At 41.8% G+C, this 72,089-nt stretch overlaps 1 pseudogene; it reads right to left on the bottom strand.

The window, feature by feature from the left end:
- Positions 1-22,700: 22,700 nt before the first annotated feature.
- On the bottom strand, positions 22,701-62,098 carry LOC146608122 (general transcription factor II-I repeat domain-containing protein 2-like; annotated as a pseudogene).
- Between the last annotated feature and the right edge of the window lie 9,991 nt (positions 62,099-72,089).

The raw sequence follows: 72,089 nt of genomic DNA, 5'->3' as shown, positions 1-72,089 counted from the left end.
GAATGCATACAATCCCAGGCTAAGTGCTATTGTGCACTACAATTTGGCCATTATACTTTGTCTTTTCCATTTAGAGAACCCCTACCCAATTAAAGTAATACAGCCCTTCCAATACCTGCTCCCAATTAAATCTGGGCGGTATTACCTGCCTTGATAGAGCTGGCCATGGCTCCTCAACACTCACTTGCATTCATTAGGCCTATTCAACGTGACGGAGCTGATGACAACGATTCAAGTTGTTCTCCCTCCATCCCTCCCCCTTGCCACTCTCTTCTCTCTTGTTCTCTCCCTCTTTTGGGTAGGCTCTCACTTTCTTTCTCCCTCTTTTTTTCATCCCTGCCTTTCTCTCTGTCACTCCTCAAGACTAGAAATGCCTGTCGCTCAGTCCGAGGGCTCAGAATTGGCTGGGGAATAGAGAGGAGGGAGGGTCAGCCTGTGACACCCCCCATCCCCCCACCTGTTTTTTTCTCTTTCTTCGACATTTTCTCGCCTGCCCTTGGTTTTGTTTCCCAGGTAGCTAGGGTTTTTTCCCTTTTTTTTCCAGTTCATTGTGCCTTTTTCAAATCCTTCGTCCATGCTGCTTGGTTGGCACCATTTTAAAGCCCACCGTCACAAAGAAAGAGCTTGTCCAGGCCACTGACTCGATTGACAATTTCAGAGTGCTCAAAAAAGAAAAAAAAATCCACAAAAGCCGGAGCTCGGGGTGCTGCTGAAGTAGGGGGAAGCCGTCAGTATGACATGTCTGCTGTCCAAACCCATAACCGCCAGGTGTTTGTAGCCTTTCAGGAAAGATCTGTCATATCCAACTGTTCCAACTGAACTCAGGGCTACTGATAAAAAACTTTTCCTTTTTTTTTATTAGTCACAGTCTCACATTTTATAAAGCTACAGTTATAATGAGCTAAGCCACCAGAGGAAACTTGCTGACAGTAGTTGTACTTAAAGCAGAGACAAAGACCTTCACATCTGTACACATCTACACAACTAACAGGATAAATACGCTTCAGGCTTCTTCTGGACAGTTGAAGCGTTACCCTTAAATATTTTTTTTAACAAAAAATTATATTTTACACAGTCCTGAACACTCATACTCCGATTAATGTACTGAAAGCAACTTGGAGTAAGTATCTTGCCCAAGTATATTTGGCATGCAGATGGGAGCAGCCAGGGATCGAACCACCAACCTTTCGATCAGATGACCTCTTAAGACGCCTAGAGTCCAGTTGGTGACCCTCCCCTGGCAACCTCCATTTGCTGGGAAAACATGTATTCTTAGACTTGTTCATGACACTTCACAGCTAGCGGTTGCAAAAAAGCATCTTTGTGGTTGCACTGGTCTCCAGCAGATTCCTGTAATTAGCATGAAAGACACTGACCTGTCTGCAGCCACTTGTGACTTACTCTCCAAGCTGTAGTAAAACCTGACCCAAGCCAAAAAAATGAGAAGTTCCACCTTCAAAGTAAAAGCTGTTAGCTTCCTGCTGAACTTTAGAAAAGACTCAGCTTTCACTTAAATAGCGAGTTTTCTCTGTTTCCAGTTTGCATTGTTACGTTGTTGTTTAACTACCACTCAGAGAGTAGTTTGCAGACAAGTCTGAATCTTATAGGTCACCGCAGCAACCTGCTAGCAACAAAAGGAAGGATGTTTTTGTTGCAGTATCATATTTATCTTTGCTGACAGTTGCTAGAGTGAAATTAGTCACAAACTCTCACGAGCACTTGTGAAATATGCACTTTGCTGAGTTACAGTAGTTGCCAGATGACTGTGTAGAGGTCTCTAGACTTGTGTGAATGTGCTCTTAGCCAATCATCTTCCCAAAGCTAGGTGAATAGCTATCTAGCATGATAGCCAGCTCTGAAAGACGTATACATACGATTTATAATTGCTCTAAATTTGCAAGGAACCCTGCTGCCATGTGTCAGATACTACAAACTGGATGGGTAAGCATCATCTTACCAAACATGCAGTAGACATTTCGCTACGTTCTTTTTCTACACAAATACTCCCTCACCGACCTGCTTTGTACACACATGCTAACACGGTGCGACTGCAACATCCCTTCACAGCAATCCCAGTGTTTGCTAAGTAGTAATTTCTTCACAAGGATTCAAGATGAAGAAAAAAAATCAAGAGCGTTGGTTGAATGTTAGCATTAAACAGAGCGCAAGTGAAGTACGTGAATATACTGGACAGTGATGACAAATAGGCTGAGAGGAAGAGACATTAAAGGATAAGATTTAAAATGTATGAATTTGATACTTTTCCAGATTTTTAACAAATGTGTTTGCCCATGTCTTGTTGCTTGTCTAAAGTAAGAAAACTATCCTCCTAGGACCTGCCGTCCACATATGTGGACATCGCATTTTGGGTTATTTAGACCAAAATACTCAATTTTGCTCTACAGGGGCCTGATATCCACTTACAAGGACATTATACAGCTACTGTTCTATCGAAATTTTAAACGAATATCCTCACATGTGGCTCTCATTTTTCTTAGAAACAAAAATCAGGTAAAAAAAAAAAATCTGGTAATTCTTTAATTTTACATTCATCGGGTCCCAATATGCCTAAATATCAAAGAGAAATTAAAAATGCATGCTGTGGAAGAGTTCGGGTCTTAGGAGGCTATAGAGTTAGCTTAAGATTATACAGTCCACCCCATATATTTTAACATATTTACGTAGTATATAGTAGTTATAACCTTTTTCAACCTAATAATTTAATATCTGTATGTATAATATATAGTAGAGAAAGTGGACATAGCTAGCGGCATGTTCTGGTGAGTCTGAGCCCAAAAAGTCAAATCCTCAGTTTGCAGCAGCGATAAACGAGTCATGCATGAGGCGAAAATCTCTTCAGCTGGTTTACATGCTTCCATCAAGCACCTTGTACCCTAAAGAGCATAATACCTCCTTGATAAATTCTCCCAGTGCTATTGGTTTTACTCTCAGTGACATTTGGAGATAATGTAGGTGAATATAATGGCAGTAGGAGGTGGAAGTAGAGAAGGAGGAGGAGGAGGAGGGGTTTCCACTATGGCAGTGAGAGTGACATTCTCAGGACCCCCCATGAGGGGAAACCTCTGGTCCCTGCTCAGCAGCTAGCGGGAATGATATCAACTTTCCCTTTTCAGTCAGCCGGAGGATCAGCAGCTCCCTCCGCCTGCACAGCTCTCGCCCAGATGAGACTGAACAGCTCTGATAAACCAGTCAGCTGAAAGTAATGTGGGCTCGGGCGGTGAGGCATGGGATTTATTTCAGCCTGAGATGCTCTTAAAAAACAGCTGGATGTGTGTTATATTTGTCATTTAGTAAATTTGGCTGTGTTTGCGCAGCAGTTCGAGGAATTTAGTTTTAATACGTTGCAAGGAAATATACTTCCATTTAATCAATACTGGGCAACTTTCTTCTGATTCTGTCGAGTGTCCTTGGTGTAAGTTCAGTTGACATTGTGATAAACAAATGAAAAGGATTGCACACCATTTCATCATACTTTACAGTCGCAGACCCCCCCAACCCCTTCTCAACAACATTGATTTAAGAACTTAGATCATTTGTTTAGTGGAAAACACATTTTTCTATCTATACTTGAACTCAGGCACGACTGGAAAAGCCCAGCCAATCAGAATCAGGCGAAGTAGGTCTGCGTGTTCCGACCTTGAGAGACACCGCAACCCGGGGATCGCGCTCCCCTCCTTTGATATGCCAAATCAAGGATCCTGCTCCTGCCGACTGAAGGTTGTTTTGTTGCTCTACTTCTGGTTTTTGCCGTGTCCGTGTTTAAGGGGAAACTGGCCGTGACTCGCTCGCTTTAAAGAAAGAAAAACGATCAACCTCCCTCACCTTGGGAGGGATTTTAAAGGGAACGCTGCAAGGATGTTTGACATGAGAGATAATGAGGTATTGGGAATAATGAGTAAATAAAGTATCCATGATGACACCCCCCCCCCGCCCCATCTTCTTTCTCCCTCTGCTTTGGTTTTGCAGCATTGATGCTTTTTTTTTTTGGAGCTCACTTGATTCTGAAGGCACATGTATGCATGCATGCAACCACTTAGCAAACACGGAGAGTAAGGAAAGGAAGCCGGATGGGAGAGGAAGATAAAGGATGGCTAAATTCAGACCACATGGCCTCATGGCTGAACAAATGGAGTCACCAGGGGCTACTTCTAGTCACGGTAGCTTTATGAAACAGGGGTAAGAGAGGGAAGAGGCCCATGGATGAATCTGCACAATATTCTCCCATACTTGGTTTATCATGCCTGGGAGGATCATCAGGGGAAAACTTTTTGTTACTTTATAAAAGTGTATTATGCCGAGAAGCACTTTTTTCTGTCCCAGCCCCAACTTAGTCAATCTTATTTCAGCAAATGTGAATAATTAACATTCAAAAACTTTTCCACCAGCTAAACCAATGCTTAAAATTCTCTCCTCGTCTCTCTTTCACCTTGCATCCATGCTGATGTTTCTCCTCGGCACACTGCAAAAATGTACCAAATCTACATATAAAGGTAAATGAATGAATGTTAGAGATGTAGAAAAAAGAGAGACAAAATGTTCATGAAACTAGCTCCTAAGTTCTACTTTAACAGTTTGTTTTTATTGTTATTTGAGTAAAAAGCTCTTAAAAACCTGAGCTACTGCACTGCAAATCATATGAAACATCTAAAAAGAAAAGAATGCTGCGGTGGCCCAAAGTCCATACTGTGTTGGCTATGGGATTATGGAGTGTACTTTGTTTTTTAACATGCTGCTTGGTTGCATTTACCTATTTTGAGAACCTTTTAAAGACCAGAAGATTTTTTTTTCTTTATAATTATGAACCGAGATGTAAAACCTTAAAAGTGAAAGAGGCTGTACTTTCTTTTTTAAATGGGGAAGTCTGCCTCAAGCAAAGGAGTTGGGGTGTCATGGAATCTAATTTGGGTGAATGCATGAGTTGGGCCTGCAAATTGGCATGGGTATAGTACTGGACCATTGCGGCGAAGCTTTCAGTTTACCAGTCCATCTACGTCCTCACCTACACTTGTGGTCCTGAAATCTGGGTAATTACTGAAACAATAAATCTGTGAATTTATCGAGACCTTAGAGATAACTTGAGAAGTTTAGACATGTAGAGGAATCTCAGTGGAGAGTCATTCCTCCTCCGAGTCTAAAAAAAACCAGTTTAGGTGGTTTGGGTATCTGGCGTCCTTTTGGCGGTATTCCTGCCACGACCAACTGGGATGAAACCTCAGGATAGACCCAGAACCCAATGGGAAGATTATATTTCTAATGTCTCCTGGGAACATCTTGGAACACCCCATCGGGAACAGGAAAGTGTAGCCGTTGAGAAGGCTGTCTGGAATACTCTGCTTAGCCTGCTGTCACCACGACCTGGCTTTGGATATGTGGAAAATAATGGATGGATGGATTAACATCCCAATAATCTTCTGTTATATTTTATTGCAATTCCTCCTAATTCACTCTGTTTTTTGCAGAACACTTTTGACTGCTTGTTAGTGAAAAGCACTTTATAAATAAACTCTACCTACCTACTGTTAGAGTGAATTGTTAAATGTTTGTCATTTTTATGTTTAACATTTGTACATTGTTTTAACTCTGATGAAAGAAATTCCACTGTCCTTCCCCCCCAGATTCTTGAGGTTCTAGGTGGGGGGCTGTAGTCTTTTATTACAGACACATCCTTGTGCTTCTTTTAATGTAAGCTTCCTGCGTTTACGACCTTTTGGTCAGCAGGAGGCCTGACACACACACACACACACACACACACACACACACATTCTTACTTAGATACAGAAGTTCACAAATATACATACAATGCCTTGTCTGGGTGTGGCTTTGTTCTGACGTGTTTTGTGTGAACTGTCTCTCAATAAAAAAGGCAACAAGGGAGGTCGTCGAGGTCATTTTCGTGGTGGACACGGGCCTCCCTTGCGCGAGTGATTGATCGATCGACTGTCTTGTTTTCTTCATGATGAATAAGTCTCTAGAATTAGCAGGGCTTGAGGAAACACAGACCCAACACCTACGTACCAGGTAGCTGATAATCACATGTATGTGGTGGACTCCTATTTTGAATAGAGATCTTTTAGCATACAATGCTGCCTTAATCAGAATGGCAGAGTTGGTAGATGCCGTAAACCTGATTTGTCATCCATCCTACGTGGATGCTTTGACCAATGACCAGTGTTGAAGTCGATGACTGTAATAGAAATTAATAATTGTGCAGGTGGAGGTTTGGGAAGCATGAGGCAGGATGATGATACCTGTGATCTGTTTCTGTTGATTGTTCAGCACAACTGCTCGGTGACTTTACCAATTCTAAGAGTGATTAATTCAGACTCCTGACAGCTAAAACAGTATTAAAATGCATGGTGCTGCAATGCCTGTGACAGCAATTTGGCTTGATGTGCATGTAATATGAGTAACTTTAAGAAAAGCACAATGGCACGGGTACGTTTTGACCTATAGAGCAATACTGGGTAAACTTCCAGCTTCCAGTATTAGAGCTAGAAATATGTATTAGGCTTTGACAGATCATGAGGGAATACAATTTTCCTGCTGTGCACGTTGGACTTGGACTCGCTGAATTATCTATAAAAAATTAGGTTAAAGAGGCATATAGGTGTTTTCTTTAGAATTTTTAAAGAGGAGAAAATCTTGAATGGCGTATTATTCTCCAAAAAAAAGACCAATTAAGCCAGATATAAGATTGCCAGCCAGGTTAGACGAGGCTTTTTGCTGCAGATGTCAGCGATGAGCTGGAATTAGCATGGACACTAACCCCAGCCAGCTTTTAATTAATTTTACACAGACTGTAGTGCAGCGACCCCGTGAAAAAAGGACAAGGCACACCCGACTAATCAGCCTGAACCCCATGACATCACTCCTGGACCTGCCAAGCCAGCCCAAACAGGGGGGAGCATAGGTAGTATACTGTGGATACAAAGCGCCAATTTATCACTATAAGCAAATGCTAACCTAGGAGCGTTGCCCCCGGCAGAATTAATTGGCCCTCTCCCTGTCTGTGAAGTGTCTGGCCTTGTTTAAAAAGACAGGCTGCCCCAGAGACCCTCGCTCTCAACACGCTGCTCTGAGGAGCCGCGCCGCTATTGGCTGATTGATATCCATGGAAACCCCTTGTTCTACATAACCAGGAAGTGCTTGTTCATGAGAGCGGCTGGATGCTCAGAGCACTGCTGGGACAGAGTCATGCCTTTGAATTTTGAATACTACAGCGACCAAACATGGCACCAGCAAATATTCGGGGCCTCTAAGCAAAACTGTGCACACAGGCACACACACAAAAACCCCCACAGCACGGCGTGGTGGCCGGAGCAATCGGGGCATGTGCAGCGAGTGCCGCGTTTAATGGAGTTCCCGGTCACTGCGTCAGTGGTTTTTCCACCAAAAGCGCCATCCACACGACATGCTCCAGGGTGCAGAACCCCAGCAGCGGAAACAACACAACTTTTTTCCCCCTTTTCTAAAAGGATGAGGCGGCTGTTCTGTACGCTCCCATTGGAGCTGATAGTTGTGGGGAAAAAGCAAAGAAGTAGTGATTAACTACACTACCGGCTCTTTCAACCCACTCTACTGTGACTAAGAAAGTGTGGGTGCAACTTTCTAGTACATTAGCCACTGGAGATTGAAGGCTACTGTAGGCTGAGAGGGGTGGGGGGCTAAAAAAAGAGGAGACAACAGAGCTCTCCCCTTCTTCGTCTTCCTCCCCTTCGCCCCACCACCCACTCTCTTTATCTGGCTTCTCTCGTTCAGTTGAGAGAGTGCAGCCCTATCTTGCCGGCCCATCCGTGGTGTCTCCTTTCCCTGGCTCCTGTACTTGGGGGAATAATTAATCGGCCTAACAGGTAAGAGATACCAAGACGTGGCATAAGAGCAGCTTTCAGAGCTTTGTGTGTGTGGGGTTTCCACGCTGAAATGGATCCGCTCGCCACTCAGGGCCCTTTTCACCAGAGGAGCCGTTGAGAAGGGGTGTGGGGGTGGGGAGTCAGCTGCGAGCGGATCTCACCGGACAGCAACACCCCACCCCATCCACCCCCAACCTCCACCCTCCTTCAACTCTCTCCCGCCCTCTCCAACCTCTCGTCTCCTTCCCTCAATTCCCCATGAAACCCCACATCCTTTATTTTTCTGTTTTTTATCCCCTCCTTCGCCTCTCAGAGAAATGAGACTCATGCACGCACAGAGGCAGCTCGGGGCGCCAGAGCAAACTGGAGGGCCCTTGGACATTTTCCCCCAATCTGTCCTCCACCATCAACGCCAACACCTTTTCACTCAAGCAACCAGGCGTGACTCACCTCCGCACGCATTGTTAAAAACATGACCAGTCTAATCCTGTTTTGAATTTAAGTTCTTTTTTTTTCTCCAGCTTGAAATCTAGCGTAAAAAGTAAACTGCTGTCCTGGCTAACAAAGACTTTCTAAATAAAAAGGACCTGGATGTGACAGTACACTTTGTAAAAGCAGCATGTTTCTGAAGGATCGTTTCCTGCAAGAGACTTCAGTTTTCTTCCTGTGGGTGTCAGGTGATTGACAGCAAGCAAAATGTAAAGTAATACTCACGCTGATGTGAACAATAAAAAAAAAAAACCACACACACACATCCAAAGTCAGTACAGTGGAGATGTGATGAAAACAGAAAGTTTTACAAAGCCAAAATGAAGTGTCACGTTTGTTGTAATGAGTGATGCTGTAAAATGAATAATAGGACACGGCTCGTGTTAACGCAGAGAAAAGCATAAGAGAAAATTGAATTGTCGTTTTGAGTGTTTGCAGGCCATAAATCAAAATAGCACTGACATATCTTCACTTATAACAATAATAGTAATGATAATAATAATATTAAGAAGAATAAGAATAACTATGACTAACTGGTATTTAAAGTAGGCCTATTATGCTTTTCCTTTTTACTGCCATACTGTTACAATGCAACTCAGTAATCCTGAGGCGAACAGCTCAGGCTTCATACAACTCTAAACACTTCATTTCAGACAGTTTTTCCAACTCTTGATTCTGTGTGATGTCATAGAGAGCAGCTATCCCTAATATGGTCCTGTCAGCTCTGGCTGTCAGCAGAAAAGCCAATTCTTTTCTCTGAATTGGGGTCGCTATAAAGTGCCTTGAGGTGTTGTTGTGATTTGGTGCTATGTAAATAAAAATTAATTAAGTTAAATCGAAAAGCCCCACCCACCATCCATTTGAAATATTTGTTTACAAGGGGCAACCAATTGGAAAAAAAAGTTGGCTTTGACGGGGGGGCAAAGCTGCTTGTTTAGCTGAAAGATTATTTTTTTAAAGGTTAATGTAGAGAAAAGCATTTTGAGTGTCTGCAGATTCTAAATCAAAACACTGTTGACATACTTTTTCTTTTAACAACAAAAGTATTAACATGAAGAAGACGGAGAAGAAAAAATTTAAGAATGACTAGCAAAAATCTGAATTTACGTAAATAGGACTGATTATACTTTTCCTTTTTTTTGCCATACTTATTTCTGTGTGATGTCATAGAAGGAGCATGTCCATAATATGGTCATGTAAGCTTTGACTATTAGCAGAAAAGCCCCACCCACCTTCTGTTCAAAATCTTTGTTTAGGAGGGGCAGCCAATTAGAGTATCTGAACACCATAAATGAATAACCAATCAAATAATAAGAATAAATACAAGATGAATATAATATAGGAAGAAGGATAACTAAACTAAATAACAAAATTTAGATTTTAAAAGGGATCTGTTATATTTTTTCACAGTTGTGGATGCTCATGTTAGTCATGGCCAACGTTTTAAATAATGAGTTTGGTAATCCCTCAGAAACCAACAGCTCTAAACACTTCGTTTAACTCTTGCCTTTGTGTGATGTCAGAGAGAGCAAATATCCCTAATATGGTAGTGTCAACTTTAGCTATTAGTAGAAAAGCCTGTTTAAAATCTTTGTTTTACGAGGGGCAGCTAATTAGAAAAAAGTTGGCTCTAAATAAGGGAGAGGAGCTAAAGGAGTTTGTTCAGCTATAAGATTTTTAAAAAGAGATTATTTTGAACAGTTAATCATGCCAAGCCACTCTAACAGATTTCAAGAATAATAAATATGGAGCTGGAAATGCCCGTGTTGTGGAATTAGCTCAGTTACTACACAGCTAAAGCCTCCTTTATGCAACAGAAAATGCTGTGGTAGTGTGATACAGTAAAAGTAGGATTATACTAACAGTGTGTTGACTGCACTCTCTGTTCCCTCTCCTCCTGTTCTTTTAGGGGAAACTGTAGCTGAGCAGCGCGTCAGTTCAGCAGCAGCTGAGCGAGACTCTTGTAAAAGGGAAAACTTCACAGCCCTTGCGGGTGTCACACCCTGGAAATAGACTGTGAACTTAAAACTCTTAGATACTGAAAATGAACTAAGCGATATATTATTTATAACAGCCGAGGCGGCGCTTTGACGCGCTCAGGCTCAGGCGAGCTTTGTCCTTAAACGCTGTCTAGAAAGTATTCAGGTGGCACTCGCCTATAGTGAGCTGCCGTTGGCCGCCTAGTGTGAGAAATTGAACTTAACTTCCACCACTCTTAAAAAAAAAGAAGAAAGGCTGTTACGGATTCTACATGGAGTTGCACACATTCACCAACCAATATTACAAATTCGGAGGGAGAGCAAACACTTCTTGCTCGTTTCTGGCTGACTAATACAAACCGAAACGCACTTTAGGCACCATTTGGAAAAAAATGACTTGAAAGTGTCTCTGGGTGTAATTTTATTGAAGTCAATCGGGCATCCTCAGGCTAAGAAAATGTTGTCACTTTAAGCAGAAGCAATTGCCTGTGTTTTGAAATATTGACTGTATCCTCACCCCAACAAAAAAAACCTCCTGATTATAAAGTGTTTTGTTTTTTTTAAATGAAGCGCTACACAAGCAACCCAAAACAGCACCGATCTCCTCTAAAGGCGAGGCTCTACAGGAAATAGATGTGATTCTAGACACTTCCTACTTCCACCTTCACAAAGGTCACTGGTGTAAAAGTACACTAGATGCTTTTTCCCCTGCTGGTCAGCTACCAGCATACAGTATCGTACTCCCTGCTGAGCGTGCAGCTGGACGCAGGAAGAGGCCAGAGCGCCACTGCCACACCGCCCTCCCCTCGCCTGGGCAGGGGGAGGTCCGGCATGGCTGCCACTCAGCTTGGGGTGCGCTTGATGTATGACAAAAAACTAACGGGATCGATAGGCGCCCCGGCAGAGAGCCTCTCTCCTCCTCCTCTCCCAGCCTGCCTGTGTTTACCCTCCCCTGTCCTCTCCCTCTCTTTGCTCTCACTTACTTTTCCTTTTGTCTTACCTCCCCCTGCTGGCTGCCTCTTTTTTCTTTCTTTTTCCCCCACCTCCCTCTGAAGAATCTCAGGGGTTTGCTTTAGCTTGAGAAGAGCTCAACATAAGGAAAAAGCAGGCGTTGCTTTTAATGCAGATTTGCATTTTTTTTTCCTCCCCAAGTGCTGCGTCATGAGTTTGCAGAAATCCCTCAGCTGCTGCTGCAATTACCATTATTTTTTACATTTCATGTGGCAAAAAAAAGGAGCATCAAATGCTACTTAACAGCTCGCATATGGGAAAATGTGTTCGGGCTACCACCGCCGCCGCCCCGGGGCCCGTCCAGGCCGTAAGCGCGCCACTTGTACCACTGTAATCGCTTCAGATTTAAGCACCCAGACGAACGCTACGTCGTTAGCAATTAATCAAAGATATCGATAACACCTCATCAGAGATTAAATCAATCCCGGTAATGTCAGCGCCGATGCTTAATCGTCTGACTTGGGTTCATCAACGGCAGTGATTGACAAGCTAGAGAAGAAGGAGGAGAATAATTAAGGAACACAGATATTCCTGTGACTGCTGTTGGCGCTCGCCTTCATCATCAGAACACGAGGGTGGCTTTCGTGGTTGAAAAGGATACTGCTGACAAATTCAATTATTGAAAGACGACAGGCTAATGGGCCGTGGTAATGATTTATTTCATAAGTATTTCTGCTGTATGTTTTAATGAAAGCTAACGCCGTCACTAGTGGCAAAAGGGAGCGGATGCCTCAGACCAATTACTGCACTGTCACCGAGGGCGCGTGCTGCAGCAGTAATCCTCCCTCCTCATCCCACAGCCTCCAGACGAGACGTATATACACAGCAGCACACCCACAGTCTGAGCATGTGCACCATAACCACACATGCTCTTTTTTTTTTGTTTTTGTTTTTGCTTTTGTATTTCTTTGCCCGAACCTGCCCAAACACAAAAGCAAGCGTATACCCTTCTGGTATTTTTCATTTCTTTGCTTCAGTCTGGATGGATTCACGGGGTCCACGCACAGCCTCTGCCCCACCATGCTTCACCGTCCCTGGGCGTGAGAGGCACAGGTAACGGGGCCCGAGAGTGTGGAGGGTCCACAGGTCTTCTAGAGGAGGGTGGGGTTGTTGTAGGGAAGGGGGTTGGAGGCTGACACACATCTGCAGGGAGAGAGAGAGAGAGAGAGAGAGATGGGCTCAAAGGCTCGGGGAGAATGAGAAGGGGGTTGCAAGGGTCAGTGGCAAGTGGCACACACAGGGTGGGTGTGCGGGTGAAGTGGGGTGGAACAAGTGCTATAGAGGGGCCAGGGATTGTGTTTTTCCCATGGTCCACTACTCCCTTTTTTTCCCCTTCCCTCCCTCTGAAGTCTCCCACCCAAACCCCCAAAAACCGGCGGCCCCCGCCCCGCTCCCCCTTCCCCCCCGAGCTCTCTCTATCTGCCTCGCTCTCTTTCTCGATGCCCTGTCAAGAAAGGAGCGGGGCAGGCTCAGTTTCACTCCACAGGGCCGGCGTGTTTTCAATGAATTTATACAGATGAAGAAGTTCAACACAATGGATGGATTACCTCAGCCAAAATAGAGTGACCCCCGCCACTCCCCTCCTTGTGCCGCCCCACCCGTGACCCACCACCTCCCTCCCAGCAGTCCCCTTGTAACCCCCCACCTGCCCCACCTCGTCTATTCACACAGCCACTGACACGGACTAACACTGAATGATATAGACTCGCACAGACGCAGACATGTACACACATTTTCTTTTTTTTCTAAGAAAAGGCTTTTCGAGGACGGACAGTAAAAAAAGAAATGAGGGACTACTTATACTTTAGATATCAGAAAGTGACAGTGCCAGGTTACTACCAACTTCTGTAACACCATGAATTTGAGTTTCTTTCTTTTTTTTTTAATATCTGAGCTCAGTGTCCCAGTTTTGCAGCAGATGAATGCTGAACACAGGTCAAAAGATTTTCTTCATCTTGAACCCATTTTTATTGCATTATTTTGGCCTCTTCCAATGGAAAGTCAGTGTCCGAGGGTAGAAAAGAATATAGTTGCAAATCTGCAATGAAAAATGTCAAAAATAACTTTTTTTGTCCTCTGATGATAGTCTTGCATGACCTCTCCTGCATAATGACCACCTAATTTCCTGCATGCCATTTAGGGGCACCACATCTTTCAGTATTCAAAACATCTACGTAAAAATCAATACTCTAAATTCGTTATCGATGGTGTCAGGTCGTCCCAACAATCCTCCACAAGCATAACTTCCATAAAAGAAATCTCGAAGATTTTTGATCTATGTTCACTTTCTCCAATAGTCATTCAATATTGAACCAGCTCATGAACTTGTGTTGAGTCTTTATAGTCAAATGAAGTCTTTCATATGCCTACATAGAAAGCCAGAGATGGTGTGAGGAGCAGCAAGGCCTCAGAAGCACAGAACAGAGCAGGTATCCAGGATAGAAACAACATAAAAGGAAAAGCTGCTGTGAGGGTGGGTTGCAAGAGGCTTGCACCTCTCAAAAACTGTGGAAAGGCTGAAGCAACTCGAATAACAAAGCCTATTTTAAATTTCCCTATAGGACATAATGGGCTCCAGCTGAGCCAGTGTTTTGGGTGATGCTATCAAGACACCTGTTAGATATGAGGTCTGTAAAAGAAAACATAATTGTTTTCCATTCTTAACTGGTCTTTTAAGTAGCAGAGGGGGTTGTAAATTAGTTTCAGTTGCTTTAGTTTTAATGAAATTAACAACAGGTGCACTAGAGGCATGACAATGAGACAACTTGAAATGGGAATGATTTTACAGGTGGAGGTCACTGACATTTTTCCACTCATCATCTTTTCTGACTGATTGTTTTCGCTAGTGTTGCATTTGGCTAGGGTCAATGTCACTACTGGTTGCGTGAGACCATACCTGGATAGACCTTGTTGGATAGACCTCTACAGGTTAGGTAACAGCACCCTGACAGCTGTTAAGGGTGGCTACCACTAATCAGAAGGTCGGTGGTTCGATCCCAGGCTGCCTCCTGGCTGCCAAGATACTAACCCCATGTTTTCTTCCTGGTGGTGGTCAGAGGGCCTGTGGCGCCAGTGTCCGGCAGCCTCGCCTCTGTTAGTGCGCCCCAGGGCAGCTGTGGCCACAATGTAGCTTGCCATCGCCTGTGTGTGAATGGGTGAATGACTGAATGTAGTGTGAAGCGTTTTGGGGTCCTTAGGGACTAGAAAAGCACTATACAAATGCAGGCCATTTACCATTTAAATATCAAGATGAAATCTTTGGAGTCATTGTCAGATCCTATCATGGTGCAGTGAGTCCTGGGTTCCTCCTGGTACACTACAATGCCCGGCCTTGTATGGTGAGAGTATGCAGGCAGTCCCTGGAGATTGAAGGGACTGATACCTGGCCCCTGGCCCCCAGGCTCGCCTCACCTAAATCCAACAAAACACCTCTGACACATTCTATTTCAGCCCATCTGATGCCGCCCAGGAACTCAGTGATGACTGATCCAGACCTGGGAGTTCATCATTAGGATCATTACCCGATGTTGTCAGGCATGCATACAAGCACGTGGGAGCAAAATAAACTTCCATTAGTAGTACCATTTTGAGTTGGTCCAATGAAATTTCGGGAAAAGGGACTAGCCTGCTGCATCATTTTTTCACTTTGATTTTTGGGGTGTCTTTAAATCCATGCTTCTGTAGGTTGATAGTTTTCATTTCTGTCAAACGATGTGGCGTCCTTTGTTGCTAACAGTCCATATCAGTATAGAGATCTAGAATGATTTTTCCCCATCTGATGTGTTTTGAAAATGTTCCTTTAATTGTTTGAGCAGTGTATGTACAGAACTAATGTTGCATATGATGCGTGAGGACAGATTTCTCCTTTTTTTAGGTAGTAAACAGAAGAAACTAGGATCTTCAACTTGTGCCAATTGCCACAATTCAGGAGGGGGAAAAAGGCACAAGCTTTTAGAGGCTTTATGGACTGATGATTCCTGGGAAGTGCATCCCAAAAAAAGGACCCATGCAATGATATGATTTTTGGCTTTTATTACATCCTGAACAAAATGTACCAGCCTGCTGCTGTAAACCATAGGCCCTGCCCACTGCCACTGTGGCTGTAGTAGGAGGTGGAGGCGTCCTTAGCTGTCCAGGCTAATGGCTACGAATGGGCTCTAATGCATGCTTCTACCAATAAATCACATGCACAGCGCCCTGCTTAGACATTCAGCAGCTTGGCCGACCACTCTGCTCCATCACACACTCTGAGATTAATGAGCACACACCCATTTACCTTGTACCAGTGGACAGCCAGATACACAAAGGCAGACACACTCACACACACATGCAAGTGGACAAAACACACTTAGATTTATATGACAATACTTATGAGGACTTTTATATTGACTGTTATTATTCTCCGAAACCTAAAACCCTGACAGCGAGAAGGGGCACAAATAATTTCTTTTTCCACATCTTTCTGGGCACGTAATCACATCCTGACAACACAGGTACACCCAAACACTTTCTCAGGTCTAGCGAGGCTCACGCAAGCCTTTATTCCGTCTGAAGGATAAAAATGTCTCGTCACAAATATCAACCGCACCGGTGTCGAGGCAAAACGGCACAAAGACAGAGAGAAACAAGAGCACGAGTAATGACGGTAGGCAAGCTGAATGATTAATAGGTTATATGCACGAGACACAACATTTCCTTTCTCCTAGTTTGGGTAAACTTTCTCCTTCGGGAGGCTGCCGTGTCCTTTGATCTTTCATTTAGAGTTATTACAATCAGACAACGCTGCGGCGAACACTTCAAGAATCCAATGTGGCGAGCAGAAAGCAGTTTCCAAATGTTTATTTTAGCAAGAAATAATGCACCCAACTAACCATATCTTTGGTGTTATCATCATTGCCCAGGCTATTTACAAACTGTATCTATTAATCATTTTTGAGCATGTACAGCAATTAAATTAGGCCGGGTCACACTCGAGCAATAATACGATTTTAATTGCGTGGGGCAAGACTCTAATTCAACTATCTCTGGATCGCTTGACGGGGGCAAATGAAGCACTCACAGAGAGAAAAGGAAGGAAGGAATGAAAGAAAGGGAGAGAGAGAGACTTTGGGTTTCAATTTATGTGAAAATGAACCAACGGAAGAACAAAAAGTCAGTGATATAGACTAAAATCAAAACAGTAGACAGTCTCTATCTTTTCAATTATGCACCTGGGTGTTGCAATCTGAAAAGACAAGCGCAACCGCAATTACAACCGAGCCAGACATCTGGTTTCGCCTCATCTCCCCTCCCTGAAACCTCTGACAGGGGAAAAAAAAAAACATTTCAATACAACTCATCTGCAATCACCTTCAAATATGACGAGGTAATCCCAGGTCAAACTCCTACTGTCTGTACCTGGCGAGCAAAAACCAAACACCCCGCAGTTTAAGAACAGACAAACAACGGGAACTAGAGGACAAGCACAAAAAATAATGGAACGGGAACAAAACTCCGACCAAAAACCCGAGCTGCTGCTTCTGCAGTAATATGAATGTTTACTTGTTGAATCTTTTATCAGTTTTGTTTTTATCTCTCCCCCAACCACCACCACCACCACCTCTCTGTCTGTGTTATCTATGCAGCAGGTACTGAGCTATGCATTGGGGCTGCGTGGAGCTGATTAGAACAGTGATAGATGGGAGGGTGGATGACCTTAGCTTCCGACTAAACACAAGGTTGGACATTTGTCTCCTTGCTGCATTTGCATGCTTTCCGCCCGTTTATGGCAATTTGTCACCATAGTCGCTTTGCCATTGAGAAGACACGGTTAAACAAAAACAAAAAAAAAGTGCAAGGCTAGAATCCCAGGAATGAAAATTTAAAGCAGGTTATGATGAAGCACTTTCATTCAGATAATTCCACAATGCTGTGAGTTCTCCTCATGCTTAGCCTCTCCCTGTTAGTATCGTGTTAACTTCTGGAAGCGCAATTAAGGAACACTGGTGCAGAAATTCATCTCAGCAGCAAAACTGGGAAAGTTAAAAAAAAAAAAAGGGGGAAAAAATGCACGAGTTGCAAAGAGACACTTGTTTGGAGTCCACCTTCCACCCCAAACCCTCCACTCTAACCTCCCCCGTGCCTGTCTGCCACCCACATTAAGCGCCGTAAACACACACGCGTACACGACACACCGCACATGCTGATGAATGGCCTGTCATGCTGTTTGGTGATCAGTGAATTATTTACACTCATATGCCTTTAATAATTCAGGGGGGCCCTGAGTCTTAACAAATTACAGCACTGCTCCCCAAACCAACAGAGTTCACTCAGCCAGAGTGCCGCTCCGCCCCTCACCGCACGCGGCCCGTTCATCCACCCTCCAACACGCCCTTGGAACATGGTGGTGACATTTTTGCGAGGCACTAAATCTCTGGAGTAATTCGATAATTCTGAAAGCCGAGACATGTCTCAGCAAATCGGTCTCGGAAAACATGTCCACTGTGACCTCTCACCAACGCACGCATTAAGGCTAAACTGCTTATGCTTACGTTTGACTGATCGTAAGGATCTGAGAAGGTTTTGTTTTCAGACAATTTTGCATCTGTAAAACTCCAGCATTCATATGCTGATTTTGTGAGTTTTGTATCACCCAACAATTGTGTAATTAAAACCTTCTTCCTGTTATTATACAGGACTACAAAGTACAGGATATAAGTACAGGATAGGCGTCCTGTATTGTTTGGAACCATGACGTTGGCAGCAGACCCTTCGAGACTGTAAAGTGAAGCCTGTATGCCCTTTTAGCATCCCACAGACGCTAAAAGGGGTCATGAAATGGGGTTCTTGGAGGATAATGCCTTGTTACTCTTCCAAACACAAAAAGGTTTTGCAGTGTAGCGCACTATGTTGTTCTGCTGTGGGAAGTTTGTGCCACTGGAGAGTGCCACTGACATAACAAGTGTTTCATTAGTCATCAACAATCTTTAGATGGTGGTGACCCAAGGTTGAGGAGAAGAACATTGAAGTTGAATTAAAATGATCAATGTTCAGGTTAGTGCAGGTTTCTTTTTGACTGTACTTGGTACCAGGAGGTTGTTTTTTAACTGTTGACAGTTGCAAACACTTTTAACAGAGCTACTTTTAACTGTAGCTCTACACATGGATCTAAGAAAATGGACACTTTCCTGAAAGCTTTCCATGTTCCCGGAACACTTCAACAATTTCTAAACACGGGTAACCTGATAGATACTGCTGCCCAATCTCACATGAAGATCCAGAGTTCTGTGTGGCGTTTGCATGGTCTCTCCTGGTTTCTCCCACAGTTCAAAGACATGCATGTTTGGTTAATTGGCAAATTACTCATAGGTCTGAATGTGACAATGAATGTCTGTCTCTTTAAGTTAGCTCTGCGACAGACTGGCAACCTGTCAGGCGTGTACACTGCTTTTAGCCCTAACAACTTTTGTTGTTTTCATTTGAGGTCACAAGCCCTGACATAGCATTGCAAAAAGCATTGGAAATGTCTAAAGAGAACTCCTCAAGATTTTAACTGTTATTCTGGACAAACCCCCAATTCATCATGCTCCTCCCTGTTTCAAAGGAAGAAACTTACAGTAGCCATATAAGCATGTTTAACATAGTAAGGTTTATTGTGAAATAAAGCAAAAGAAAAAATTAAACGAAGCAAAGCAGAAAGAGGACCTCGGTTGAGTTTTATGAAGTATCATGTAAAAAAGGCCAATGCTGAGAATTTTGGGGGGTTCAAGACTGTAAGACTGATATGATACTTCACTAGTACAGAAACAAACATACACACATATATGTTAAACTATTCAATAATTCTAAAGCAAATATAAAATGATCTTCCGTCACACATGTGTATCAGTTGGCTTACATTCAGTACTTCCTGTCAGTCACACAGAATAAGCTGGTCATGTATACATACAATAAGAGATTAGGTCATTACTACGTGCCTTTCTGTATATCCTTGTCATCAAGTAACACACACATACACACAGACACAGAGACAAAGACGGCACACACAAAGATAGAAAGAGGCCCCACCAGACACTTCCAGGTCCCTAACGAGGTCGCTAATTAACTCTCCCACTTGCGCTCGCTCGTTTTCATCTGAGGTGCACATTGCTTTTTTGACAGGAGAAAATTGCTGGGCAATTAAATCATCTAAAGACGAACACTCCAGCAGCTGGTATTAACAGCTAAATGTTACATCCATTTTCAAAAATGTGATTGTGGAGAAACTGTACAGTAAGTGACTGACTGCTATAGTGCTTTCTAATAACACAGCTGAGGCTTTATAGCACTGTACTGCACCAATCCCACATGGTATGTTGATGTTACAAATACAAATACTCCAGATGCTGCTTTTTATAGCCTTTGTGCTCTGCTTTGTTAAAGTATTTGTGCGATAGTGAATGCAGATGTTTTACTGCTGACTGTGCTGCCATTCAGCCCAATGCAGACTCAATGTAAAGCCAGAAACCTGATTAATAAAGGTGAAAAATAGTTTCTGATTCTGTTTATACAGCAACTATTTATTGTCTGCATTTGTAAAAAACCATGATTGAGTTTTCAATGAATTGGTACAAAACAGTGAAATGTGGCAGGGATTTTCAGGAACCAAGAAGGTTGTTGCACCGCTTTGGATATCAGAGAAAAACACATTCAAGAAGCTGAAATCAGGGCTTATTTGGTCATTTTTTGTGTGTAATTTTAAGGTAAAGTTCTTAAACTTACCCAAATGGAATGGCACACAAGTCAGCAGGAAATGAAAATGAAAATATGAATTGGAGTACCTAAGTACCTATGGAATATCATAAATAGTGCAGTGTGGAAGCAACACAAGTCTAACAAGATAAATCAAAGAAATAAAACCATTAGGATACACAAGAGAAGCAGCTGAACACATCCGACACACTCGATTTAGATAAGACACAGCAGAATACAGACAACGAACTGGGCAGGAAAACAACAAATATAAGAAAATACAGCAAGCCACATGAGATTTTCAAAATAAAACAGGAAGCCAGGCACATGGTGATGAGATAAAGCAAAATGTTGCAGCAGCCTAAGCAAAGAAGCCCTGACCTATCTCTACCCTACCACCGCCTTTAGGTGATCCAAGGCAGCCAAAAAATGTATGCTTGGTCTACCCCAGGACCTCCTCTCAGGACATATGCCCAGGACACCTAATCACAACCACTCTGGCTTCTTGATGTGGAAGATTAGGATGAGATAAATGACTGAACGTTTCTCTCCATCTCTAAGGGCTCCTGTAAACGATAGTTCTACATTACAATTGATCAACTTCTCACATGAGTTACATGACTTTAACGGCTCAAACCCACAAAGAAGAATCACCAAGAGCCTGAGGTCTTTGCATTTTTAGCATTTCAGCATCTATAAACTCATTTTCACATGGCGATCTCCAGGGGGTAAAAAAAAAAAAGGTCAACTACATGTGCTAAAAACTGCTCCTTTGTTATTATCTATGTATATGGTTATTTATACTGAGACACCATCCAAGAAGTCTACACTCCAACTTTGGTGAGGGACATTTTAGGGTTTTATTTGCATGTTATTTAGCACCAAGAAAGCAGGCAGGCTGTATATGGGTTATAATGTAACCCTTTATCCCCCATATATCATATATCAGCTACATTTCTAGATCCAGCTAATATCTGTTTTCACTGAAAATGTACTCACACTAAACTATGAATACAGTTATTGTGGTTGGTGCCTAGTGGAGAATCAAGCAGCTTAACATTGCTGAAAAAGCAGTAACAACTTGAGTTTCTCAACATTTTATTTTCCAACTAACTGACTGATTTGGTAGTAAGTAGATGGTGTGACTGTCGATCACAGTTGACGTGGCTCAAAGCTGATTTTGTGTCAGTTGTTTAGAACTTTGGCCATCCTGTAAACCCTGCCCTTTCTGTTAGCACCACTCATTAAGGGGAAACAACATCTGACCCAGCTCCGTGCACCCATGCAGACATATACACATGTACACACACACACACACACACACACACACACACACACACACACACACACACATACACACACACACACACACACACACATACACACACACACACACACACACACATTGTGTTCCAGGTCCCACTTCATGTCAGTTCAGCCTCCTGGGTCCCCGGCCTCTTCTGAAACTGATTTTTGTCTCCTATTTTGTTAACCTCGCTCGCAATTAACCCCACGCTGTGAGCCAGCCACACATGGGCCAATAGAGGCTAACCTACAGTATGTGAGTGCCCAGCCCGGTGTGAATCACTGCATTGTGTCATCTGTCCTGCAAAAGAAAGGACTGGGGAGAAAGGAGAATGAGACACAGAGAGGGAGAAAGAGTGCTGTTTTTTGGGGGTCCGCTATTCTTGGAAGGATACCCCCGGGGGCGATGACAGCAGTGGAGGGTGGAGGGTTTGTTTCTGCGTCTGTGTGTGCGTGCAGTGAGGGAGGGAGGGTCCCATCCTGACAGGTTCTTTTGTAAGGGGTTGGGGATGGTGTGTGTGTGTGTGTGTGTGTGTGTGTGGGGGGGGGGGGGGGGGGGTGTCTTTGGGTCAGAAAAGAGAGGGAGGAAGGAGGGCGAGGGGGTGCGTAGGTGAGGGCATGTTTTGTGGTGCCGTCAGGAGCGTTGGAGATGGCGTGAGTCGCCACCGACGGGGGGTCATTGTACCCACTCCATTCTGTCTCCACACTCTGCCACTGCTCAATGGGCGGATTAAATAATACGCCTGAGTCTTAATCTTTGAACTGCGCAGACACAGATGCACAAACACTCACACACGCAGCTGAACCGAGTCCGCGAAGGTTGGATCCCACGCAGCGTGTGTGTGCATGTGTGTGTGTGCGGTTTCTCTAAACGTCCACATCGATGGTTACGCCACAATCCATAGGTCTCATTTGCATCGCCGAATACACCGTAATGATGTTACCCACGCCACGGCTCATACTGTAAGGCTTCTTTTTATAGATCCCTTCTTGCTTTTTTTTTCACCTCATAATGAGAGAAAAAGGTCAGTGTCTGGTGAGAGGGAGGAGGGGGAGGGTATTAAGACAGGATCCTTGGTTTCTTTACAGTTCTCCAAGTTCACCAACTCCAGCAAATGAGTGTGTAGAACAAGCCAAGGGGCCTTTTATTGCAAATCTAATTCATTTCTCTAGACAACTGTGAAATTTGCCATTGACATTAGTCATTACCCCAAGGCTAACGAAAAGATGATCTCAGTTAATAAATGATCCCTAACAAGGAGCGCTCTCTTTCTCTCTCCCATTGTGTTAATGGCAGGGGCAGCTGTTAACGCCATGCAGTTACAGAACAACACTGCTAACACCGACTCTGGCTCCACTTCCTTCTCAGGCCGTCTGCTTTCATTTGGCTGCTGGGTACCCTCACTCCCCCATCCTGTATTATCATCATCATCATCGTCACCATCACCCCTGCAGATCCTGCATTATGCAGTGCCATCATTAGAGCCTCGATTTCAGACGCTTCCGGCACCATTGCTGGATTGTGACCTGGCTCCTTCTTCTTCTTCTTCTTCTTCTTCATGGGTTCTGGTCGGCTCGGATTCCAAGACGAGCTGTTGGGAACGGATGTGAGTGATAGAAATTGGAAATGCGGAGAAAGGGTGAAGAGATTGCAGCAAATCAGGCAGGATTTGGGGGGAAACTAATCATCTCTGACCCTCCAGCTGGCCTTGGCCATCACTGATACTTAACAATAGTTGTTCAAAGCACCATGAGCAGGAGCACAACGCGTTCAGTATGGGCCCTTCTACAAGACAAAGAAAAAGGTCACCAACTGTAATCAAACCCTTTTGTTCCTGTCAATTTACATAATTTGAAAATAAAACATATCACCACTGTGCTGTTTTACTTCTAGACCCCTCATAATTGTTTCTTGAGAAGTGAAATCCATTATTAGGGTGCTGGGGCATCAGCGTTTGTCTGCCTCTGAAATGAAAAAGTCACATTTCCTCATCGGAGGAAAATGGAATTGTTCAAATTGTGTTTGCAAGAGAGGGCTGCGCACGTGTAGCGGGGAATGGGGAGCACATAATACGATATTCCCGTTTTTTTTCCCTACTCGGAGTTCCAATTTATTGAAGTAACCGAGCAGAAAATGCACTGACAGCTGTAGCACTTTATTGCGAATTAGTATATACATTCTACACCCCGCGAGAAAAGCCAAGCCTCATTGTATTTCTGTAATTGCTGGAGCCCGGGAGAACGAAGGGCCAACGGCAAGTCGAGCAATTACAAGCTAAAGATGACAGGGTATACTTTTAGCTTCAGATCCCATTTGAAACTGGGAGTGAAAGTTGGGAGGAGATGGCGTCAGAAAGGTCTGTTAGGTGGCACGAGTGGGAGAGAGCAGGTGTTTAACAAATGAAATGCAAATACGTGCTGGTCAACGTAGCTGGTCATCACTGTTGTCATGGTTATTGTGATTGCTGGGTACTTTTAGAAGTTGTGTTTAACAGAAGGAGAAAAAAAACACCTCTTTTCCTAAAATCTGCTGGCTAATTAATGTTTTTGGTTTTACTTTTTACTGACAACCCATCAGATGATGAGTATTTATTTTCAGGAATTTGTTCCCAGGTAAGCAGCTTTTTGCTGGTATTGTTGTGGCAGAATTACCAGCAAATCTACATGGAGAGGTGTGTTCCTGGATCTCACTGTGTGTGTGCAGTCATGTTTGTAAACCTGTCTATAGGAATGTGCTAACGTATATTTAGAATCCATGCGTACACACTTACAAAATATAATTGTGCATATGTAAAAAAAATATAAATGTGCATACAGGTATTAATTAGTGTCAGAAATTTTACACAGTTTACATTTTTCTCCACACATTTATGAATCACAGCACACCCAAATTTGAACATCTTCTTTTATAGATTTACGATCCCAATTCAAAAAAAAAAAATGGGAACCAGTATGAAAAGTAACTAACAAAGTTTCTGCAGTGATTTCCAAATCACTGCAGAAACTTTGTCTAGTAAGTTGTGGAGACATTCTCATCATCTACAGTACAAAATAGCATCAAAAGAGTCTGAATATCTGGAGAAATCTCTGTGTGCAAGAGACAATGCCAAAAATCTACACCTGATGCCTCCGATCTTTTGGGAATGCTTCAAAGTGGAAAACTCTTCTGTGGTTAGACAAATAAAATATGAAATTGTTTTTGGAAAACATGGCTACCGTGTCCTCAGGTCTCAAGTGGAGAGGGACCATCCAGCTTCTTATTATCTCTGAGGTCAAAAGCCTGCCTTTCTAATGGTATGACAACCTATGGAACTGGCACCTTGCACATGTGGAAAGACACCAGCAATATGGAAAGGTATTTACAGGTTTTAGGGCTCCCATGCAGATGCTGTCTTTTTTTAGGGAAGACCAGGGCTGTAAAATAACTTTGTTAGCTTGTACCACTAATGGTACAAAAGTTGCTAGCTTTGTAGCACAGACCAAAAAGTCTTATGCTTTATGCTTGTGCTACCAAAACGTAACACAAGCATAATATTCTCTCTTTTAAATATCTTGCTTCCCACAACGTAAGGATCGTCTAATTTACTCTTTTTTGCTGCTTCTGAGCAGTATTGAAAAAAATTAAAGTTGCTTCTTAATCAGCCAACTTTTACTTTCTTGTCACACATACCCTCAACTGGAAGGTTGTGTTTTACTTTCATCCTGATGAGCCTGTTTTCCTTTAAAGGTTTAAAACATCACTTGAAACAGTCAAAGTACAGCTTTTAAATTCCATTAGATTCTCTGAGCGGCTACCCTACCCTAACCTATCTACCAGTGGATTGGAGATAAACATAAAAGGAATTGTGGGAATTTTTTTAGAAGTCAAGGCTAATAACACTGACATGATAACAATTTACTACCACAACACACTACATTGCTACTACTCTGTAGCATTGTGACGTACCATGGCTTCACAATAAAACTAAGTGGGTAGCAAAGCTGTTGCGCGAGCGTATGCAAGACCATTTATGGCACAGACAGTTTTTTTCATCACATATGCAATGTATATATTGCACTGTACAGCCCTGAGGAAGATGATGTTAAACTGAATACTAAGTTGTTTACAATAGCGTGGCTTCATAGTAGGAAACTCTAGTTGGTGAACTGGCTTGCCTGGTGTCCAGACCTTTCACCAGTTGAGGACATTTGGAGCATCATGAAACCAAAAATACGACCTAGAAGATCCAGGAATGTCGAGCTAGGATCCTCTACCAGAAAAGAATGGGACAAAATTCCTCTCCCAAAAGTCCATCAGCTGCTCGCCTCAGTTCCCAGATGTTCACAGACTGTTGTTAAAAGTAGAGCGGATGGTCTAGAAGACCTTTCTTTAAAACTTTCTCAGTTTACATGTTTGATATGTTTTTTTCTACTCTGAATAAAATCTGGTTTTATGAGATTAGCAAATTGTTTTCTTTTTTTATTTACATTTTACACAGTGTCCCAACTTTTTGGCGGTCTGGGTTGTAATCGCGCACATTCTGAATACATATTTACACACTTTTTGTACACATCCACAAATCTCAGAGCATATTTAGAGAATCCTTTACACGTTTAAAAATCTAATTACACAGAGAGAGAGACAGAGATTGCAAAAAACCCACATAGCTCATCATACACATCCACAAATACAATATTTCTTTACATTAGCAGCACCGGCATCTTCATAACCAGTAATATGTATTTATTACAAATGGATAGTGAGACTCTTACACTTGTTTTAATTGTTTATTTATGTTTGCCTTCATAAAAGTCTGTATGTAAGCCTGTGTAACCAGAATGATCCTTTTCAGGAGATTCAGGAAGTCACTGCTTGCCAGTGCATTTCTAAAAATCTATAAATGACCTTAAATGACTTTTACAAGTGAAAAGGATAGACATACCCTCCAGTCATGACTTTTATTCTTTTTATTCATTTAGATATAGAAATACACAGGATTTTACACATCTTTGATTAAGGTTCAAATAAGTTTAGACCAAGCAGAAACTTATAAACCAGGTTAAAAATGAAAAAAAGGGCTTCAAAAGTGAGTTAACCCCCATAGGCACCCATGTTAATGCCTGATTTAATAGCACAAATAAATGTGTTTACCACCTGATACCAAGCCTGGTTTGGTCAATAGAACTCTCTGGGTGTTAAAAATCATATTAACCTGAATGCCACTGGTCACCACATCTAATTGCTGGACTGATCGCCCCTTTATGTTTGTGGTGTTTTTGGAGCATTTTGAATGCAGTTGTTTGGAAAGGGTTAGGGTTAGTATTTCTAGTATTTTATTCGTATGATAGCAAATATTAGCTGGTATCTGTGTCCATGCAAAGGACCGTCGATCCCCTACTTCCTTTAACTGTTTGCTTACACAGCCATCGAGCTAGACCTTCACTCTAAGAAATAAAATGTTGTATTTACTCCACCCAGTTATGTCAACCGGTTCCACACAACTGGGTTAGTGAAATATAAAATGTATGATATATTTAATTTGAACAACAAATTTTAAGTAAATCTGATAAATCTACTCACCCAAAACACGCTCTACTGAAACTATAGGATTAAATCACTTTAACAGAATTGCAACTTAGTCTATTTAAGTTTGTAAATTAAATAAATCGAACACAAGTTTATTCAGTTAACCTAACTTTAATAACACTTTGTGTAAAACTTGTTGAAGCACACTTTGAGCAATTCAAATGCTTCTAGATCTTTTTCCCCAAACAATCTTTACATATATTCAAGTGCATTTTAGGTGCAGGAAGACAAGATACAGAATGTCATGTTAAACTGAAATGATTAAAACTGGAAAGTGTTGTGATTCCAACATTTTTAACATTAACATGACTTAATTTAAACTTGATTGGGCTACAATGAAAAGCCCACAATACAGCCCTGCAAACAGCAGGTAGAAATTACTTTTGTGTCATTTTTGTCCATATTTAGAAAAATAACCTTTGCTTCAAAACTTAAACTGAAGTCCAAAGTTAGGAGCAGTCTTTTTCAGTGTAGTTGGATGTTGGTAAAGGTTCAAGAACAAAGAACGCAGAAAAGTGAAAGGCCTTGCAGAAGTTCTTGTGGCAATTCAAACTGAACAGTTTATGAAGTGCAAGGAGAAGGGTTCGAGAACCTTAAAGTTCAGTGTCCTCTATAGTTCACTGCAGGCTGTTTCACTCAAGCAGTTTGTTTTTCAGAACCTGCACCTTCATGGATAGGTTGTTCCCATCCAACTCCATCAGCACCTTCTGAAGAAATTCAAATGTGTATTTCAGGTGCTTTGGGTAGCTCAGATTTAGACTATAGATTAGTCCAAGCAGGAGGGCACAACCCTTTGCCACATCACTAAGAGCTTGCAGCACAGTGCATCCTTCTATGATGACACCAATGTCCTCAGGTGTATCTGCAGAGTTTGCTCTCATGTCTGACAACATAGACTCCCAACGTCAGCTGCTCTGTTTCTCTGCTTGCACCAAGATCCACATCCTTTAAATAAAAATTAAAAAAAGATAAGTTAATTGCGTACATATACATATGGACAAGTAAGTCCACCTTCCATTTCCAATCCCAAATTTAAAAAAGGAAAATAACTGATCGTTTTCCTTTTTTAACTTACCAAGAATTCCTTGAACAGGCTTTTCATTTAAGTAGACACAGACAGCTTTCAGAATGCATTCCTGTCAAACATCAACGCTGGGATTCTGGTGGAGATAAGAACTCAATATGAGAGAAGTTTCCTATTTTGGTTCCTTTCAACCTCTTTACAAAACAAAGTCAAAAATATTAACACATAGCAGATATGTGATTAAGCAATGTTTCATAACTCACATCAGTGATGTGCAGTGAGGTTCATGATTGGTAAGGCACTGACTCCTCTGTGTCAGATTAACAAATATATGAACCCAAAAATCGAAGCTTTTCAATTTTGACATTACGTGAAAGCTTTCATTTTTGCTTTAATCAATTCTAGATTGTTCAACAATATATTTAATAATTGTGCCCCTAAAAATATAAAAATTAAATAGAAGATTAGAACTGGGCAATATGGACTTAAAATCCTATCATGACATTTTGTGGATAACAATAAGTCTGTGAAGGTTCACAGTCATCCAGGTCATCGTAGTCTAAGGAGCTTGGAAAGAAAAGTGAAGCTTCTTCAGTGAAGATTTCTGACACTAAACCAGAAATCAACATGGAGTCGAATTCTTTCAAACAATGTAGCAACTTAATTGATGCACATTTCTAAAATACACTACACATTCATTTCATTCTTCAAACTACAGGATCGCTGGCGCTCCCAGTGGTCATTACTGATGTCAGGGAGCAGGTGCGGTAGATGTTGGGAGTAATTTTAAAACTGTCGGTCTTAGTAGGCAAGTCTCATCTTAACAAGAATCGCAAAAGATTTTGGAAAATTACACCGAAGCAGGTTCAACAATATTTGTTAAATGTTTTCATACTTCTAACATGTGAGAGAGGTATACAAGCTAGAGTGTTAAAAAATTTGCCAGGCATCATTTGTTTAAAAAAAATGCAAAAGTATTCCCGAAAGTGTCAGATGTGTATCAGTTAGTATACATTAATCAAATTTGTCATCCTTAAATTGTTGAACTTACCAAATAATCCTCAGATGGCGATGGATTCTATCCAGGATGCTAAGCATATGCAAGTCTCAGTTGAAAATGGCGGATGATCAAACTTCCACACTGCACATGTGCAAACTCAGAAGTACGGAGAGCCTATTAGGACAATCCTCTTTAAATTAAAGTGCTCTTCATTTTAAATGAACTTTTTACATTGGATTTAATTTACTGCATTTTGTTGTATTGAAATATTATGTTGTTAATTAAATTCAAAACAACATACTTGTGTTTAAAGTTAAAAATCAATTGGTGGCATTAGTTTTAACATGAAGCATTTACATAATGCTACCAACATCAGTGTGTCATTTCTTAGAGTGTTGGATGTGAGTGTTTGTGGGTAAAGGGTTAGCTGTTCATCTGTTTGGTTAAAGTGTAGGAAAACTATTAGAGGGAATTAAAATGAGACAATGTGTATTTTCATAACTGGAAAAGTTAGTTCATTGTAAAAATGCTGGGTGTTTTAAAAGACTATTTTCATGCTTTGACAAAGAATCCATTTTGTTTCTTTCAGTGCTGATAGTCTTCACGATTAAAGGCGTTGCATCAATCCATATTAATCACTTTTTTTCACTGTCAAGTAGCTTTTGTCATTTTGTGAATCAGCTCCATTAACACAAATGTCTGTGGCAGCAGCTGCCACAAAAAAGCCATAGATAAGCGTTCATGGCTTCACTGAACATGTCCACAGCCACATGTATACAGTTATAAGAAAATGACTATAACACATTCTCCTTTGATTTCTTCCATCAGTCTGCTCCACTTCTCTTTTCTTCAACAAAGAAACGCAGAGAGATCTCTGGCCTGAGCTGATCCCAGACCTGCAGGGGATTTCAGCTACCTCCGAGCTCCCCAGACGCCTCCTTTCATGATTCCAGGTAACTCCTCCATGCGGTCTTGCAGCTCTGTTGCTCACTTGCAGCGTGCTAGGAGACACAGAGGAGAACATGCTGTTTTATCACTCTTCTGTATTTGTCAGGCTGATGTGCTGTTTGGTGTGCAGAGCTGCTGAACTGTGAAGTGCCGGGGGCGTTGAGAATAAAGAAGGACCTGGCAGTATATGAACCAGCCAGCCTGTCCTGTGTGCAGGTGAACTGCCCAGGGCCTTTGAGGGCTGCCTGGAGAATTGATGTCAAATGAGAGTGACTTGAGAGGTTGGTCAGGTGCATGAAATATGTATCGAGGTGTATTCCAGCTTCAGCGAGAATGTCTTCCTTTCCTCGGGTGATTGATGGATTGATTTAGACTCTCAAACTGGAACCAACTGTACTGCCCCGGGAGGAAAGCCACACCCAGCAGGCCATCCCTGTGCAAAATCAACCAGACACAGTCAAAACGAGAACAGTGAGGCTTATAAAGTTGCAGTTTTTTCTCCATCAGATCAGGCTGTTTTATTTGCCATGCTGGAACTGCGACTGTGCCTCCACTCTGCTGCTCTGCCACCAGTGAGAGCAGCCCTGGGGATGCTAACAAAGAGACGGAGAGTACTTAGGATGTAAAACGCACAAAGCCGCAATGTAAACACTTGTCTTCCTTCATATTAGATTTTCCATCATCTTCATTGCTCCGTCTTTTGCCGAGAAGCACATCTCACACTCCGGCATTTCAATTTGCAACGCCGCCTCTCCAAAGTACATGTTCATTTATTGCTGTTATTACTTTGTCATGTTGGATAAATTGATAACATGACATAACTTGTTTGCTGCCTTGTTGCGCTGGCAGTCTGATTATGAGGTCAAGTGCGTTAACAAATGACAAATGCGAGAGATGGGAGAGTTGCCATCCGTTCGCTTCGAGTCACTTCTTTTTCCTCTCCTAAAATTAAGACTGCTGCTCTGCCAGGGGTGAGGCAGATTGCAGGTTTCTCTTTGCAGAAATAATTCACTCTAACATATCGTTAGCTTCATAGCATAAGTGCCTAAGTCATTGACTTAGTCAAATGACTTAGGCAATTATGCTATGAAGCTAACGATATCAAGCTGTGGAAACTAAAGTCTAATCAGTAGCATAAGAAACAAGAAAGCCTGATAGTCGATGCCTTTGGGTTGTTTTTGTGGTATAAAGCATATTGAACAGTTTGACTCTTTAAACTGCAGCATATGTAGCATTTTTCATGTTTTAAAAGATGCTTTATTGCCAACGCCTGGTTAGACCGTAACCTAACTGTAAAAATGAGAACCCCGCGATCCAGAGGATCTAGTCTCAGTATCCTTCTTACATTCTCGCACAATGCTAACAGCAAGCAACAGCTAACTTTAGCCTGGATATGTAGCTCGCTGATCGCAACAGACGACCTCCTCCTGAAATTCTGGACCACAACACCGACTCCACATTAGGACAAAAATCCAAACCTCGGCTACTTCTCTAAAGCACCTTTTTCATTAGTACCTACTCAGATCGATCGACTACAACCGAGTACTAGCTTGTGTGTGTGCTTGCATCTTAGGTGTTAATGCATTAAGATGTTTTAGGTGAGAATGTAATGGCGTAAACTTCAAATCTGTGGCCGATTTGTCAGGTTGTTTTCCAAGGTGTCCACTCCTGCTAGTGTAACAGCCAGAACGCCTCGTCAGCTATCATCTGTTTGAACCCGTGATGTCCTGCTTCTCGGCCCGTTGCTCTTTAAAAACCCCTGCTGGCCTTCGCACAGTGATGGAAGTTCAACACAATTTGCTTACGTTGCTTTGAACTGGTTAAATTTGGGTCCATAGCTAACCGGTTTTGGCTGAGATTAAAGTTAAGCTTCAAAACTGAATAATTTTATTCAACCTTACTGGAATGCTGTCGGTGTGTTTTGAACTGAGTCATTCACGCATCTCTATCTCCTGATGTCCAGATCTGTCATCCTTGTTTTACCATCTTATTTTGAATTAAAACTGACATTAAAGTATTTTAATCCAGGAAGGAAAGTGAGTGTTTCCACCAGGAGCAGAAACATCTGGACCAGCATGTTGATGCTGTTCATGGACAGAACCTCCAGAAATCTTTTACTGCAGTTTTTACTAATTATTTCACAGCGATGGTCCTTTTAAAGTCGAGCATTTTTCCAATGTGCTTAAAATTAATGCTGTGCAGATAAACAGAGAATGTTCACTTTCAGAGTAAAAGTTGCACCTTTGAAACACACTGGTTAAATTGGTAAGACACAGCGTTTACTTTGAAGGCAAACATTTCACTTTTTCAGCATTTACTACAGCTAAAGAGTAAAAGGAGAGTATGTGCGCACTACATTTAACCAAATTAGTCGCACTGAAAAACAAATGTTTCCTCAGAATTCTGACTTTAATTCGTTTACATGTAAATTCTTTTGTTATTTTCATTATAATGTAAAACTTAACTGATCAAATGAAATTAATGCATCTGGCATGAAGTTATTTAATCCAAGCATATTTTACTTTACACAACAACAGTCTCCCCCTTTATATTGTAAGGTAAAGACCCTAATATAATATTATTATATTATATTATTATAATAATAACAATATTTTATTTTCTTTGCATGGAGATTTTTGATGACATCCATCAACCTCCAACTGGTGTTTGGGGGATACACACTTTAACCAAGCAACTGAAGGTTTCCAGGGGGTCACCACCCAGTCTCTACACAGCAAATCCAGCATGTCCAAATTAACACTGTCGGATTTGATTTCAACACTATTAAAGTGTCTATATGGGTCCACACCAGAGAGTGTTAATTTAACTCTTTTTGGAGAGTTGGTACGTTAACTCTGATTTAGTGTTAAACACCAAATCTGTCTGGAGTTGATAATTTAACACTTGGTGTTAAGAGTTTATATATTAACTCTCAAAGAGTATTTTAGTTTAACTACGTAAGAGTTATCTTCTAATTCATTCTAAAAAGCGGGAATTTTACTGTTCTGAACTTCTAGAAATTTCTTTTGGAAATAAACATTTACTAAAAAGATGCAATGGTTTTTGAAAAACATTTATTCTGAACTGTGCACCACAATTTCAAAACATTTTCTGAAAGATGTAACAGTATACATGTTCTCACTTTCATTAGAGTTTTGTTTATCAAAAGGTCTGACATGGTAAATGCAAATAACAGCATTCTCATCACTTATTTCTTCAATACAATATGCATGTCCTTCATTCATCACTTTGTGGAACTTCAACACACTTCTGCTCTCCCCCATATTCCATCTTCACAAGCATATCCTGTGCGGAGATTGAATAAAAATTAGTTGACACTAATTAATGGCACAAATAATCCAGTAAACAATTGCAGCACAGTAAAAAAAAAAAAGGAATCCTCTTTGAGCCATTACTTGTGTAAAGTATTTTCCCAAAAGACAAGGACACAGGCAACAGGTAATACTGAACTAAATGTAAAACCTCAACCTTTTTCATTTTTACCTAAACCGTGTGCACAAAACTCTGGAGGGATCTAAATGCTAACGTAGAACCCAGTCAGGATGTCAGCTACTGCTGTTTGCTCGTTTTTTTTTTTTTTATGGGCGATCGTTTTCAGGCTTCAAGTAGCACCATTATACCAACATTTCACATTCTAGACATTGTTTTAGGTGTATTTGACCAAAGGTTTGACTGAAAATTCACATGCAAGCTTTTTTTCAGTGCTGTGGTATTTGCCCGCAAACAATACCTTTCAGCTAGCTAAAACAGAATATTATGCTATCACCGAGCAACATGGCTAATGCCTTTCACACAGCTTTGTCTCAACTCCAAAGAGCCACAGAAGTAAAAGCTCATAATAATAATTGAAACAATCTTTGAAAAAATGACTTACCAAGCATGGCAAACAACTCGAATATGTAGAGCAAAATGTTCTGAAACGGCTTCACTTCAGCTTCAATTGGAGCCGTGCTGGGGGCGGAGTCTGTGAATTTACTCTGTTGGTGTCATAGCCCCTCTAGGAGTTCAGAGTTAAGAGGTCAAGAGTTAATGTTTCCATTGTAACACCTCCAGATTTGACAGAGAAACACTCATTTTTAACACTCGATTTTAACTACTATCATTTTACACCTCAGAGTTACATTAAAAGAATGTGACTCTGCTTAGAGTAAAATTAACTCTACTTTTGCAAGAAGACTATTAACACCAAAACATTTAACACTTTTGAATTTGCTGTGTAGGCCTCCATGACTGAGCCCTATACTGTCACTCAGGTATACCTACAGTATAAAAGCGATATACAGTGCACTGGTTTCCCAGTCGCTGTACTTGCATATGTTCAACGTTACAGTACAGGACGTTTTGGACCCCGCTAGCTCATGCACAGAATGGAAAAACAAGCACCAAACGCAAACATAAAACACTTCTGGTGATTATTCGTCTAAATGTGTGATAATGTTCACATTTTCTTGTAGCTCAGGCAGAAAAGATGTCAGAAATGTTAAGTTCAACAAGGCCAGAGAGGTCATGAGTTTAATGGCATGATTGGGTAAATACAGAGTTCAAATTTGGCTCCAAGATTCCTAACGATGGTCCAATTCCTGAGGAATTGGCAGTGATTAAGAGGAGGCCGAAGCAGGAGGAAAAGCCCTGTCAAGGTCAAAGAGGGCTCGTGATAAAGGTTGCTAAGCTACAATCTGTGACAGGCAGAGAAACCTGAATGTGTGTGTGACTCAAGAAACTACAACACACTTTACCTCCAGGTCTTAATTTACAGTGAGCTGTCTTTAAAAAAGAAAAAAAGGGAGAGCTGTACGTGGCCTTTCTCTCCCACACTGGTTTTTCAGGCTACTCAGAAGGTTACATTTAACTCCAAATTAGCTCTCAGGCAGCATCTAAAGGTTTCACGAGGATCGGAGCTGAGCTACAGTAGGACCAAAGATAACACAGAACCGAGAAACAGTTGAAATGTGAGCCTGTGACCCCAAATATTTCTTCGGCAACATTGGTATAATTGATTTAAATTCCATTTACTGCTAAGAGGTGTGCAGATTGAAGTGACCTCTGCCTAGGAATAGAAGTGGAAACAATAAAAAAAAGTACTGAAAAAAGCGCTCGATGAAGCGCTCAAACAGCTGCGAATGACGCCCTGGCAACACCATACCTTCAGGGGCCCAAGTGTACCGCCTGTCCTCAGGGGGACGACTGTACTGTCAAAGAATTCCCATTATGCATTATCACAAAGTCAGACAGCAAAATCTTCAAAACCAGTGTCTGTGATGGGCTAAGAAAGAGCTGACAAGAGAGCGCTAGCCGCCCCCCTCCTCCCCGCCACCCCCTCCATCTGAGTCACTTTGAAAACTTAGCAGATCCACCTTTTAACAATCCTATGGGGATGAATCAACCTTGCGCTCCTATCTAAGACGGTACAACCAGCACACCTAGAATTACAATGGAAGCACATCAAGGGACGGCCAAGCCTGACTGACAAGCGCTTCCCCCCCTCCATAAAAGAGCCGGGCTGCCTTCATTTGCATGACGGGGTTTTGGACTGGTGGTGAGAGTTAATCAGGGCTTTCCACTGTGCCATAGCAGGGGCTCTCTACCCCCACCACCACTGCTGCCATCACCCACCACCACCACTCTTTCCCTTCTAACCGAAGCACCCTTCCCCACGAGGGCCCGCCGGTGAAATCCTCTTAGTGGCAGTAGGCTAAAAGAGGAGTTTGCACCCACCTTGCCTCCTGGGATGGCTTTTTTTTTGTGGGGGTGGGTGTAGCGCGAGGCTGGCCGTTCTGGGGGCTTCATCTCCATCGGGACTGACCTCCCTTCCACTGCCTGGTACCTCCTATTAAAGCAGCTTTAATTACAGAGATGATTCCTCCACTTCCTCTGCTCCTCCAACTAACACCCCTCCACCCTCCCCACCACACCCCACGCCTATCTCTCCCTCTCCACAGGGGAGCACTCCTTGTCTCCTCTCCATTAAGATTGAGAGAGTGAAGGGGAGAGGAGAGGAGCCCGCAGAGCCTACCACTTCCACACATTCAGCGGGGAGCAAATACCATTTTCAGCTTCAAATGTCTTTTCACAGATTGGGTTTATTCATTTATTTTATTATTTTTCTCCATAGATTTTTTTTTTTGATCTATGAAGCAAATTAAAAATGATTCATGTGTTTGAGCGTACTTGGGGTGCGTGTGATAGTGTATGAAAAAGAAATGCATGTGGGAAAGTGGGTGTGCTTTCAACAAAGTTGGACAGATTGAATCGGGAGCTCAGATGTCAAAAACGTAGCACCAACTGTGGTTCTCGCCGTCCCAGGGATGATTAGAAAGTAAAGATTGCAATGTTATCTCCGTCCTTTGGCCCCAAGAAGAAGCAAAAGACTTCTTAATCTACATCGTACAAGAGGAAGGTGATAAAATCACCTTTGTTGTCCACTTTTTACCCGTCCACGTCCAGCCTCTATTACACCGGGATGGTACCTGAGCGCGGGAGAACTCGGGAACCATTTTTTTCCCTCCATTTCACAAACAGCCAACTGTTATCAGTTAATTCCAGCGAGGGATGCTTGATTTATGCTTCCTTGGATAATAAAGTACAGTATCGCTAACATGTGTAAAGTGTTCCCCAAGCGCCACCTCTGTCTCCTTGATTAATGCCGATTTAATTAAGCGGCGTGCTAATTAAGCAATAAATAATGACAAGGTGCGCATTTATGCAAAGATAATAGCAAACCCTGGGTGAAGTGATACCCCGGAGAAGTTGCCCAATCAGATCATTTCTTTGGACAACAATGGGGTGAGATTAAATGCATCAAGCAGACATGTTTGACCATTGTTATGCAGTGCATTATACACGTCCGATAATCATCGCAATGTCTATTTGCCCTGAATGTATTTAGAATTATAATTAATAGAGCAATAATCACCAGGCTATTATTGAACATGCTACCGGGGGGTGGGGGGGGGGGGGGGGGGGTGGGGGCTGTGCTGGAAGTGCATTTTCAGTGCTGACTGAACTTTCTGCAACTACTTTGGCTACACTCCTGTACCAAAAGTTAAATATTAAACCCATCCATATTTTTGAAAGTAAGATGCCGTCCTTAACGTGGGCGAAATCCGATAGAGCCATTAATCAAAATCACGCCCCACTGTCCCGAACTCCACAATCTGAGCGGCAAAATAAAATACCAATTTCCTCTTGTTTAGCATCAGCAGCAAAAGTCCTCGAGCTCCTCGCCACCGTACGTACCCGCGTCACTTTTCTGATCATCCGCTCACACGCCTATTTGCGGTAAATATCCTCCCACCCCCTTCCATGTCAAATGTCTCCACGTACAGACTCCTGATATGTGTATAAGAAGAGCGTTATTTACACTGATTAATGGTCCCAGCTTCAGCGGGGTGTAAGCCGCTCGCGTCCAGACAGCAGTGACAAATAAATCTATCAATCATAAGAGGGATTTTCTAATCCCCGAGCCATCAGACAGAGTTGCAGCCTAAACACTTTGTCACCGAGCGAGCTGCCCTCCGCTCACTGTAAACATGCGCTTATACAGCGAACACAGCGCTTTGAGCGACACAGCAGCCTCCAGGTCGCTATGTATGGAAGCATTTTCATATTTAGCATGATTCAGCAAGAAACCCCTCAATGAGGGATTTCTGAAATTCAAGAATGGTGGAAAAAACTGCAAATATTTCACTTATATTGCAAGTTTTGGCCATAAAAAGGCAACCTCACCCTTAAAAGATGTATGTTATGGAACATTTCCACAATGTCCTTCATGGTGAGAATGTTTAAGAAAGCGTAGGCTAGAAAAACATCTCCAGCTGACATTTTGGCACTTTATAAGTCTATTTGAGCCAAAAGAGAGGAGTTTAGGTACACTGCACAATGCTAAGTAGAGACATCAATCGGCATCCGAAGTCCTCATGGGTCTATCAGCTCCAGTGTAACAGCATGGCTGTCTATTGCAGAACAAGCCCCTGGTTGCTCTCAACCATCTGTGACTGAAAACAAAGACTGTGATCACATTAAAACACCATGGAGGGAAGAGGAAAAATGTATCAAACTGCAGCACTTTCCATAATCTGCTCACAGGTCTCAGCCATTATACAAACACAGGGCAAATTCAATAAACCTACAACTGCCATTTAATTAAACATTTGGCAGCCAAAATTCAATTAGGCAATAATAGCTAATTTCCAGAGATGGCTAATATGTTAGACACAGATAGGAAACTCCGGGTTGATATCCTGTGTCAATTCCAATTATTTGGAGCTCTCCTTTTAAAGCTGCTTTGGCAGATTACGCAATGCCTATTTTCAAAACAGTGTGACTGCGAGGCAGCGTGTGTCCCTCAGGTGGCACAAGGCAATGTTATTATTTTTTCCTCCATCCAAGAATGCAAATTAATAGTTGCCATCTAGTTGTGGTTGTTGCGGCGACGTCCGTGCCGCCATTCGGTCCCACGTGGAAGTCAAAGTAAGTAATGCTAAGGGAAACCTAATAAGATCTTGCAGGGGGGGGGAAATGATGATTATCTTTAATCACTAACCTGCCTCTAGTGGCACCACCGCATTATCCAGCACCTTCACTCCTTATAAAAATATCTATCACACACAATACAGGGGCGATGAAAAGAAGCAGCGGTGACGATGGGAGTGGAATGCCAATGGCCTCATTACTTGTCATAGCACATTGTAACTGGAAATTGCTTCTTTCAGGTTTTGTTTGCTCAGGCAATTACAATAAACTCTCGGCTTGACACGTTGTTTGCACAGATGTAGGACATTAATAAACATGAGCTCTAATCTGAATTATTGAACTGCTTGCCATAATTCTGACAATGGATTTGGAGCCCCTAACGGATAGAGGGACAGGAGGAAAGGGGACGGCAGGGATCCCCAGGATACTGCCCCGCTGGTTGTCTCTTATCACCTGAGAAATCCCCTAATTGAATGTTGGAGTGTGCCGCACAGCCCTGCAGGTATTCCTAAACTTGGTTCAGCCTCCTTGCTTGTCAGACACTGGCGACTGCCAAAACACACATGAGCTGCATGGATCTGACATTTCCTGTGAAAACTGATCATAGGCAAAAAGGAAACAAGAAGGAGAAAGACACCGGAAAACAATCCAAGAAACTGACAGGGGGAATATAGAGAAATTCCAGACCTCTTATTTTTCTGCTTCTAAATCAGAGTTACAAGTGGCCCAGGGGGTAAATCTGCAGCAGCCAGTAGATACATGGACAAATTACCTCAACTAATTTGACTTTGACCAAAAGGTTAATAGTTAACTAAACAGTAAATGTTAACAGATGTCACGTACAGAATAATTATTTAATTATTTGTGTCACGTGCACAAATAATTAAAGCAGAGGCATTAACAGAAATCATTAAATCTGCTTGGTAAATGTTTGGCTAACAATTAAAACTGTTGGATCATACTGGACATTATTGGGTAATCAAAAATCAACTGAAATTTACTAGCTAAAATTATTGCTTGCAGATGAAATAGCTAAAGAAAATGCATAAACAGCTAAATGGACAGCTAAAACTAAAAAGACATGGCTAGCTAACAGGATGGCTAAAGCAATTAAACCATTATTTAAAAATAGATAAATACCTAAAGGCATGCTTAGATAAACAGAATGGATAAACTAGATAGCTAACACAAAAAAGGCCAAGGATGAACAAAATAATTTAATTATTTACACTCAATTGGAAACTAATTTCAACAAAAAGCAAATATTTAAGCTAAAAAGTTAGAAAGGTGCTAACTTGCTAGCTAGATGCTAGCGACAGTTTTAGCTAATAATTTCAATGTTTATTTTTAGCTTGCTTTTTCAGCAGTTTATCTTTTATCTTTAACTAATACAGTAGTTAAACAAAAATGCTAAATAAACAGCTGAAAGTAATCAGTAAATATAAGAAATAGTTATTAATTAGGGTAACATCTAAAACTGATACATGTTATCATTTCTTAATTTGAAAAGCAAACTTTCTTCTTTCTTGTTTTCTAGTTTTCACAGTTTCGCTACAGCTTGGTAAGTAGTTTGCGAATGGCTGTAGACAAGTCAGCGTCTTTCACACAAACACTTGGGAGTAGTCCAAAATGCTAACAACTAAAGCAAATCAAAAAGTTGTAAAGTTGTACCCCTTTGCGACCAGTTTTAAATCAGCGACTGCCAGCAACCACTCTCAACCGGTCGGGGATATACATTTCGCCATCAGGTCTCTATAGCCCAAAGTCCAGTTCCAAGTTAGTACAACAAAACATGACATTGCGTTACACCCAACTGGTCTCGCTGCCAGAGGTTTCTTCCTGCTAAAAGGCACTTTATTCATCCCACTGTCGCCAAGTTTGCTCAGAGGGGGATAGTTTGATTGTCTGGGTCTTTACCTTACAATATAAGGTAAAGCCTTGAGGCAACTGCTGTTGTGATTTGATGCTATATAAATAAAACTGTGGTGTGAAGAAAGGGTTATTGAGTTCACTAGAGCATCCCATATGAAACTTTTTAAAGCAATGCAAATATATTTAGTATATTATTGTTAGTATTAAAATAGCATTCAGAGTTTAACTGTAGGCAATCAGAGATGATTTTATACTCAGACTAGATTCTGTTCCTCTCACCACTGCTGTACATATTGCACTTGAACAAATATATAGGCAAAGCACAGGTTTCATTCCTCCAGAAGCTGCTTGTCCTTTACTTTCCTTCAAAGTTTCACCAAAAAATGCTGGACAACCAGCTTCCCAGGCAAGCGTGTAGTGGGAATATCTACAAGAAGAATGCAGGAATAGCATTTTTTGTCCTCCTTTTTTGTCTGAGGAATCTTAAGATGTTCAAAAGGCATAGCAGAGGGAGGGCCTGGCTATTCTAGATAATCAAAAAGACTATGCGGACTTTGATCACCTGCATCTCATTCAGTGCAAAATTACTGCGGTGGGGTCCTTGGCTTCTCGACATGTGAGCAAGATGGAAGCTTATTATACTGTACACAGAGGCAGACAGTGAAATGAAAGAGGTCTTTTGTCAGTTCTTTGATTACAGTAAGGCATTGTGACTGTTAAGCAGACTACCAGCAATTATGAGAGCCTGAGCAAGTGCCGATGGAGAGTTTAGGATGGAGATGTAGCCAGACAAAGGGATGAGGGGATAAATAGAAATGTGGTAAAAGAGACAGAGGAGGGAAAAAAGTGACAGACTGGACTGACAGAGCTGAACGTCCCAGCCCTTTTTTGCAGATACAACTGCAATCAGCTGTAAATGATGATACAAGCACATATGGGTCATGAGAACGTCAATGAAAATACCTTCGGGAACACTGTTGTGCCTGATTGTTTTGCCTGTTTGGTTGATATAAGCATCTGAAAGCACATCTCGGTTGTTTGCTGTGGGTAAACTCGGCTGTTTTATACCCTTTGATTCCCTACAACAGGCAGTATTAGGTGAGAAGTATGAGGCCCTGCATTTCCATGTTGAGCCCTCCCATCCTCCCTCTTTGCAATAAATATTGACAAAGAACGTGAGCCATCGCCCCGTCACAGGTTGTTAAAAGCAAAGTTTATTGTGTGTTTGCTGTCTGCGAGCATACACTATGTGTGTGCGGGTATTTGTGTGTATTTGCACACACATTAGCATATCAGTGTTTACTCCAGAAGTTACTGTGAAGCGCCCGTTTCTCCTTGGGGAGAGCTGCTTGGCAAACACCTCGGAGTAAACAAGACAACCAGTGACAATATGCTAATGGGTCGATTCATTATTCCCCTCCAACAAGCTCCGCCTCGCAGAAGACACCTCAGATCTCCAACATCTCCATCACATTTCGCATTTAGGATCCACGCGCAACAGCGCTGCTCCACCCCTCCCGCCGCCGCCGCCTGATTAATATCTCATCAAGCGCTCCACTTTTCCTCCAAACGGCCCATCAGTCATGTGGCTCAACAATGTTTCACTTCTGACATTGTCAATCTTCCGAGATTGCACAGAGGTGATGCTCTAAATAAAGTTGTTCACTTTTTAATGCTGCGTAGATTGATGCCCGGCTCGTCAGGGGTGCCCTCAAAAAAAAGATGAATCATTGACAAAAACCTGCACCAATCTCCCGCATTCACGTACACAATCTTCTTGATGAAGACGTTTCAAGCAACCACCTTGAGCTGCACTATACAAGTCAATAAGCAGCCGGACGAACCAGCTGGAGGGCTAAGCCTGCAATAAGGTTTCCCTTTAATTGAATTGGACAATGGATTGGATTTATTAACTCCACAAATATTTACTTTGTTGCCAGCGGCCTAAACTTATTACTCTCCTATGGATTTCTCCTCCTACACATTTACTGTTGTAACTTGCATCACTCCGAATCATATCCACAAGCCAAAGGAAGACCTCTTAACGATGCATGAGGAAAAGGCCTCATATATGGCACAAGCACCGCATGCTTCTATTGATTTGCCAACAGAAACATATAGACTGGGTACAGATGTGTAAACATGGATGTGTGACTAAGCTACTGCCAAACGGTATTTGTGCTGCACGCCCAAATTACCCCCAAAATGTCAATATAATTCCTGTCGCTATAAATAGGGTCAAAGTCACATTTCAAGCTTCTTTGAGATGTAAATATCTAAATATCTATCTGTGGCGCTAGCTATGACTGAGCATTCATCTCGGGTTTAATCAACAGCCTTGGTGAGAAGAAACTCTCATTTTGTGTTAATTTAAACCTGCTACTTCGATAGTTAGTTCCTCTGTTTACTCTTCTGGGAGCAGTGCGAGCTCAGGAGTGGTTCTAGCTCCTCGAAACTCTTTGTAGTGCCAGGTTTTATAGTAATGTGGCACTCCATTTATGAAACAAAAAGCTCTTGCGCACTAGCACCTGTAACTATCGAGGTTTTTCCATGAACTTTTCAGCTCCAGCTGTGTGTGCGTTTGGAGCTCTCTCTGTTTGATTTGAATGCAGATATATATTATTTTTTGGGGTTTTTTGGGGGGATTTAGACCCAAAGATTAGTAGAAAATGCAATTATTACCCACAAATCTGAGGAGTCCGTAGGGAGGAAGAAAAATCAGGTGATGCTCACCATATTCCAAAGAAGATTTCCAAGTTATGAAGCATTGCGAGCTCCTGAGACACAACTCATAATTCATCAGCGCACTGGGGTAATTTATTTCCCTTGGTTTTAATATGTTACAGACGAGTGCTCGTGTGTCTTTCTGCCATCAGAGCTTTACTACATAGAGGCCAGGCATGTAGCGGGGACTGCCGCCGTTGCTGCTGCGCACCATACACCCCAATACCTGTGGTGCCTTTCATGGTTCAGGGCCCCCTAATTTCAGTGGGAAGTTGCACATATTTCATGGACACATCCCTGCTACAGAAGAAGACGAGGAGGGAGGGATGGATAAGAGTAGCGGGTTGGTCTCGCACAGGAGGAGGCTGATGATGGACTGTGCCTCTTCCTCCTGTGCATTGCAGGCCATCCACTTTACAACAGAAGGTTCTGGATCATTTGGTCCAGCCGCTGGCTGCTCTACAGCTCACACAGTTTGAGATCACCTGACTGTTTGATTGGATGAAGGGTAAGAAAGCTCAGTGTGGGATTCAGGCTGTTCAGAATGTGGATGACACATAGTCACTATTTCTCCCTGTAAAATTCACAACTTATATCCTTCAAAGTGAGCAGCTGTGGTAAGGTGCTGGGTTCACAACTCTGTTCAAATAAATATGCAGCTACTTTGGTTTTCTTTTAAAAGCACAAGTATGTTCATAATAACTTTCACATCTGTTATTCCAGGACTCAAATGTACACATGACGTCTTTGGCGATGTATTTTCGAGCAACACCCACCTTATTAGCATGCCAGTGCACCTTCGTTTAGTAGTTAAGTTTACCTAGCTGTAAACTGGATGTTAACCGCTTCTCCATTGTAAGGTTACATGACAGGCTTGCCTTGCACACACCCTGCTCCCTAAAGATCCTTTTCAATGTGATTTAAATGGCTTGAGTCTGTGCTGATGCTTGAAAAGCCAAACTTTTCTCACCTCTCCGCCAGAAGTAGAACATACAATTTTACTCAGTTGTTAGTTCTCAAAAAGGGGGTGTGGGGATGCTAGAAGTCTGAAATAGTCCTTCAAACAATTGGCTGTATCATTAGAAAGTGTATATTTACAGATGGTGGCTATTTGAATAACACATTAGTTTGTCCCTGCAATCGTATTTTTGGCAGATAATTGTGACAAATCACAGCAGTCTGCCATCAGCTGCCACCATTCACTCCTCAGTGCAACAACTCCATCCAGCTTTTGCATAGCTTGGCTTATTAGCCACTTAGATAACTGGTAAGCATTTCAAAATATCAGGGGAAAACCTTTCCTCCTATGTAAAGTGTCCTTGGCCTCAAAATGTGTCAGAATCTCTGAGTTAGGCAATGCAACGTGTGACCCTGTGCAATATGACTGAGGAGGGAGGCAGCTGAAGCCTGAAACTTTAATATGTGAGTCCAGCCAAACAGTGAAATAATGAGTTCGAGAGGCACTACAAATGTACTGAATGTCATAGAGTACAACACTGACCAACAACATCTCTAATCAGTGAGCAGATAGATATTTTAAAAAAGAACAGAAACACAAACCGAAAGCTTCCCAAAAGGGATGTTTTTGCAGCAATCACTTCAACATGCACTTTCTGAAATGCAAATCAAATAATTCTGATCAAAAGGTTTAAAATAAAAGAACTGAACGGATATTTAACACGGATTTAGTGTGTTGTGGTACTAACTAAATGTCTAAATCCAGGGCACCAAGGAGACTGCAGTGTACAAAGCAAAAATGGCGAAATCAGCTACAAAGATCCAGAGAAAAACAACAAAAAGTCAGCAAAGATTCATGCTACAGTCACAGTAGGGAAATAATGGTTGGAGACTGTAGCATGACCAAACTTATTGCAACTGTGTGGAATAAATAAATAAACTTTCAAAGACAGGGCGACTACACTTCACTTCATTGAAACAATAAAGCAGGACTGCAGAGATAATTTGATCTTTTAATGTAATCTGTTTGTGATAAATGGTCAAAAATTTCAAATCTGCTGCTGAATATACTTGAAAACTGAAACTCAGATATACTTCTACTATATTTGCATATAGCCAGAAAACAGCCAGTTGGCAGCCGGTTGTATTGCAATACGTCACAGACAAGTTTATGCTCATTGGACAGATTGAATCACAACGTGTTGGCAATCTGTTTGTGTTTATAAATGAGACACTGTTTGCTAACCTTCTTGGACCATGATAGGTTGGCAACAGGTTGCTTCCTATTAGGCAATCTGTGCGATCACATTGTGACCAAAAACGGTTGTGCAGAAGTTGAGGTTGTTGTGTTGCCACAACTACTGGCAATCGCTAAATACGTATGTTCCAGGGAGAGAATGGTAACAAGGCACAGTTTAACTCAATCGGACAATAAAAAGTGTGGGAAAAGAACAAAGGCAGGAAGTGAAAACAGCAGTCACATTAGAAAATACCCTTCAAAATAAAAGCGGACATGAAATATGGATACATAAGAAAAGAAAGATGTAAAAGATCAGATGACACGTGACAAAAGACACTTAACATGAGAGAAAACTAAACATCAGTGGCACGAGTCCAGCTCATTTATGATTAACAACAACAATTAAATGATCTTATGGAGATTACACAAAAACTTTTTTTCCCCCCAATATCCAAGTAAGAGTAAATCTATTCCCAACACCACTGTTTTTGTTTCAGCAGCTAATACTCACCAGGTGTGCCAGCTGGTTGCTTAGTAACATGAATTAGGATAATGGTGCCATAGACTCAGACACAGGTGATTGGTGAGGAAGAAATATCAACATATTAATCAAATTGTAACATTTGCAAATGTAGTTAAACTTGTGAACATTTTAGAATCAAGATTATGGTTAAAAAAAAGGCAAATGTTTGTTTTAACACTGGGTCACTGGGATGTTTTGGTTGCTACTCTGTATATTGTTCCTAAATCATCCTGTTTTTTTAGCTTTATTAATGTAATTGATGTTACTGAGTGATGAACTGGCAAGCCTGGCTTGTATTAGCTTTTATTTTGAGCATTTATGAGGCAATGATGTTTTTCCAAGCTTAAATCATGAAACATTCCCATGTCGTTTTCAGGGTTTATCCTTTTTTTAAGAAAAAAAGAAAAACACGTGTCCAATCCTCGTAGCTAAACCTGACTCGGAGAAGATTTTCTGAAGCACAAAATCGGGACACCTGATGGAAATGGATGCACTCTGCACTCCCGCGCAGCCATTAAACAGCCCATTTTATGCATGTGAGATTATCAGTTCCACTGTATCATTCCCCAGGTGTGCTGGAGTAGGGACCTCGAGTGTTGTCCCAGCTGTTTGGATTGCCTCTCCTCAGAGCTGCAATAATGTGGTAGATTCTAATCAATACTCAGCGCCTGAAGAAGAATAGATCACGGAGCTACAGCTGGACTCCACCTCACTGTCCATCCCCCTGCTGGTTATGAATCAGCATCCTCTCCCTCCAGAGGACAAGAAAGCAGTGTCTACACACATGCATATAAACACAGTCTCCAAGAGAAGCTGAACCTTAACCCCTGACATTTGACCCTTGACCCGTCTGTCTGATGGCCTATTGATTACGTCTGGCCTCGCCTGGGTAATTGTTGCCTCACAATTACTTCACATGTTGTGTTGGGGTCTGCGTAACGGCGATTTGGCCGTGTGAATATTGCACGAGAGCACTCGAGACCGCGGGACACAAGTCTCGCCTCATTTCAGGAGATTACACCGCACACTGGACAGACAATTGCTGACAGAGTTCTTGTGGCTTCAATGAAAAATAATTGCTTTCCATACAAAAAACTGTAATGTTTCAGATTGAAGGGTGAGGCTGAAATAAAGAAAAGTAATCAGGGACATTTCTGGCTTCTCTAAAGGAGAAGGGTCTGAGGCATGTCATGTGGTACACTGAGGGGCTGCCTCCTACTGTCCAATTTCCTGGCCTCATTGCGTGCGTAACCATGAGGAAATGAGAAGCCAGCCCCTCTCTGGGTTTGCAGAGTCACGGGTGGCATTTCAGAGGAGGGGCGCCTGTTTTGGTATGAAATGGATTTGAGTGTCTTTCAGATAAATTCACAATAAAGATCTTGCACCCCATTTCATACATGATATGACATGAGCAGCTTCTTTAAAAAAGAAACAAAAAAACATTTAGAATATTTGAATTGCGACGAGGCAGGCGACCCTGAAACAATGATGTAAATGAAAGCGCGGTCCTCTCCCCTCGGCGCCTCAGAAGGACGACTCGATGTGACTTGACCGTTGCCGTGGCATTACAAATGAAAGAAAAGGATCTTTTTGTTGTCTGTCGTCGACACATCCCGCGAAAGATCTCAAAATCGCCTCGGCAAATTGAGTTTGTTGTGTATACAAGTACCTGCCAGATTTAATATCGAATGGATGATCCAAAATGGATTTTTGATCCGGGGAAAATGAGGGGAGATGTCTGTAACAACAAAAAGCGGGAAGGAGTAAAAAAAATCCATAACCCTCTCAAGCTAAAACCCCGCTCCTGGGCGCGGAATATATTATCCTCTTCCTTGCTCTGTCTCTGTCCCTTTTACGAGTTGTTTTCATGTAAAGAAAAACCTATAGGCTTGACCTCCGCGTCAGTTTGCCTTTGGCAATCCACGGATTGCAAGTTTTCAATGCTTGATCCTCAGGGAGGGATCCAAGTCAAACCCTATAAATATTTCAAGACTATTTCTTGCTCCCTAGACCTCTTACTAACACACTTGCCTCTGTTGGCAAGCAAATTCTGCCTGTTTACATTCGCCACTAACTTGTCATCACTTTAAATTCAGCCTTGTGCAGTGGCTTAATGAGAGAGGCAGATACTACCATATTGCATGTTTAAATGTTTTGCCAACAATCAGACCCTCTCGCTCAAAAGGATTCATGGATACCGATCAATATTTTTCGAGTCTAAAGGGTCCTTCGCTGAAGAGACGAAGGCGGAGGAAAAAAAAGAAAAACAACATAAGATGGAGCTTAAAACTGATTCCATGCTTTTCTCCCCCTCGTGTTTGAATGACAGATTCACATGTTGAGAGAAGAATCCCCTAAAAATTAAGTGTTGGGAGTCTTTAGAGATACATCTCGACATCTGGTCGCCATCTGAGGGAACCTGGAGCAAGGCCAAGGATACTCCAAAAAATGAAAATGACTTCATTATGAGGGAATTATCACTGGATAGTGACTGAATAGCTGGAACTATCTCACAAGCTGAGTGGGGTGATTATAAACCGCTGCAGGAAACTTTATATTTATGCTGTAAATGAATGAATTAGGCTCTTTTGGTGTAGACGGAGTGAGACGTTGAGGTGCGCGGTCTGCGTGAGGCTAAAATAAAGGCAGAACCACACAGCTCAGTTGCACCTTGCTACTTACAGCACTCCCCTTCCCCTGCTCATAATATAAAGTGACATTATTTGCTCACATAAAAATGAGTGCTGTTGAAATATGGTATTTTTATCAAGGCTCTTAAACTCTTTGAAGTGATAAAAAATGCTCTTAGAGGGAAAAAATACAACAGTGGCTGGCTTAACAGTTTTAATTGTTGCTTTAAACAAAGGGATTGAGGCAGTATAAGAGGATCAGTGTGACAAACAGTCCCAGCGGTCCCTCTATCATACACAATACTCGAAAGGTAACAAAAGCGAGAACAAAACAGTGCTGGAAAACTTCCAGGAATCCATTTTAACATCAGCTCTGGGTGAATCAAACACTTTAGAGTAGGACACATCAGGTGCTCGTGAAACTAGCACGCAACCTTTCCAGTCGCTGAAAGGAAAAGCAAAAAAAACCCCAACAACAACAACAAAAAGCCCATAGAGTCGATATGGATTCAAATAAGATCTCATATCGAGGTTTGTTTAGTTATTTATTTATTTTTAATAATATTGTTCCCAAGCAGCCGCAAATCCAAGTTTAAGAGACGATGAATAACAAGCTCCCCCTTGGAGCAGATGACTAATTGTCAGCCTCATTATTTTGTTGTTGCTGGGTAAAATCCTCACAACTCCAGCTCTGTTGATTTGTTGACGCTTCTGCGAATCTGGCATCAAATATTCATTCATTATTGCATCAGAAGCACCTCTATGGAGGAGAACGAAGAAATCTTTTAAAGGGGACCTCGTGTGCTTATTTCTAGTCTCTTATCTTCACTGTCAGACTTTGCATGATGCACACTTCAGAATAATAGAATTATCTTATACCGGGCCTCGATGCAATCCTTCAGGTGAATTTCTGTCCAAAGCAAGTTTTTTTAGTTCCCTTTGCACTACTATAGGTTGGAGATGATTGGCTGGCTGCCCCTCGTAAACAAGTTTGAACCACATGTGGACAGGGCTTTTGTGTCCTTAAATGAATGAACACCATTATACACTTGGTGTGCCATCATGTAGAGTACGAACAGTATGAAGGACAAGCTTCTTGATGTGAAAAGTGAAAGCAATGCAGAAAAGCTTAAGCCTGCATTACTTTTTCAGAGCCAGCATCTGTTCATTGATACAATGAACAGATGTCAGACCGTCTCTTCAGCCTGGACTCACGGACGTTTGTGAAATAGTCACAGGAAAAGTAATCTATGTTTTCGTGTTCATTACGGGGTTTTTTTCATATTATTAAGCATTAACTTGCAAGTAATGGATCTGAATGGGACATAGATTTCGTGCCAGCTAGCTGTTATTTCAAACAAACAATGATGTTTTTGTAAAGCTAATCAAGTAGTGTTTGAGTTCTTACCCTAAATCAGTACTTTTTAATTCCTTAACCCTAACACAGTAGGGTTTGGATTGGTGTATAACGCTAACCAAACAGCATATTGGTAATTAACAACGTATTTAAAAACCGTGTGTGAAAAATTGTAAGAGGTAGGACTCAACTTGCATTTCTCATAGTTTTTTTTTTTTTTAATGAATAAAATCATATTCAGAAATACTAAATAATGCCAAGAAAGACATGTTGAGGAACACGAATCAATGGATTATAGGTCATGACATTATCACAAACTGCTTTGTGAACTCAAGTAGAAAAACAGCCAGAAACAGAGTTTTCAGCAGGGTGAAGCATGACTTTTTGGTCCTTTTTGCTCGCATTGAAGCTTTGGCCAAGTGCTTCATAACAACAGTAAAAATATTGTCTTGACCTGCTCTTAAAAAGTTAATGTAGAGTCCACAGATCTCAGTTGTAACGGCACTGTATTACAGTTAAGGAGCGGCAACCTCAAATTCACTGTCTTCTTTAGTTTTCGGTCTGGAACGAGGAACCATCACAAGGTGAACAGCCTTCCGGTTGTACACAAATGCAAGAGTCTGTTTATGCAGATGTGTGACCATGCAGAGCTCTGAGAGTGATCTCCAAAAGTTCTTAAAGTCTGAACCATATGGGGGGCCAATACGAAGATGACAAAATAGGTGTAGCCTCGCAGCCACATTTTGGACTACTTGTAAGCAATCCAAAGAGAAACATTTTGATGCTGTTTAGATATTTTCTGAAAAGGCATTCGAACTTTTAAATCGGCAACCATGATTTGTTGGTTAACAGCCAGCAAACGCAGAGACAAGTGGTACAAATGGCTTACATAATCCTGTGTGACAACTCTGACATAAATTTGGTCGACGTGCTAAGCCTATTGACAGGCACAAAGGTTTGGGATGGATGGCCCACTAAGTTGTGTTTTAGTGCTACTGTAAACAGGATTAGCATTGGCAGGTATCGGGCTACGAGGGATACAAACAGCTTGGCACTCCGTAGGGAATGGACTGATGCAAATACCAGCTAATGAACTCGGCTGCTGTTTGTAACAAGGCAAAGAGATGAGCGGTGGTGGGGGGGGGGGCAAAAAAAAAAGTTGAGGACGAGTGAATGGGCACAAGATTGATTAGTTTGGAAAATGGCCAGCGGGTCAGTTTTTAATAGCTTATGGTGGATTTCCAAGCGTGCTCAAGCGCCGCATATCATCCTCTACCTCAGACTCTACCTTTGTTTTAGCTCGTCCCAAGTTAACGTCGAGGAGGCTGATCTACTGTATCCCCCATTCGGATCAGAAGGTGCTGCATCAAGCTGTCTCTTCTAAAGACGGGACTTTATTGGGCCGTCTAAATCTGTCCTGTACGCAGAGCCGAACAATGAGGCCTGGAGAAAAATGGACGCCACCTGGCAGTTTGAAAGAAGGACAGCCGTTTCCCGCTGTAATCCATTCAGTGTAATCACCTGGGGGGCTTGCTGGAGAAGCCTCACCCACCCCTCCCTCCGCTCCCTAAACACCATTCAGCAGCGACACGGTGATGAAGTGCAGGGTGAGGAGAAAGCCAAGTGTCCCTTTTAGAGATGATCAACTATCATGTTTTTACAACCGCTGCCCCCCCCCCCTCCCCCCCCCCATTGATGTCGATGGCTCTTCTGGCTTTTTTTTTTTTTATTTCTTCAGCTGCTTGAGCATGACAACAAACTCTAATACATTTTTCCTTCCTTGTCCCTCCTCTTCCACATACACACATGCTATGCACACAAAATATTTGGTGTCACCTATTCAGGGGAAGAGGCGCTGTAAATCGCATGTCTGCGGGGAGAGATCGAAAGCAATTACCATTAGATGGCGGCTATCGTGAGCCAAGTGTGCATCGGCCTAGCAGCTGACTCTCAATGCTCCCTCTCCACTAACTCTGTGTGCATGCAATTTAACCGGCGGATCAATAGCTAAAGGCAGTTAGTGGCCTTGCAGCACTCCCTTCAACTGGGAGCGCTACGGCATCAGGCAGCGGGCAAATGTCAAAATGTTACGCCGTGCCAGACAAAAAAGGAGAAACAGCCACAGAAATTGTTCTTCTGAAACATTATTGACACCCTTTAACTCACATTTCCACCCTGCACACAGCAGCAAAGTCAATTCTCATTTAGGAAGGTGGTGCAGCAGCTGTGGGGACCAGTAGGTGAGGGGGTGGTGGCGACCAGAGGGTCAGCAGGAGCGAGGCTGGAGGGATCAAAAGGATCAGAGGTTAGAGATTGGCCCAAGGTCAAGGTGACAACAGCAGGATATGAGTGCAGGGAGGTCTTCATCTCCACCGTGGCCTTGGACAGGATCAATACCATTAAAGATTCTGTCTGATCCACCACTCCCCTCCCTCCTGCTGTTTTCAGTCTCACTCCTCCTCCTTTACTTCTCCCCGTACAGTTCTCACTTTCTAAAATATCTCCTGTTTTCACTTCCTTTTTCTTGCCCTCTTTGCTTTTTTCTCTTTTCTTTCTTTCTTTCTTTCTTTCTTTCTTTCTTTCTTTCTTTTACAGCGGATTCATTTAATCAGCTGCCGCCTCGCTCCCCTTCGTTTGCGCCGTCACTTATGGAGGAGCAGGTCCAATCTTGATACTGACCCCCCGTCTCCCCTCGCACAACCCCTAGACGCACGGGCCCCGCTGAAAAACGGACAGGAGATAACTCGGGCCCCCATATTGTTTGAACAGCATTTTATTAAGCCGAGCGCTCTCTTTAATATTTACATTGGCGCATCGGAGGCTTCAGAAACGCTTTAGGCAATTACACACATGACCAAGTCGATAGCCACAGAAACAGCAAAAAAGCCTTTATCACGCCGCCAGGAGAGTATTGCCAATTCCGCCGCCTAGCCGTTGATGTAGTTTGCATTTCAATTAAAAAAAGGCTGCAATACTGGTCTTTTATTCAAAGTCATTGTCGTAAGAGGGATCCACAAAATGCGGCCAGAATAGAGTATTTTGTGTATGTATGTGTAATAATGCAGGAACATCACACAAGCTGGTGTTTGGAATCACAAAGAAGCAGAGGTGCAGTATTCAAGTGCAAAAGGGATGTATGCAACTGAACGTAGGAATTGTGGAAGAGGCTGATGATGCCGAGTTTGAGATTTTGACGAGGAGTTCATGGCCCCGTGTTACATTGGGATTGTTCTGTAAAAGCATGGGGGTGTTGGTAAATTTTGCTAATTTTCTGGAGAAATTACAGCTGAATTTGGCTCTATTGTTTGTCTCAAATAGTGAAGCCTTACAGGCAAAAACTAATTTTTTTGTGCAACGGTTAATTTTGAGATTTACGAAATACATTTTTCTCTCCTGTCGCGTTTTATTTTAGACGAACAATTAAAAGACACAAAAGAAAATATACATTTAGACATTTATATTATGTATTTATATAAATGCATACTCAAACACAAGATTTCAAGTTTCACAGCTACAACTATAACTACACTAACTACAACTAATTATTAACTACAACAGCAGTTAATAATTTTACCTATTAATGGTTATTTATATTAAACTGGGATTTTTACAGAAATCTCTACTTCACTGCTTTCCAGTCTTACTCATGTTGATATTCAGAGGGGTTTGCTCCTCCCTGTGAGGAAGTTTCAATAATATCTATTGGTCTGATTTTATTATGCACAGTAAACGCTTTAGTTTAATTAAATGAAAAGGCCAAAACCTGAATCAGAAATCCAAACCAGGCTGGCAAAAGATGGGCAAAAGTCCTAGGCTCCATTTAGATTACACCTACATCACCTGCTGAGCCATGGAAACCCATGCTACGAAGCTCCCAGCTCACTAACCACTTAAACCTTGATTGTCGATGATCTAAGATAAAAGAAGTCCTATTACAACATCAGTGATTTCAAAGGCAGTTTGTATGGCTAGCTGCTTGATTTTATACACCTGTGGGAACCGGGCTGAAAACACCTACATTCAAACATTTATAGTGCTATGGACGTGTATAGTTCATGTGGAAAGCATGAAAAGGTAACACACAAGGACTGAGTGAAGACACAAAGGCTGAATATGAACCAAGGAAAAGGATAATAAGGCACTAGTGAGCTCAATCAGGAAATGACAATGGTGGGGAAAAGAATAAAGACAGGAAGTAAATAAACTTTAAACTTCTGAAATTCATGAAGAAAGAACTCAAACCAGCATGAAACATGCTTAGAAATACAACAACACTCATTTGTATGACATTGCTGAAGAAAACACAGAAATCACAAGAAAAGCTTGGAAAGAGTCTTTTTCATTCATAACCCCTGAATTGCACTGACTACAACTTAAAGTTATATCTAAAGCTGCATACAGGCCATTCCCTCCTTTGATTGCGGTGGAAAAGCCACTGAAAAGCAAAACACTTCAACCTAAACACACATTTTCACATCAGCCTCCTCAATTGCAAATCAAAAGCCCGAGTCTGCAGTGTAGGTGTGTGCCATTTCCACCGTTCAGTTTCTCGTTGTGTTTTGCATTGTTAGTGGCAGCTGTGCTGAAAATGACCCCCTGCATTTGAAAAGCCTCTGCTCGCTGGCGGCCCAAGAAACAAACAGATAAACAATAGCAACAGAGGGGTTTGGCAATCAGGGGATTCTAATAAGGTATATGAGGTTGAGCAAGGAAGCGAGCTTTGCTTTGAAGTGCTCCCAGCCCTATCTCTGTACCCCCCGGTGGTCTTGCCTGCACAAGCGTCCATCAACAGAGAAGCAAGGCAGCGAGTGTGTATGCTTGGAGGATCATAGGTGGCTTTGATAATCACTCACATACTCCTAAAACAAATGCAATTACTAAGTTAATTGTGTTCAAAGTGGAGGCTGGCAGTGGAAGGAGAAGTCAGCAATCATGACTGTGCTGACGGTGCAGCCAGCATGGAGAATAATGGATGCATGCGGGGCAAATGCCGGGGGGGTTGTGGCGGTGGTGGTGTTAGTGGTGGTGGGAGGGGGGTCTGTGATTGCAGAATGGGCTTAAGGGGTGGAGGGGGCTGAGAGGGGTTTGAGTAAAGGGAGCGAGGGGGTTTGATGAGCGGTCGGGAGTACGGGTGACATGGTGCTGAGAGATGTGGTGCTGAGCGCCACCCGACTTGACCTGCCATTTATCAGAGGATAAACAGCGGGTCACCTGACCAGGAATGCAATGGCGTGATTGGTTGGCGAGGCTATTTAGTATGCAGGTGCCATTGTGCGGTGGGCGCTCGCCACGCACAGACCACGTCTGCTCCATCACAATGAATTATTGGTCAGAGGAATGATCAATTTGAATCGGCTGCATCCTAAGCCACGGTCAGAGGGAGAGGAAAGGTGAGGAGAAAAGAGGGTCAGAAAGTTGTGCGTTTTTTCTGTTACTCCAGGGTTCACTTCCTCAGCTACTCTCTCTTCTTACTTGGAATTTTTTTCTCAATCCAGAGATGGCAAAAATAAGGGAGAGGGAGGGAGGGGATTGGAGGGGTGACAACAGATGTGCTCCCTCCTTCAGAGAGCTGCTTGTTTGATGGTGACAGTGGAGCGTATCATGTAGCCTGAGGTGCTAACAGTAAATATTACAATACCACAAGATGCTCACTGCAAACACCATTTCTTGCTCTCTGCCAGTCAATTTCTCCTTTTTACCCCTGTGGTGCTGCTCTGCTGATGGAACCAAGTCTGAGAGAAATTCAGTCTGTGTGAGCGTCAGTATATACAAATACACACACTCATATATATATATATATATATATATATATATATATATATATATATATATATACATATATATCTTTGTCTGTGGCATAAGAGTGTACAAGGCCAGATATTCAAACATGAAATTCAACTGTGAGTGTCTTTCTGACACATTACGAACAACTTAAATCATGATGGAAAAGAAAGTAAATCAACAAGGCACCATCAGCGAGAAAAAATGGCACTTTAAAAGGGCTTTCTGCAGAATAATAGGCGAGCCCGGGATTCATGGGATTGCATTTGGCTTCCTGTGGTGCTGGGGTGTCTTTGGCTCGCTCAGTCATTTCAGACAGAGCAGTGGTGCCGTCCCACCCTGGGCGCTGTACAGATGGGCTCATGTGTGGAGAAATGAGCCGCGAGCAATCATTCTCTCCTTTTCTTTCTTCCCCCCCCTGTCTCTCTGTGTTTGTCGACTTCTCCTTGCTTTCTGTTTACCTCTTTCTGCTTCCCCTCCCCTCGCTCCCCTCTGTCTCATGTCTGTCCCTTCATCTTCTCTACCTCTCATTATCACCCCCCAACCCTTCATGCATCTTTTTCCTCTCTTCTTTTCTCCATCGCTCTTCCTTCCCCTCCCTCTATTCCTACCCCCTTCTTTCCCCCCGTAGTGACTGTGTCCTGGGGCTGCAAAGTCTCGTCTCCCTGCAGTGGCAGTAGGAAGACTCGGCAGGAGGCCCGGCGAAACGAGCTCACCGAGACGCAGGAGCACATCTCAGGCTTGTGCTACCGGAAAATCTACCCGTTCACGCTCTGCCGCGCAGCCAGACGTGCTGATGGAGGCCGTGTGATGGGGAGATGTTGCAGAAGGAGCACATAGCCTCTGCTATTGTTTAGGTTGACACTTTCTTTACAGTAGCTCCAGCACAGTTAAGGTGTATGAACACAGTTAGCATTTCCACCCAAACTGACCTGTAGTTTCTGTCTTGTCAAAGAGCATTTTTTTACCCAGTGTTGAGCCTAAACAGTCGTTCTGGATTTATTACAGAGTGTGCTAACCATGTAAAGGTTTTCAACCCAAAGAGGCAAAATAAGATAGTAATTTACAAGGAAATAAGTGTATACTCCACTTGTCAGGCTTATGCTAGCATTTTTGCTGTTTAGCTAACTAAGACTTGATTCAGGCTATCTGACAGCAACATGTCAATTACTAACCTCTAACACTGTAATCTCAAACTCACTGTGGCTGCAGTTTCTTCCATTTCCCCTTGTCTTCTTTGTGACATAATATTGTGCAGATACTGCAACTGATTGTCAATATGTAAGCTAACCAGGGCTAGCATTAGCAGATGACTTCCCTACATGGCCCCATCATCCAAATATGTTGACAATCGCCAAAACATACACTTTACAAAAATTTGACTCTCATCCTAAAACCTAAACACATTAACTGGACCACTGTCTTTAGAGTATATTAGCATAACAATACATCTGTAGCTAGCCATACCGTTACAGGTACACAGTTTCATAGGCACATTTTTATGGTGTATCTATCATTGTATGACTGAAGTGCAGCCTTTGAGCTTTATTTCACGAGGTTGTACAATTTTTTTTTTGCATATTTAGAATTTATAAATTTTTTATTTTATGCAATTCATAAACAGTTGACACAATACTTTGGCAACTTAAAATGAAAGTCTGATTTTAAGTCCCATATTGATTGTTTGATTTAAAATACACTGTGGTAGTGTAGAGAGGGAAAACTAAAAACAACAAATATGTTTTTGTCCAAACATTATGGACCTGTTTATAATTCACTATAGATATTCACTAACCTTCAAAACCTTGCTGCTTTTTTTATTTTTACATTTGTAATTTAAGAAGCCCTGTATATTTTTTTTTATTTTTGAAATGCTTAACCAGAACACGGATTATCATCTGTAAAGGTCAACTGATGAGCTTACCACTAACCTCTAATGCCAATCAATGTTACAAGTCTGATGTGTGGTCTACACTTAATTATGACACCTGGGAAAACGGCTACACTCAACTATTTTTTTAACAGTTGAAAGAATTTGGAATTTTTCACGTTCCCAATAGTGATTATATGCTTGTTACATTGTTTGGGGAACAGAAGGAGCATCTGGACCTAGAAATGGTCATTATGTCACACTAAAAAGTAGATAATATTTATCTGACTATATCCATATTAAAGTATATTCATGTATTGGGTGTTTGCTCAAAGCACTGACAGTTAATTTTTAGCTCCTCTGTGTTTTCTAGCTCTTAGTCAGCACTCAAGTCATCTATGTTTTCTTAATCTTTTCTCAGTATTTGAATATTTGGTCCCTGTTGGTGCCCCCCGTCTAATGCTGAGGCAGAATTCTTCATTTCTTCTGCCACATCTCCCTCGATGATAAGTTCGGCATCTGAATCAATCGCAGGCAGCAGGAGTTCAGCGAGACGCCAGAGGCCTCCGAGGGTCAGCCAGTTAGAGTTTCACTTGAGGAAATAGGAGCGCTGTCAGCATTCTCCACTCTCATCCTCCAGCAGGCTGCAGCGGTGCTCCTATCAGGTTCACATGCTTCCTGGTTTAAATTACAAATAGGCTTTGGAGGAAGCGAACAATAAACAGCAAGCCATAAAAGAACAGCGAGGGACAAAAAGGGCTCGTTTGGTTTGATTAAATAATGTATTGATTAGGCAATGTGTAATTAGTATGGTCAGCAAATGTGTGTGGAGGGTGGATTGTTTTAACATAATGATGTGATTCTTGGTTTCCTGAGGTCATTATGGACAGATCAAAGGCTCCACCTTTTGTCTTGGTCATGCGCGGTATGGCTGCCTCTCATCATGTTTGTGCATATTTGTGCTGACTTTGCCAAAGGGGACACACATGCAATTCAACACATGGAATTTCTACACTTGTGAGGACAGTGGGAAACAAATGCAAAGGTTTCTTGCAAACCCTAAGCAGAAGCATCCAAACCAAGGGTTTAAATGCTCAAAACTGTTTGGCTCATTTTCACCATAAAAATCATGGAACCATTGATTGGTAGGTGCAGCCTGTAGATTCTGTCCACAGTTTTCTTTCCAATGAAATTTTCCCAGCCTACTGTATGTGAAACCAGGTTTTCTAACCTTTGAAATTGTGGGCTGATCCTCAAAAGGCATCAAGTCAGAACTGACTCAAGTACCAGCACCGCATCAGTGGAAGGAAAAGAAGCATGCAGACTGAAGCCAATCACAGTGGTGACAGAGTTAAAGGCAGGGTACACACTGGACACGTCAATAATCTATCACAGGGTATTATTTAAAAGATAATACAGTGGAGTTTGTTTTCTTATTTGAGTGTAGATAGGTGCTTCTATCTGGCTAGATGTTGTTAAAAAATACTGCTAAAGGTGAGATACAATAGTTGTTCAGTCTGTTTTCAAAGGCATTTATGTTGTTCTATATGCTAAAAAGTAGAATAGTTATTAGATAACTGGTTAGCTATTTTTGGAAAAACTTTCCATATTTGTTGCACTTACATGATTCAGATCTTTAAAAAAATATTAATAGTACAAAATAGAAAATCCAAGTTAATACAAAATGCAGTTTTTCATAGATGAAGATTTCATTTATTATGGGAAGAACGTTATCCAAACCTATCTGGCCCTGTGGTGAAAGTAATTGAACCCCTGTGTTACATCACAAATTAATTGTAATTAAGGACATTTTTTGAAAGCTGAGTTCAGTTTCATGAACCACATCCAGACCTGACAACTGCCAGACCTGCTGAATCAACAAATCACATAAATAGAACCTGTGAAGCAGGCTTAAAGATCTCAAAAAGCAACACGTCATGCCACAATCTAAGGAAACAGCTGAGAAACAGTGTGGAAAGGGGTCTGGAAAGGGTTACAAAACCATTTCAGAGTCTTTGGAGACTACAGTGGACCACAGTGAGAGACATTAGCCACACATGGAGAAAACTTGGATCAGTGGTGAAGCGAGAGGACATCGACGACTCATCCAGGAAGTCACGAAAGAACCACAACATCTAAAGAACTGCAGGCCTCACTTGCCTCAGTTAAGGTCACAGTTCATGATTCAACAATAAGACAGAGACTGGGCAAAAATGTCATCCTTTGGAGAGCTCAAGGAGAAAACCACTGCTGACCAAAAGGATCATAAAGGCTCATCTGACATTTACCAAAAACATCTAGATCAGGGGTGTCAAACTCATTTTCACTGAGGGCCACATGAGCATAATGGTTGACCTCAAAAGGCCAGATGTAACTGTAAAATAGTATAAATGTAATTCAATGTAACCAAATATAACATAAAATAAATGTAACTACTTCATAACATATTGACAAATGTATTTATTACTCATTCAAGTTACAAATATTACTGTGCATTTAAAAAGAGTTTGCTTGTTGTTCTGTTACTGTAACATACATCTAATCTAATTTGTCAAGTTAAGAAACCCACATTACTCCACTACTCAACAATCAAACTATTTAAGCAAATAAAGAAAAATATTTAAACAAGTTATGATAATAACTTTGGTCTCGTTTGAGAGGGTCAGAATAACATACGACCATAAATAGCGAGCTACCAAGAAAATGTGACAGATGTAGAATTTTACAAAAGCAAAGACTGCCCATAGCCTTCAGGAGTAAACATTTGTCTGCATAAACCTGTAAACAACAAAAACATTATTGCACATAAAGTAGTATAATATGTCTCAAAATAACAAATAAACATTGTCTCAGCTCACAACTAAGAGTTCAAAATGACATGCTGCCTGTCCTTGAAAACATCAAGTGGATCCGCTCTCCACCAACCTTATCCATTGATCATGTTCTGAAAACAACAAACACAAAACAACATGTAAGTGCTGTCATTAAATTGCACTTGGTTGCAATACATTTTATTATATTTTAAATAGGTTTTTAAAGTTACTTACCTATGTGTTTTCTGGCCTGATGTCTGACACTGTTTTCCTTTGGTCAGCGTGTCAATGTCTGGTTTTAGTTCTTGTGCTGTTGCAATCCGCAAAACAGCGTGGAGGTTGTCACCAGTGATGCGTGACCTGTGCTTGGTTTTGTTCAGATTCATTGTTGAAATCATCTGTTCGCACAAATAGGTGCTCCCAAACATGGACAAAACACGGGCAGCATGAAGTCGAAGCTGTGGCATTACAGCAGGGGACAGTAGACGGTAAAAGTCCACGACTGCAGCATCCTGGAACTTTGCTTTCAGGCCGCTGTCGCCTTGAAGCTCGATTAACTCGAGCTGAAGGTGATGGGGGGGCTTTGCTGACATCAGTGGTGAAAGGACTGGTAAAGATGGCAAAGCCCGAGTGTTGTGCTCTGAAGTCCGAGAAGCACCGATCAAACTCATTCATTAATCGGCTGAGTTTTGTAGCCAAACGAGCACATGAAAAAACACCCGGAAATGAGGCTGAGATCCTCTGACAAACAGAAAAGTGGACAAGATTGCCCTGTTCCACTTGGCTCTTCCATAGATCCACTTTATGCTGGAAACATGTGATCATATCGGACATCTGTGTGATGACTTGTTTGCGTCCCTGCAGCTTCTGATTCAGTTGCGTGAGATGCTCAGTTATGTCACATAAGATGGCAAAATCACACAGCCAGTTTGGATCTGACAGTTCAGACAGGAGTTTTCCTTTATTCTGCTTGAAAAGAGCAATGTCCTCCTTAAGCTCAAAAAAGTTGTTCGAGGACTTTGCTCCTACTCAGCCACCTCACTTCTGAATGAAATTTACAGTTTTCATGACCGTGTTCATTACATGATTCATCTCCAGCACCTTTCCGCACAAAGCTTCTTGATGGGTAATGCAGTGATACATTATCAGTGGTGTGTGACAGTTACTTTTTAGCAACCAGTCCTGCTTTTCCCCCACACATAGCAGGAGCGCCATCTGTAGTTAACGACACCAACTTTTCCCAGGGCAATCCAGTTTTACTTATGGATTTCTCCACCGCATTATAAATGTCCCGTCCCGTTGTGGTCCCATGCATGGCAGCTACATCCGAGAGCTCCTCGGTGACAGAGAGGTCCGGCTTAACGCCTCTAATAAAAATGGATAGCTGCGCCGTATCCGTGTTGTCTGTGCTTTCATCAACAGCTAATGAGAAAGCTGTGTAACTGCGAGACTCTTCAGTTAGCTGTGTTGAAAGGTTCCCTGCTAGCTCTGTGACTCGGTCGGCGATGGTGTTTCTTGACAAACTGACAGTTTGAAAAGTCTGTATCTGGTCGGGGCACACCTGCACACACACCTTCAGCATGCACTGCTTCAAAAACGTTCCCTCCGAAAAACATTTTGAAGCGCGGGCGATTTCTTCAGCCACAATAAAGCTAGCTCTCACTGCCATATCATTTTTGGCTTTGGCTTTTGTGAAAACATTCTGCTGCCATCACAGTTTGTCTTTTAATTCTTTGATTTTTTGGCTTATTTTACCATACTTGGCTCCGTGTTTGGTGTCAAAATGCCAACGTATATTGTACTCTTTGACTACCGACAATGCCTCATGACACAAAAGACATACTGGTTTTTCTCCTTGAAGCATAAACATGTATTCACCTTCCCATCTTTCTTGAAACATCCTTCCGTCTGCATCAATCTTTCTCTTCCTGGACATTTTGGGATCATTTGTGGATAGCTCTTATCACTTGTCGCATTAATTAAACACAGATATGGATAAACTGCGACCTAGTGGCGGAATACTGTCACTGCACTGGTAACACAATCGACATATTGACATATAGACCTATTATAGACCTATTATAAGACACATTAACCACTCACCTTGAGTTTGACACATGTGATTTAGATGATCCCCAAGAAAATATTCTGTGGACTGACGAGACAAAAGCTGAACTTTCTGGAAGGTTTAAGTCCCGTTACATCTGACATAAAACTAACAGCATTTCATAAAAAGAACATCACAGCAACAGTCAAACATGGTGGTGGTAGTGTGATGGGGCTGCTTTGCTATTTCAGGACGACTTGCTGTAACTGATGGAACCACGAATTCTGCTCTCTAGCAGAAAAACCTGAAGGAGGATGTCCGAACATCAGTTCATGGCCTGAAGCTCAAGAGCACTTGGGTTATACAGCAAGCTTATCTTTAAAACATGTAACCTCTTGGTACCAAAAATCTCATCACTTGCCTTCAGATTCAGTACACAGATGAGTTACATAAACTGGTGTCTGAGATGTAGACTTACTTACTTACTGATGGCTTAAGCTGAAGTTAATTTTAACCTTAAGCTGTTACGTGTATTAAAAGTGGTGTAAATGCATTTGACGGACAGTTTTGGTGCATTTTATAAAGGACACTGAGGCGATACAGCTGACTGCTTTAACCCAGCGAGTTTTCTGCTAATAAGTAGGACAAAACTGGGACTCAGTCCAGTTAGTAACTGAATTATAATTGCATGTAAAGCATGCCAAAAATTTTCTGTATGCCACACATGAAATTACAAAAGTAAATAGCCAACAGAAAAGAAAGCAATGAGTGACATTGTTCCTACATGTCCAATGAATTCAGGTTTCTCCAAGTTTCTAGCTAACTTTTTCAGAGTGTAAAGATCAGAAGATGAGAAAGTAGAACAGCCTAAACTTGCCTTGCTTTCCGAAAAAAAAAATGTCCTCACTTTTCAGGTTCTAACTCTAACTGGCTCTCACAAAGACACAAACACACCCACACAGTCACACACGTACGGCGCTGAGCGACTTCTTGGTCTCATTTCTCCACTTCGCTTTATAATTCACACCCTCTTACCCTTCAGCGTACAAGACCATCACCTTGTTCACTTTTATTTCAAACTGCAGCCCTCGTACACGTTACAATTCGCCTCTCCCATTCTGCTGCTCTCAGCTGTCTCGCTGTATTACGCTGTGTTGTAGGACTGTCCTAACCTGGGGTGTCTTATCGTCTCTGCTTATAGTCTTTTCGTCAGTTTTCTACTAATTCTAGCCAATTTTCAGTTAGGTGCTATGAAAGCCTGATATAGTGTATGAGAGAAGAGAAGCTGGTGAAGGTTTGGGCTACAGTTTGTCCTTCTCCCTCACACTCCCCCACCCCCATCTTCCCCTATCTGGAAAATTCAATAGACTAACCTTAAGAATTTAATTGATGCTGCCAACGGGATTACAAAAGGGCCGGCCGGCACAGGCCGGGGACAGCTGATTAGCAGCAGGGGTAATTGTTAATTGATTGATGTATCTCCTTACCTCTCTCGCTCTATGGGTCTTTTAAAGAGTGTTTTGTTTGCCACAGTGGCAGCGCCAGTGCAGCCGAACATGGCATTACCATACATCTTGGCTTTTTTCCCCCTCCTCTTCCGTCTTTTAAAAACTACAGCCTCCTGGATATCTTTGTGTGCTGAGACAAAAGGCGGCTAAATATGCTGGGTTTAAGGTCACTGATAAGTGCGTAAAGGGCAGTGATTCCCATTTGGAGCTGACAAAGGCAACTGACAACCTGCAGCTATGTATGGTAGGTATTGGAGCGCCGCTCCAAAATCTCTTTCCTGCTGTGTTTTATTTAGTGATCTGATTTTTTGCTAACCTATGCTTTCTATTTTCAGAAATTAGCTCAGCCAAGATAAAAGCCTGGTGATTCTAATGATTCTGAGGAGAAAAAAACAGGAGGTATGTAATAGCAAATAAGACAGAAAGAAACCAAGAGGAACACAGCGAGAGATTTGGATGTGTGTGAGCGTGAAGTGATGCTTTTGGGGTAACACAATCCTTCGCGGGTTCAGCAAACAGAAACAATCTGTCCATTATGCTGTCTTTTCTCTGACAACAAGGCTCTTTTTCATTCTGATCCCTCTCAGTGTGAAAACCCCGGGCTGTGACTGTCCGATCGGCGACTCCGAAAGCTTCCGCTGCAGCTATTTCTGCTCGCCCTTGTCCAAGCCAACACCAAAGCGACTGCCAAGCGTCGTCCCCCCCCCCCCAGCTTTGGCACAGCAACGGGCTGACCATCAAGCAATTACACGGGAACTTGGCAATCGGGAGGAAATCCAGTCATTAAAAGGGCTTAACACTGGCAGAGGGTCTCGTTGGTGGCGAGCCGAAGCGCCCGCTGCTCCCCGTGCTGAATGGGACCACTGGGTGTGGGGGGGACTTGTAAGGGGGAGGTGGGGGTTTCATATACCAAAGATTTGGCAGGGACTGACTGGGTTTGTGTCATTGTGTACATGAACACGCATCTGTTCACAAACACACAGTCTCTGCATCTTAGGCCAGATGTTCTCATTCATAGAGCAGGCTTCCACAGCAGGATACTATGTCATTGCTTTAGGGTAAAAGCCTTGTACTTCTAAAATGTCAACTTTTCAGCAACTCTGAGAAGCAGCCTCAGTTTTAGCGTGATGACAGTGTGTTTTCCACGTTCCCTGATTGGCTTTGAAGCCGTTTCATAAGCCAGAGACTGTTAGAGACGTTTCTCAACCCACAGCAAAGCTTTTCAGCCGAGGTGAGAACATAAAAACTTGACAGAATTGCAGCTGTGAGGTTGTTGCACTACGACAGTGGTGATGTGAAGGCAAGCACAGCATCCATGACCAAGGTTACAGGCTATCGACTGCAGCAGACATAAACAGCATTGGATTAGAGGCACTGGTTGAAGTTTCAACACATTGATTTGGCTTTTCATCAAGGCTTCTGGACCAAAGGCAAGGCCAGCATACTGTGGTTTGGCACCAGACAAGCATGTTTGGTATGCATAGTATGGCGAATGTACAGTATTCAGTGAAATATTAATTAGTTAAACCAATAAAGCACTGCATATATATTTTTCACAAAGCTGATTTGCATATTATTTAGAGCCCTGACAGCTGTTCCTGCATATTGAAAATATATCCATCCATATTCTCTATCTTTTGTCCAGTTGACAATATTGCAGCATTTCATCTCAAGCCAAATCTGGCAGCCATGGCTGCTTGCAGCCCAATTTATTTCCCACATTGCTAACAAGGAACATTAAACTTTCAGAAACTTTAGGCCTTCAGATAAAAGAGGGAAATCAGTTGAGTTTACACAGCTGAATCTCATCCACCTTAATAATGAACTTGTTCTTTTTTAACACTGACAGCCACAAAAGTATGCATCCCCTGAATTTACAGCCAACGATTAAAATTTGTCAAATTATATGTTGATTAATATATGTTGGTTTATAATGACACATCTGGTTGACCTTAAAAGATAAGACGAGAAGTTTGTATTCTGTATGGTGCTTAATAAGATTCAAAGTTCAAAGAGGAAACAAGAAGCAATGCGAGAGTACAAACCTTCACCAGGCAGCTCAATGTCTTTTTATTTACTTTTAAGGGAATAATATTGTATTATGTTTACATTCATTTATTTTTCTTTAAATGCAGTAAGAGTCAGATAAGGTTAGCATGACAGATGTTTACTTTGATTACAAAAACTTTACGTAGGAGTAGGTATTAAGTAATTGTAACTAACTGGACATGAATAACTTGAGTTTATTATATAATATTATACTACAGTATATTTTTAAGTAGATAGGCAACTCATTCTTTTTCTCTTTACAGCACTTTCTTTGAAATAAAAAACAGATGCAGAATGCAGATGTGAAATTTAAAAGTGAGGTCAGAGGTCAAGCATGACACAATATATGGATGCAAACTATGACGTGACATTTAGAATCCACATAAACCAATGTGTCATTCACTAAATGTTGCAAATAATAATAGAATTTTAAGCATTCTTTTAAAAATAAGCTGCCAGCAGAAACAGTCGCAGTGAGAAACATGTATTTAAATGGCGCTATCGATCAATCAGTGAAATGTAGTATAATATTTTAAACCTTCATATGGGACATCACCCTTGTAAGAATCACAGTTTTTAAGTTATCGGACACTTTTTGACCAATAAATCATTAAGTTCACCTTGAAGACCTCTGTGGATGTGACCCAAATTTTAACAGATTGTTAACATGACCCCACTCTGCACCCCTACAAAGTTTTATTAGAATTCATTTAAAACTTTTTGAGCTATCGTGTTTATGGACAGAATGACGCATAACTTAAAAACTTAACATCCAAACTAAATTTAAACGTACACTGTAAATAAATATTACTAAGCAATTAAAAAACAAATTGAAAGTCTGGCTTACCAATACGCCGGTTTACATGCTTGTGCACTTCTGCACATAAAGCTTTAACAAGTATGTCTTAGTAATAAAAGGAAGCTCTGTAACGTGTTTTCTGTTAATATCAGTGGAAATGGAAATTTTGTCAATAGCTCATCATCAAAAGTCACAACCCTCTAAAGCAACTGTCAATGACTGCTCTGCGGACATGATTGTCCATCGCTCCGTGCCGAGGCCTTGGGAAGTGCACTCCACGTTGAACTGCCATTGAACTCCTCACAATTAGTTTCAATATTTTCTCTTTCTTTCCAGCAGAGGCTCTGAGCAGCGAGCTGAGCACATTTCAGATGAAGGTATCCCTTAGAGATATTTAAACTCCCTACGTGCCGGCGCTGCCTCCGGGAGTGTGGTTGGGATGGTTATTAATGCATTATTTACACATGCTTCCCGCTGTCTCCTATTGTGGCTTGGCTTGATTAAAAGGGATATTGCTAAGGAGGCACTTTTTGCACACTCTGATAGGAGAAAGAGAAGTTACTTTGTTATGAAGGACTTTTCTTTGTTCTTTTTGTTCTTTTTTTTTTAAGTACTGCAGGTTTTGTGGGCTCCTCAGATTAGACTAAAGAGGATCTGAAATGGACTCTTGTATTAGAAATGAGCACTTCCAGGTCTTAATAGAGATCTCTATAGCTCTCTATTTCAGAAAGAATCAATCTTCAAGATAGAAATCATACCTGAGGTAAGGCAAGATTCCCCTATTTCAGGTTAAAATGACATGACATGAAATAAACATGTATTTGGTTTGCTTGCGCCAGTTAGCCAAAAGACACACTAAATAGAAAACTGATGTTAGCCCAAAGAACATAACTAGGTATTGGCTTCTTAAGAGTGACCTCTAACCTGAATATAAAGGAAGAACACACTTAATGTGAATTGATCCATTGTTTTGGGCCTATTTCTGGGCCTTAATACTCAGTGCTAGCTTGTTTTTCTGCAGCCAGAAGTGATCATGTTTAGACAAGATGGCGCTATGCTGTTGGCTAATGTTAGCTACCTTGGTTTACAAAGTGCATCTATAAACTGTATGGGCACGGATAGTTGCTAAAAAGAAAGCACTATAATTTCCTTTACCAGAACTAGAGCACATCCCAAAGGCGCTAATACCACAAACAAGTTGAAAAGGTCCAACTCTTCACTCATATTAGACAGCTATTAGCTTTACATAAAGAACGGAGGGATTTTTTCATTCCATATCAAGAGTTGATTGACAATATCTATAAATGTATTAAAACTGGGCATTTTAAAATATAAATATACCCTTACAGAAGGTGTTGCCCTATATCCTAAGCTGCCAAAGGCCTAATGCGTGTGGAATGTATGCTCTTCATCTATAATTATCTCGACGTTTCTAATAGGCCTTCAGTGTTTTACAGGCTTTCTTTAATTAGAACATTGCCTTCTAGTGTGATGACAAAGGATGAAACGAGGCCTCGTCGTCCCCCAATAATAATTCCCCAGCTAAATAAATAAAGTCCTCCTTATACTGGACGGTCATGGAGGACCATGTTTTAGTGGTATTCTAATTGAAATACATGATTCAGACAGCTTGTTTCTGCACTTACTCGCAATGAACCATATCTGATTCGTCATTAAGTAATTATGAATGCTAATGCAAATAAAGCACCTTTCAAACGGAGTTCTCCCTCTCGCTCTCCCCCCGCTGTATCTCTCCTTACAAGGAAATTAATCACTTGCTCCTCGACGGAGGCGAAGACGATGAAGCAAGGCAGCCAGCTGCGGGACGGTCACTTCACTCCCTTTCTGTCGAGATATGAAAGAGAGGAGAGACATTAATGATGTCTTGGGGATTCCACCAGGGAAAGTGAAAGGACTCTGAGGGAAAATGAGAGCACTACTCGTTTCTTTTTTTTTCTTTCCCCGTTCCTTGTTGCTTTAATAAAGCAAGGAAAGGAATGAGAGAGTGAGAAGGGGGGGAGAGTCACTTAGAAGTCGCCCATAAAGCACAAGCCGAAGCATTTTGCAGCAATTACAGACAGATTGGGGATTTAGATATTAGTGCCCGGTGGTCCATTAGCTGGTAATTTGCCTGTCTTTTTTCTCCACTCTCAGCAGAGGAGTGTTCATGCTAAGATCTCTACCACTCTAATCCTGTAAATAATAGCTGCATGGAAGCGAGAGGGGAGAGCAGGTCTCTGATCGCTGAGTGACACTGAAGATAGCTGAGTGGAAGGTTAGAAGGATGGGTTCGTGGCAAATGTGCACAGTTAAAAGTAGTATATCCAGACATGAGCACAATGATAAAATAACTGTGACAACATGGGCTAATTGCTTGGAATAAGAAAGCTCGTGTTTCGGCATTCGCATTCTGCAGAAACTTCGTTGCCTTCAAGCACCGAATGCAAAGTTCTTCGCTGTTTTCATTGACTGAAGAAGCTGAGCATGTTGGACGTGATTCCCACATTTGATTCAGCACGTGTTCTGATAAGAATCCCAGAAAACATCCTTTCAATATAGAGAAAATAGTCATATTAGACCACTCTGTAAAACCCGGAATCACTTTTACTTGCTCTAACTATCTGTTTGCACTCTTTCATTCTAGAGGAGGGATGTCAAATTCATTGGGACCAGTGAGACTTTCCTTTCAGTCACTGTAAAGAAGTTTAACCACATATTTAATCCCTGAGATATCTTAATGTAGAAAAAAAAGTCATTTTAACAGTTTGTCTCAGTTTTTCTACGTGATAAAGAAATCCTGCCGTAGTAAATGAAAGAAATCTGTGAGCACGACTCTTTGGGCTTAAATTGGAAGGAATAAATGTGGTTGGTCATTGCCCATCCTTCACATTTTACAAAACTGTCCAGTGGCCCAGACTGGAGTCTTTGCCGGCCGATACTGGTCCCCAGGCCTTATGTTTGACACCCCTTTGAAACCATGGTGGAAGTTATGGATCTGTTGAGTTATGCATTTACTAATTACCAAAACATTTCTGGACACAAACTCAATCCGTTCGTGCACCTCCACAAGCCTGACTTCTTTACTCTGCCTTGTTTACACAATACCCACTGCGCTGCTCTGGCACTGAGCCGGGCATGTTGTCTAATAGCCACAGTTTGTACAAAGTGAATTCAATTATACAAAATATTTTGCGAAACTGTATCCAAGTTTTTGATGCCCTGCTGCTCTGTGGCACCAAGAACAGATCTGCCTGCTTTGATGGTGAGGATTAAAAGATGAAGATTTAGTTTCAGCAGTTCTCAAACAACAGCTAACTCTTTATGTTTAGTGTTGTAAAGAAATTTAGAATATTACCAGATATTTTTAACTCTGTTTAGTACAGGAATTACAGTACTGTGCAAAAATCTTGAGCCATCAATCATCTGTTTGTATTTTGTTTTCAAGGAGCCAGACACATGACTTTTATTTTTATTTTCATGAAAGGAGCAAGACTGTGTCCTGCAAAGAAACAACTGTATTATGCTGCTAACACAACTTTGGCTCTTTTGCAAGCATCTGCACAGACAGCGTGCTAACACGGCTCTAATGAAGAGCCCAGACAGACATTAAAGCTGAGCGAATGCCGACCCCATCTCAGCAGCTATGGCTGCTGAGCTTCAACAGGTAACAACCCCAGTGATGAGCAGTCAGGCTTGTAGCAGTGAAGTGTGGAAACCACTTTGAAGTCTTTTTGGGCTGGTTTTCAACTACTTTGTGCTGTTGGATTTTTATTAATATTTAAACATGAAAGATCGTATGTGTGTCCTCACTAGGACAGCGATTTTTGTTCATGTGTGGGACTGTTTACAATATGGACTTGTAATTAAGTCACAATGCATTTCAGGTTAAAAGCAATGTAACGAGTCGTGTCACAAATTCCTTATTTTAGTGGCTAGTGATGTTATTAATTGCTTTTAGGAAAATTAATGAGTAATGTGTGATATATACTTTATTTTTTTAGTAAAAACTGATGAAAAGTGATGAAATTATCAAAGTATCGTTAGATTTTGATCCAACACACAATACCATCTGGAAAGCATGTGATTCATTTTCCAGCATGACAATGATCCCACACACACTGCCCAATGCAGTAAAATCATACCTGGATAGAAAAACATAAAGTGGAACACTATCAGTCATGGATTGGCCTCCACAGAGCCCGGACCTCAACATCCTTGAACATTATTGTCTCTTATTTTTTGTGACATAAAAGCAATTTACATTTTTCTTGACAAAGCAAAGTGTGCCTTTTGTTGTTTATATTTTTTTTTATCCGATTCCTGAGGTCTGTTACTGCTGCTAAGACCAATTTTTCTTGACTTTATTGTAGTGTACACCAATTTAGCCCATTTCCACAGCATAGGTCAAGCACACATAATTAAACTCATTTCTCAAATTAATTTAAAGTGCAATAGTTCCCAAAAGAACTGCAGTTACAATAAGAGCATAAATGAATACTCAAAGAAATATTACACAGCCATTATGAAGAGATCCAAAAAGAGTCTCGATGTAAATCGCTACCATAGAACAACCGTAATTGGCTTGTCCACAAAGCTTGTTATGAGCCGCTGTGGGCAGTGTATTGAAAGGGGATGGTAGGTAGTCCCTGTGGCCTGGCCCTGGGATGCTCAAGCTTGGGGTGACATTAATCACGGTCCCCACTTTATCGATTGCCTTGATAATGGTTCCGCTTATCACCTCACTGGTTTCTAAAGGGGCAAAAGCCAGAACTATTCAGGGACATCCTCGCTATTTTTCTATTTTTTTTCTCTTCCTGTTTTGCTTATTAAGATTAGTGCATTCAGGATTATTGTCATCAATGTTGTCATCATTAGTGCTACAGAGTCCAATTCATATTATAAACAAATTAATAAAACCCAAGAGCACAGTGGACACTTATTAAAAAACATTTTTCCCGTGTTTACATACTGGATCTGTTGCGTTAGGTGCTTACTATATCAGCAGTGGCATAAAGAGTACCCATCCATCTTTCACGTCTCCTCCTCTTTTCTCACCTCTAATCTGTGCTCTCTCATCTCTCTTTGCAAGAGGAAGAAGGTTAGCCGAAATCTCCACAGATCAATTAGGAAAAGGGACCTGCCCTTCAGAGCGAGGGAGGGGCAGGGAGAAGGAGTAAATGACGAGAGTACGAGTGAGGCAGAGGAGCAGGAGAGGTCACAAAGGGAGGGAAGAGGAGGGGCAAAGGGAGGGAGAAGAGAACGGAGAAGATGAGGGTTGCAGGACTGGAATGGGTGAAGGGAGAAGAGGAAGGCGTGACATATGAATATCAGCACAGCACCCCGCAGTGGCGCCAACTCGCCAATCTCACTAATAAGTCAGCCACTAGTTGGCCACTTTCCTGGTCTCCCCTCGGCTCTGTGCCCTAATAGGCCGTCTCTATGGGATGAGAGGCATCCACGCTATTAGTATCTGTCAATCTGGCTGAAAGAGCCGAACTCTGGGGACCTTCTGGATCAGTGGCCC

Source organism: Diplotaxodon limnothrissa, linkage group LG23 (assembly GCF_057381915.1).
Source record: "Diplotaxodon limnothrissa isolate DT_005_m linkage group LG23, D_limnothrissa_male_GT1.1, whole genome shotgun sequence".
Lineage (NCBI taxonomy): Eukaryota > Metazoa > Chordata > Actinopteri > Cichliformes > Cichlidae > Diplotaxodon > Diplotaxodon limnothrissa.
The sequence above is the reverse complement of the archived record's forward strand: the minus strand, read 5'-3'. Positions and strand labels throughout refer to the sequence as shown.